Below are 72089 nucleotides of genomic sequence, written 5' to 3'. Positions count from 1 at the left end.
GGTAAACATAATCAATATATTTATTGAAAGTTGGACATGGTATTGGGACAAGAGAAATTTCAGAGTTAAATAACAGAAATAAATGATCAAATCCTGTCCTATTTTTTATTCCTTTTATTAACTATTAGTCATCAATTTCTAAATCTTTTGTGTGGACTACCTACTTCCTCGAATAGCTCATTCTCAAGACTACATCCAGGACAAGGTAGGAGTTCAGTGCTTCGAATCAGTTGACAGGAGGAAAATATGTACTTGTTAATTCTCTATAACTAATGTACATCCTAATAAAAGATGAGGATTATTGTACCATGCCATTTTTTTCTCCTGAAATGATGCATCAGCATAAGTTAAAAATAAGGATGAATGAAACCAAAGCAGTTCATACTGATTAGGTATAGGTAGACCTTAATTTAATTAGATTCTCTGAATATTTTCTAAAACATCTTCAACTTTTAAAACTCTAGCCATCATAGTACTTAATGTGGCCACATTATTCATTTTGACCATTATTGGTATCATATTCCTCCTGAATTTGAAAATGTTGCTTCTAGTCCCACTATAATAAAGAAGGTGTGCAAAATGATGTATAAAAGCTATAATTCATTCTTTAAAACAACATTTTCAGGCTTCATAAATTTCAAAAAATACACGTATTTCAGTTAGAGCAAAATATTTTCCTAAATACTTTTTATTTCTTCAGATTCATTCATCCCTGGTAATAGCTTAAGCAAAAGACACATGTAAAGAATGTACTTCCCTGAAAAGTAAAGTGCCCTTACATTTTACAATATCAATAAATGGATGGTCAAGTTAGGATTTATTGTGATATTTTTGAAAATTTACTAAGTATCATGGAAAACCACAATTTCGCTAGGAGAAATACATCTTTTCTTGATCATATTTTACTCTTGGTAATTCTTATAGTTCAAGATAAGTATTGTGATGGGTAGTAAGGAGGGCACGTATTGCATGGTGCACTGGGTGTTATACGCAAGTAATGAATCATCGAACTTTACATCAGAAACCAGGGATGTACTGTATGGTGACTAACATAATATAATAAAAAAACATTAAAAAAAAGGTAAGTATTATGTGGCACCATGATTTTATTTTATGTTCTTGACATAAACAGTAATTTTATGATTCCATAATTTGGCCAAATCAAACAGCTTCTTCATTATGTATTCAGTATTAATGTTTTCCTCATCTGGGAAACCAAGACATGAGAGATATAATTATTATTTTGTGTTTATGTAATCTAATGTCTTTCATTCTTGATTTTTATTATATATCTATAGGGATAAAAATCAATCATTACCTATTCCAACAGATTAAAGCCAAATCTCAACACATATTATCTTTGGATTTATATCATCTTTCTCTTGCCCATGAGAAATGTATTCCATAGGGAAAGGGTCAGTGTATTTGAGGGTTAACATAATTCTATCAGATATTCTGAACACTTTAATATAGCTGTGGTCAGCAAAATTAACAGGAAATATGGCTGGACATAGGTAGCCTTATGACTGGAGTCCACATTTCCTGGCTGTTCCTTATACTGTAAACTTTCAGGCACACTAGAGCTTCTAATGTTTGCCCAAGAGTGATGTAGAAATCTAGAGACAGAGAATTTATAGAGGATTGGACCAGAGCACCTGATGCATCAAGCACTAAATAATAGGAAGAACATGAGTGAGGTAGTTACATAGACTTCTGGCTTCAAGAATGAAAGACTGAGTGGCAAGTTACTTCAACTCTCTGAGGCTCAGTTTCTTATACGTAGAATAAAGACCACCTTGTGAAAGTAAAATATTGGAAACCCCCCAAAGATGTTCATGTCCTAATCCTGAGAATGTAGGATTATGTTACCTTACATGGCAAAAGGGACATGATTGCTAAAAATTTTGAAATGAAGAGTTATCCTGGATTATCTGTTGGGCACAATGTAATCACAAGAGTCCTTAGAAGAGAAAGAAGGAGGCAGTAGAGGCAGAGGCAAAGAAGAAGTGACAACAAAAGCAAAAGTCAGAGTGATTGGGTCCTTCTTTGTAGGCTTTAAAAATGGGAAAAGACTATGTGCCAAGGAATGTGGGTGGCCTCTAAAAGCTGAAAAAGGGAGGAAACTGATTCTACCCTAGAGTCCCCAGAAGGAATGCAGCCCTACCAACATCTTGATTTTAGCCAATAAGATCCATTTCATACTTGTGACCTCCAGAACTCTAAGACGATAAATTTATAAACCACAAGATTTATGGTATTTTGTTACAGTAGCCAAAGTAAACTAATGCACTCCCCATTATAAGGTTTTGTAAGGATTACATTTGCTCAGCCCAGATTAGGGCTTTGAGAAACATTGTATTACACAAGGTGTAAAGGGGACTTGAGAAGAGATTTACTGAGGACTAACTGTGTGGCTGTACTTCCTTCCAGTTTCTTTTATCCAAGCAAAAATGGTTATAATTACATTGGGAGATGAAAGGACTTGGGCCCAGTAAGAAATATGTTTGTTTTCTTCTTAGCATAAGCAGTTGGAGTGTGCTGAACTGTAATGCTACTTGGCCTTTAAAGTGTGGTTAAAGTTTTCCTATGTGCTGTGCATTACAGCGGAATACTGAGTCTCTGTAGTTCATTTACCCTGTGTTCTCATCTGCCACCACATTATCCGCTGTATCTTTTTCTCTTTGTCCTGTGCAGTTCAATTATAGGTTAGAAGTTTCAATTGTTTTATTGCTTCAAGGCACATTAGACTCTTTCGGGTTGACCAAGAAATCTAACCTGACATGATGAGAAACAAACAACTCTACCTCTTGGAATGTGTATGATTATGTGTTACTGGTTAGAAATTTACTCCTGATTTCAGAGCAAAAAACTGTAATGAGGGTCACAGCTCCTTGTACAGCTGCAAAACATTCCAGATGACTTAGCTATTTTCAGTTGCCATAAATAAACATGCACATGTCTCAACTTATGCACATTTCCTTACCCAGGGTGTTCTTAAAACCATCCCCTTCTTATGCAGAATTAATGGCCTCAACCAGAAAATGAAACAGATTTTATTTAACAGATTGAAAGGCACTATATAGAACTTTACATCGTGTTTTATCTGCTATCCTGTGACATGCATTTTAAATTATTTTCGACATATTTAAATGTAACAAATGTCTCAGAGACCTAAGATATAAGATTAAAGTTACAGTAATGATTTGGATTCATTTCTGCATGATCTGACAGCCTGGAGGTAGAAGTGACTCTTGAGGCCCTGGAATTTAAAACAAAAGTAGATGTTTAATTAGAAAATAAATTAACTCCATACATTTATATTTTTAATGTATTACATAAATCATTCGATACAATTTCACCTGGAGATGTACATATTTTAATTGCCTTTTTTTTACAGTAATCACCTTTCTTTTGCTCTATGGCACTAAAATATAATTTGAATGGCTTTCTTATCCAAGAGCCATGTAGATCCAGCATATTTTCCTAGATTCTTTTAAATTCACTAATGCATACTAAAATGATTAAAGTCAGCTACACCGGATTTGACCTGTCCCATTTTCAGGATATTTAATTTAACAGGGCATTTATGGAGAAGGCTTTCTTAATAGTTACGTTATTCAGAGTTGTGGGGATGTGGGCCCTTCATGGAGAGAAACAGCCATGAGCAGGTGGAGGACAAGCTGTGAGAGGGGTTATTGTTCAAATTCTTGCATTGGTTGGGAGAGTGACTTAAATGACAAATTCTATCCAATATTTTATAATCCTCTCCCTGTGAGAATAAAAATAAAGCTAGGAAAACTAAATAAATTAGTTACACCTAAAGGAAAAGAAAAATGGAAAGAAGAGGATAATACATGATATTATCACCCAGCCCTTGTGTTTCATATAGAATTTGGACAAAGGATCGTGTAAATTTATTTAGTGGGAAATTAACATATTATATACTAGATTCCAGGTATCCTTTTGGCATGCCAAGTGTACTAGCCACCATGCCATTCTGCTTCTCCTGTGTACCACATCCTCAGCTCCTGCAGTAAGGCTACAAGACTTAATGTATAAATAAATAAATAAATAAATAAATAAATAAATAAATAAATAAATCTAAAGAAAACACCCACCAACAACAGTAATTATATGCACTCTATAGTATTTAGGGGAGAAGTACTGAAGCCTGCAACTACTTTGAAATGCACCACAAAAAGAAAAAAAAAGGATGGATTGATGGATGGATAGAATCTGATACAGTACCTTTATAGTAAGCTAAGTAAACCTAGATTGTGAATATACAGGCATCCACTGTAAAATTCTTTCAACCTCATTGCATGTTGGGGGAAAATAGTACCCAAGGTCTTAGCCCAGTGCAATCATGTTAAAACAAAAACAAAAACAAAACAAAGATTGGATGGAAAGAAAATAAACTGTCATTATTTGCAGATGACATGATTATGCAGATAATCTAAAAGAATCTACCAATAAACCAGTAGACTTAGCAAGGTTTCTGGATACCAGATCATATACAAAAATCACTTGCATTTCTTTATGCCAACAACGAATGGTTAGAAAATGAAATGTTAAAAATGTGCCATCTACAGTAGAATTTTTAAAATCCACTAGGAAAAAATAAATAAAAATGAACAAATAAACAAAAAAAGACTTAATGTAAGAACTGCAGATGTAGCGGAAAATTCAGCACTCTCAGTGACTTATGCTTATAAACAATAACCAAAGTGAGCAAGCAGTTAATTAACAGAAGAAATATATTAGTCTAATAAGAAATATGGTTTAAGAGTCATTTCCATTTATAGGCAAATAAATGGGAATTAGAATAAAACTGTTAAACCATTTGGTCCATCAAACTGCCATTTGTTTAAGGAGAATAATTGCTGGTGACACAAGCACAACGAAAAGAGGTATAAAATGATGCAAAACGCCTGCAATTATCACTAACTCTAATGCTCCTGTTAAAAATGGCCTGAGACAAAGCCAAGACAACTTTACCTTGAGCTCCAAACTTATTTAGCATCCTCTTTTCCTCAGATTTTCTTTACCAGCTAGATCCTAGAGTCATGTTATTTCGTGAAATAGCATATTCTAAATAACTAAAGAGGTGTGAATTCAAAGGCTCCTAGAATGTTGCAGAATCTGACCACTTTGGCAGTCAAATCTGAGCAACATCTACAGAACAGAAACAAGCCAGAACATTAGATAATGAATGCCTTCTTCAAAACTAATTTAAAAGATGCCAATGTAATAAAGGGTATATTCACCTGCCTTTTATCTTTCCCCCTAATCAAGCAGAATTACTCCATGACTCAAGGTTCAAGAATCAGAAGATAGTGTGTAAAATGGAACTAAATATTCCACCACCTGTTCCCTTTAGTTATACACCTGGTCCAGGAAATGTAAAATGAACATTACAAAGCTAAGTAGCTGAAAGTATGCTTTTACATCTAAGTGATTTAATGACAATAACTGAAGAAACTTTTTTTTTTTAATTCTTATTGCAAGGCCATGACTAAGGAACAAAAAAATCCAGAAGAATTGAAAAACATATAAAACAACAAAAAAGTACAGTAAAGAAAACATACTTCATATCAAAAATTCAGTTGGTCTTCATATCCATTAATCAGTGCCACTTTTCCAGCTAGGAGCAGCTCTCTTCAAAAATAACAAACTTTGGAATACATTTATCTGAAAAGGTTAAAGATAAGGGACAAGCAGAGAATGAGATAAGGGCCCATTTTTAAGGCTATTTAACCCATTCTTTCATTAAATGCATATGACACTGTTGTTGTCTCCCTTCTTTCCATTTGTAGCCGTGCTAATTATCAGCAAAATCTGAAAGACAACCTGTAAGCCGATCATTACAATTGTGTTATTTTATGTGATAATGTTATGTTAATGTGTTAATTACAGAGAAACTGGAATTTCTCTTTCCATATTCATCTTCTCCAGAGATCTACCAATCGAAAATGCATATTATAACTTGAAGTAAGGCAGTGAAATTGAACTCTTGAATTTTATACTTCCTAATACTCTTGCTTACACATATTTTATTGATAAATATAAGTGTAACTCAAAAAGTAGATTTATTTTTTACTGTCTAAGAAACTATTGAAGAACAACCTTCAGTTTTCAGATCCTCCTTCAAACTGTTACGCATTTAACTTTTAGCAAAAACAGGTAAATTTCAGGAAAAAAAAGTTGCAGCTAAGAACTTACCAACAAATCAATGTCCAAAGTGTGTTCTGGAACCATTTTATTACAGCTTCCAATTATCTATTGCAACAATATTGTACCATGAGATAGATGAGTCTACACTACTAAAAGATACTTAAAACTTAAAATTATTTAAAAAGAGAATTGACTGTACTACTACATTATATTATTTTCTTTAGAATGGTTCTGCCCTCACCATGGCTCCAGTTCATCTCCATCTCCTGAATCATTTACTACAAACATTTTTTGTATTTTTGTGCATCTATTTCTAACCCCACCCTTTCATACTTATAATTGGCATAATTTCTTAAAATTCCGAGTTGGAAGCCATTTAACATGAGCCTCCTTAAATTTATTTTTATCACCTCACACATACCCTATGTCTTTACCAATTTGTCCTCCCCTGCATCATAAGGAAACAACTCTGTTATTTACAGAGCAGTTAGCTTAGCTTTGACTGATTCAAAAATTTCTCACACACCCACCTTGCTCCATCAGTTACCACATTCCTTTTTTCCCCTTGTTTTATTCATTTCCTCTTCACTGCATCTATCCTCTCACAGCTCCTCTCCCCCACCCCAAAATCTGGCCATAAAATGAACTAGATTGTCTTATAAAAAAATTCATTCTCAGTCACAAGTCCTATCAGAAATTCCATTTAAGGAGGGAGAGATTAATATTTATTGAAAGCATAACAACTATGGTTTGTAGCAGATATAACTCTTCAAGATTTATTGATGAGTTAATTAAGGTCTAGAGGGTTAAGGGTTAATTGATTTGCCCAATGTCAAAAGTAAATGATAAAATTGGGATTAGATATGATTCTGCCTGACCACACCATACTGTCACATTTATTTTCATAATAGCAAGATTATTCCCTACACTACTCTATATAATATATGCCTGATGTTTTTTGCAGTCTGACTTCTGTTCCCACATTTCTTTTTTAAATTTCCTTCTTAAAGGTAACAGAGGATATGTTTGTCACTAAATGCTATAATTTCTTTCATCATCTTATATTCTTTAAAATCCTGGGAATTATTACTTATGACCTCTTCCACAGTCTTAAAATTATCTGTATTCTAGTTTATTTCACTCTTTATGGTTGACCTTTTTCTCTTCCTTTGCCTTCCTTTTTTCCCCCCATCCTCAAAGTTCTGTCATTTGCTTCTCTATTCTGTAATCTTTCACCTGGACTCATATTATTATATCCCAACTTAGCTAGTATAATGACTGAACGATTGATAATTTTCTCTTTTTATTTTTTGAAAGGCCAAGACTGAGCATCTCTATAGAATAAGGTCTGTATAGTCAGCTAGGAATGAGAGACTGAAGGTGAAAGAAACCTCATTTTAATTTTTTTTTGAGAGAGACCTACTATTATTTATATCTTAAAAAAGCAGCAAACAAAAACCTCACACAAGGTGACAAAGGATATTCCAAGTGCAAACCACTCAGTAAATGGATAATTTAACAAAGAAAAAAAAATAATTTACTGAAACAGTATTAAGTAGCTTATAGAATTGTTGAAATAAGGAACCTAACTTGAAATGGGGGTTCAGGGGATGCTAGGTTTCCAGAACAAGAGCCCAGTTAAGCACAAAGGCAGGGCAGTCAGGGACCTCTGTCATAGCTACTGGGCAATAGACCGCAGCTTCATGTACCATTGCTTCTGGCAGTAGGATATCATCCGTGTACCATATAATGATGTAATGGTGATCAAATAACAAGGGAAATAAAAAGTTTCAAAAATGTACTGCTAGAGAGATGAACGTAAGTGAGGGATAGATATATGAAATTATTTCATTATTTCATTCTCTCTGTAAAAAATTCTTGGCCTTTTCTCAGTGTATATTATCTCTACACTGGCTAAATCATAAAATAACAGCATAAGCAAAGTATATAGGAAGTTGAAGGAACTCTATAGAAAAAGTGAAAAAATGTTGAAAAGTTTATAACTGGAGATTGAAAAAGGGCATGGGAAGGTTACAGTAAGGAAATGATGATTTTTGTTACACAACTTTTTAGATATGTACCAGAATTTCCTAAATTAAAACAAGCAAATTAGAACAAACTGTGACCCATGTTAAAAAACAAAAATTCAACCAAGTAAATTTAAAGATCTCATTGGCTTTATTCATTTATTCATCAATTAGACAGCATCCCATCTAACAAACAAAAGGGTGCTCAGAAAAGTTGTACAAAACAGAAGGCTTTCACCCTCAGAAATGAGGTAGGACAAGGAAGTTATTAGCAAAAGGGAAGAAAGGATCGTTTCAGGCAACGTTAGCTTCCCTTAGAGGGAAGGGTGAGGGGTCTTATCATGCAGATTGCATCACTGATGCTGATCAGGAGATCCAGATTGACTGGTTTAAAATTCCACTGCTCTAACTGGCGTAAGGTGGTATCTCAATGTGGTTTTGATTTGAATTTCCCTGATGGCTAATGATTTTGAACATTTTTTCATTTCTCAACATTTGCTGCAACATGGATGGGACTGGAGGAGATAATGCTAAGCAAAATAAGTCAAGCAGAGAAAGAAAATTATCATATGGTTTCACTCATTTATGAAACATAAGAAGTAGGAAGATCGGTAGGAGAAGAAAGGGAAGAAGAAAGGGGGGTGAACAGAAGGGGGAATGAACCATGAGAGACTATGGACTCTGGGAAACAAACTGAAGGCTTCAGAGAGGAGGGGGGTGGGGGAATGGGATAGGCTGCTGATGGGTATTAAGGGAGGGCACGTATTGCATGGTGCACTGGGTGTAATACGCAAGTAATGAATCATGGAACTTTACATCAAAAACTAGGGATGTACTATATCATAACTAACATAATATAATAAAAATATTATTTAAAAAAATAAATAAAATTCCACTGCTCTAAGGGGCACAAACTGTAGTTAGGTTAGCTATTAAGTCTTGGTGGGGCTTATATAGTGACTCTCTATAGGGCCTGTTGTTTCTTTTTAACACCTATAAATGTCTCCATAGTTAACTTCTATTTTTTTCTTTTTCTGCTAAACAAACCTACTTTTTTTTTTTTTTAAGATTTTATTTATTTATTCGACAGAGATAGAGACAGCCAGCGAGAGAGGGAACACAAGCAGGGGGAGTGGGAGAGGAAGAAGCAGGCTCATAGCAGAGGAGCCTGATGTGGGGCTCGATCCCAGAACGCCGGGATCACGCCCTGAGCTGAAGGCAGACGATTAACCGCTGTGCCACCCAGGCGCCTCTAAACACACCTACTTTTTGCAGTTGCCACATCTACTTTTTCTTAGAACTGAGAAGGCATTACATACATGTTCTGTTATTCAGACTCCCATCATTCCACCTAAGTCCTGAAATTTGTTTCCCGGATGTGTGGAGTTGAGCTCAAGGTCAACTCTGATAGTTGTTACCAAAACAGTTGACCTACAAAGTATACTGGGATATTTAAAATCTTGATCTATTTCAAAGCATGTGAATATCATTATCTTATTTGATTGGTTTGATATGTGCAACAAGATTGTGTGACCGTTTGAGCAAACATTGTTTTCCCAGTATATAAATCTAAAATCAAATAACTTTCCCAATGTTGCAGAACAAACTAGTGGGCAAAATCAGATCTGTTTATCTCTTAATCTATGCCCTCTGTACTTTATCATTCTGTTTTTCTCTGATTGGTAATTTGGCAAAATAACACTTGATCTTAGTATAGTTTCTCAAAAAGTTTTCCCCATTTCTCAAATACTTCCATGTGAACAGTCCTTGGGCAAGAGGCAAAGTTCAACCTACAATAATATTCATTAGGCAATTACAAATCACTTTGGAATCGTATACCCCTTTCTGATATATTTACATTTCTTTATAACAAGAAGCAATCTTGTGTTTGTTTCCTTAGTGCTAAGTGTGGTACATGAAGCATATTGATGATTCTTATATGTCTTTTTAATAACTTAATAATTTTGAATACTTCTAAAACTCAGGTCTTAATTTGATCAAAATGTGATTTGTTTTTGAAACTTCCCAAGTGATTTTAACATGTAGTGATATATCATTCATTTGGTAGAGAGGACAGAATATAATAGAGAAATAGTTCTCAACTTTGGTTACACATTAAAATTACTTCAGGCACTTAAAAAAAAAAGTGTTAAAAATCCCCATGGACAAATTCCAACCCAGAACAATTAGATCAAAATCCCTGGAGTTTAACATAGGCATCTGTCATTTTAATGTTTCTAGTGAATCCACTGTACCTCCAAGTTTGAGAACCAATAAAGTAGACATCATCCTCCTTGCTTTAATTGATTTACCACTATTTGAAGATTTCATAATAAATTATATCATTTGCTGTATAATAAATATACATTTTAGCAAAATAGCTATAAGTATGACATGAACAGATTCCTTTATACGTGCTCTTTTCTTAAGAAAACTCCAATTATCTTTTAGCCCATTGAGCTGCACTCAGTAAATTGTCCATTGTCTGGATGTGTGCTTCCTTCAAGAGCTAGCTCTTTCTGTCTTCCCATCTCGCACTCTGTGAGACATTGCTAATGCAGAAGTGCAGACTCATTAAGTAGCCCATTTGTACCCACAGCCCTACAAGCTGCCGCCCCATTTACCTTTTGCACTGCTTATCCAGACTGAGCAGTCATTCTGTGTATAATGTGTCATAAGAAATCCTGCAGCTAATGGTGTCTACATCTAGCCCTCACTATGCTAATTATGCTGCCATTCCACACTATCATTCTTCTGCATCTTGAGGAGATCCATTTATTAAAACAGATTTTTATGTGGCACATGCCAATTATTTTTACAGAGGACAAACTGGAAATAGGTCCCATAATTGCATGCTAGTCAACCAGTCAAGTCTATACACAAAATCGCTCACTCAATATTATTACCTCTTTTACCTTTGTCTGTAATTCTGTCTGTTGACTAGAGGTCTTTTCTTATGCTTGGTTTTCTTTTTAATTCATCAATAGCTGTACGCTTTCAGTTCAAATATCCTAAAACCTTAGAATTTGCTTAAGACGTTTCCATACCTCATGCTTGCCTATACTGAGAGTTAATGTAGGAAAGCCATTACTGGGACAATGAACATCAGGCCCAAATTATGTTGCTAATTAGCAGATTCAGATGCTGGTAAGAAAGTCAGTGTTGTTGTTGTTGTTGTTGTTGTTGTTGTTTTTCTTTACTACTGCAGTGATTGGGAGGGAATTAGAGCAGTTATTCCCAACAGAATCACTTCTTTTTTTATTACTCTCACTCACTATCAGTCTGTCTTCATTGGTTCTCTATGTTCCTATTTTATGTAGAGCCAATTAATTTAATTTTATCTGATATGTATAGACTCTGCAAGTTAAAGTTCTGATGTTTAAATAAACTATGTTGACTTATTTCATTTCCTGTTTCCCCACTGATGCTCCCCCATGGTCATCATATATGCTCTATATTTTCAAATGTCCACCTTGTTATTTGAACTTTGTTCATTCCTCCTACCTTAACCCCTCCCGACCTCCCATCCTAGTTCTGTCTGTTACACTTTGAGACTTCACCGTAAGTCAAGCCAAAAGAGACACAGCTTTCATGGTCAAAGTAAAAGCCTCCCAAGTGCTTGAGATTGCAGGGACAAAGGCTAATTATTGGACCTCTTTGAGGAGCCCTCTATTTTCTTAACTGGAAAACAAAACAAAACACAAAACCACTCATTTAAGGCCTTCCCTTCTGCTCCCTACTCTACACAACCCATTTGAAAATTTAATCAAGGACCATGCTGAGGACTGTTCTAAGACAGTCTTAGAACATAGGAGTCAGTACCCTGCTTTACTGGGTTCTTAGAATGGTAATTCTTTTATGGGTCCTAAAAGTGGCTGTAAATGGAATGGAGCAACCTCTAATTAAGATTTATGACTTCTTTATGCCATCTTGGACTGAAGAGAAGATAAATTATGGCATTGTGTATGAATTCTAAGGGTCAATTCTGAAAGGGATAATACATGTTTGAAAGCCATCCCTTCCTCTAAAGTCAGATTTTATTATTCCCTGTTAACATTTTTCAGGTACTTAAAATTTACATAAAATATTTATTTCTAAATCTTCTTTTGCAGTGTGAATTTCCATTATTCTGACATTTAAATGTTTTTTTACATTAAAATTTATTTTTATTATAATTGGTTGTCAGCCAACCCAAAATACTCTTAGTAATATCTATGTCTTTTCATGATTATTGTCTGCAATGTATTAAAAATATCCTATAATCTTTCAAGAACCAAATTAACTAGAACAGGCCTATTCATTATCACTCCTATAGGCAGCTGAATGATGGCCATGTCCTAACCCTCAGGATCTGTGAATGTCACCTTATTTGGAAAGAGGGTCTCTGCAACTGTAGTTAAGAATATCAATATGAGATTACTCTGGATTATACAAAGTGAGCCCTAAATCCAATGATAAGCGCTGTTATAAGGCATACAGAGAAGAGAAACATGGGAGGGAGGAAGACATATGAAGATGGAGGCAGAGATTAGAGTTATGTAGCCATAGCCAAGGAACACTGGAAGCCACTAGGGGCTTGAAGAGTTGAGGAAAGATTCTCCCCTAGAGTCTCCAGCTGCAGCATGGTTCTGCTGACACCTAGATTTCAGACTTCTGGCCTCTAGTACTGTAAGAGAATACATTTCCATTGTTTTAAGTATCAAGTTTATGGTAATTTGTTATGGCAGCCCCAGGAAACTAATACACCTTTTCATATCTTGATAATTCTGTATAGTCAATTCAACAGTTATATATTAACAAAGTCATATGGGAATGGGGAGAGGACTTCCTGAATTAAGATCAGTCACCTCAACTTTGAGAATAGGATCAAATTCAGACAGAAGCTTTCATCAAGACCACGAGGAGCTCCTTTTACATGGAGGCAAGTAAAAGAAGAGTTGGGGATATGCCAGCAATTCGACACTACTGAAAAGTAAAATGGTAGATGAACGTATTAGTATGTGAGGCCAGCAAGGTAGCCATGTGACAGATGTGGGGCCTTACTGTTGTGTGGAAATGAATGCACTCCATGATGGAGGATCCTACTTATGAGACAAGGCATGTGGAAACCCCTGGGAATAAAGCTGTAAGACACAGGATAAGCATGGTTTGTCCTCCTGGTATACTGTGTTTACTTAAGCATTTGGAGAAAATGAAATAATGTATCTGGAAGTGAGTTGGAAGACATTTATCAGTATAAAAAGATATATAGTGATGCAGGAGATGCAGTTAACATAATTTGTAAAAGATATAACATGAGACCTCACAAGTGGCATGATTGTGATTTAATAGAACTAAGGAGACAAGGTTTGAGTTAGCTTCCAGATCCATATAGAAAAAATTCACCCTCGTCTCCCATTAGCAGACACTCTTGGGGAGAAAACAGTAAGAGGCATGAGCAGATTAAAAGGCAGTTGATGATCTTGACAACATTAACCAAATAGATACAAATTTTTGATCACTTACTATTTGGTGAGTCCTATTCTGAATGTGTAAATAATATTTCTAATTAATTTTTACCAACATCTCATGAAATAGGTATTACTATGACTGATGTTAGAGGTGAGGAAGTTGATGATTACAAAGGTAAAGGCTCTGTAGGAAGGAACCAGGATTTGACCCCAGAAATAAGACTGACTTCAAAGTTCTTTTCTTAATTGATGTTATATTACAAACACACTTGAAAACTTCATTTTATAACTTAATGCTCTAGTTCTACATTAATTTAGAAGATGATGTGCCAGATGTCAGCAAATATGCCAGATAATTAAAATTTATTGACAGTAAAATTTTGTTTTAAATAATGCTTTTTTTTTTCTGTTAGGACAAGACATAGTCATTCAATGAGTTAATATTTACTTTATAAACCTAGAAATTGAATGAACTTGGTACTTTGAAAAAAATGTGTAAGTACTGAACTTTTGTTATTTTTATGTCTATGTAACATAATCAGACTATAGCTGTGTGGTGAAGGAAATAGACATTTCCCTTGTTTTATTCTGGGAATCAAATGTTTTTTGTTTTGGTTTTGATTTGGTTTTGCTTTAGGGATAGATTTAGGGAAGAGATCCTCAAACTCAGATTAAGGATAAATTTTTTTCCATCTTTAAGCCAGTGATGTTCGTCTCAGTGGGACTCCAGGAGGTGGAAAGGCCTGGAACATTTTCAGTAGGAGTGTGTAGCATGAGGTGAGCTGAATTTTAGGGTTTCTGGGAGCCAGTATATAAAAGACTAGGCCTTTTTGTGTTAAATATAAGTCACCTGTAGCAGGTAAATATAAGGAGCATATGTAGTAGTTAGAGCTATTTACTGTTTTGTACTTCTCATTTGTAATCCGCACGTATTTAGTAAAGCCCTGTTAACTGTTAACATGGGTAATGTGTGGCATGGGAATTAGAGAATGCCTGTACTTAAAGGGAATTATTTAGTGGGAGCAAATTCAGAAAGTAGTTACTTTCTCATGTATTCTTAAAGTGCTACCTTTACCGTGGGACAGATTGTGTTTATTTTTTTAAAGTGCTGCTGTAGAGCAAATCATTGACAGTTATTGTCACCAGAGAGAAGATCAGCATATTTGGAAATATGTAATTCATCATATATTCAATAACTCTTTTAAAAACGTTGCCACAAGATCATCAACTTAACCACTGTGCAATACAAACACTGTTCACCAGTACAGCCCTTCTGTTCTTCCAAAATGTTGCGATGAGCATATTGTTTTAGGATCTTATTTTATAAAATTAACCATGCTGTGAACTCATACACCACTTTATGCATGTCTGAGTCTTGATCCCACTCTTCCTTCAAGTACCCCGTATTTACTTCCCCCTTCTTTTATAGAAAAGCTTCTTGAAAGAACTGTAGACATTTACTATTTCTAAGCTTTCTTCCTTTGAATTTTCTTAAGTCCATTCAGGTTTTTGATCCAACCAAACTGACACTGCTTTTCTCAAGATCACCAATAACCTTGAAGTGGTTAAACCCTATGGTCATTTCCTAGTACCCATTTTACTTGACCTAGCTACAGCATTATACACAGTTGATTAACCTTTCCTCCTTGAAATATGTTTTTTATTTTGTTTGAGAGACCACACATTCTATACCTGCTCAGTTTCTTTCACTGGTACTTTTTTATTTCTCAAACCTCTAAATATTGGAACGCCCTAGTGCTATGGCCTCATACCTCTTCTTTCTTCTGTTTATACTCTGTCTTTTGGAGAGTCCCTTCAGGATCATGGCTTTATATACCATTTAAGTTCATGACTGCTCGGTGTATAACTGCAGCTCAGAACTCTATCCCAAAATAAAAATATATGTGTACACATTTATACACACATAAACATATATAAATATATATTATATAATATAAATAATCAAGTTAAATAATATGTACTATAAATATATAAATTAAAATATATAAATATGTAATATATTGTTCATGTACAATTATATGTATACATATACAATTATATTTGTATATACACATTTGCTTACTTGATATCTCCAGTTCGATACATAGTAGAAATCTGCAATCTCACATGCTCAAAATGAACTGTTCCTCCCTTACTTTCCATACCAGCACCTTCTTAGATCTTACTGAAAAGTTAAGACCTCGGTTTTCAGTCAAGAACCACTTTTAACCCCTAGAGGCCAACCATAGTAACTTGCCTTTTCACATCTCCATATGAGGGCTCACATTTTGAATCTCTTTTTTCAAGAAAGGCCCAGCCCCTTTTAAGGGCTCACCCGATTAACTCGAAATCAAATTATTAGTAGCCTAATCACATGAGTGATATCCATCCTATCCAGAGATCTGCCCTGCATTCATAAGAAGGAATGATCCAAGGCATATATACCAGAAGACAGCAATCTAAGGGTCGGTTTTATACTTCTGCCTACCAAGATATCAAAAGATAACCAAAAAAATGGGTGGCACAGTTGCCTCTCAGTGTTACAGAACTGCCTTCTCCCTTGAAGGAATTTTGGAAACTGTATGTGACCTGTGACTGTGTAGAGATGCTATCTAGCATCAATCCTTGTGAGTTACAGGTAAAACTTTTCTTATTATTTAAAGAAGAACAATACAGGGGCACCTGAGTGGCTCGGTCATTTGGGCATCTGACTCTTGATTTTGGCTCAGTTTGTGATCTTAGGGTCCTGAGATTGAGCCCTGCCTGAGGCTCTGTGCTCAGCAGGGAGTCTGTTTGAGATCCTCTCCCTCTCTCTCTCTCTCTCCCCTATGCCCCTCCCCTTCCACCTGCGTGCTTGCTTTTTCTTTCTATCTAAAATAAGTAAATAAATCTTTAAAACAAAAACCAATACAAACAGAAGCTCTAATATTTTGTTCCCACATACAGTGGACCATCACATCTATATCCTGGCATATACTCACTTCATTTTTGAGTCCACCCATATAAGGTATGTAGATAAAAACTCTGAATTGTGTTGGTGGCTGTGGACCCCACGTTTTCACTCCCTACAAACATAAGCATAGTAGATAGGCCCTGGTGTATTATACCTGAACAGTGCCTGGGATATAGTAAGTACTCAATAGAAAGTTACTGTATCAATAAATAAGGAATTGAGGAATTTGTGAAAGAAGCTTATCCTGAGAGAAGGAAGTAGTGGCTATAAACTTAGGACCAAAGCAAGCCTTGTTTGTTAAAAGAAATTCAACATTGGAGGACTTGCACAGGAGCACATCATGCACAGTTTCATGAGATATACCTCCCTCCCACTTCCTCTCATCCACTATTGTTTGGGAAAAAATAGGTATCATTTGGATGAACAAGCAGAAGCAGGGTTATTAAAATCTCAGTAAGACACAAAGAACAGAGGACAACATTGTTTTGTGGTCTACCCCATTTTCTGTATTGCCCACTAAGTGGTGAAAGGACTGTTGAGGAGAATTACATAATGGAAATAGCTGAGTCATGAGGATCACACAAGACTGAGGGTAGTATGTAGAGAGAAGTCAGGGACCAGAGACACCAAAATCAGAGAAAATGGAGGTATCGCCAGTTATCGGACCAGATTCTGAAGCTGGAGAAAAGGCTCATCAAGGGAATTCCCGTGTCTAATGACTTTTAGGGAAACACTGGGAGAGAATTGGGATGATCAGGTTGCTGGTCCTGGTTTTATACAGAAACTCAGCTTATGAGAAAATACTCATTATCAATCTGTTGTGTTCCCCTTCCCACCTTCCTTGTTGGAGGCTGTGGATACAGCTAGAAAGATGAATAACAGGCTTTACAAAAGTGACCTTCTCCAGTCAACCTCTGAGCATGACTTAAAGCCTCCTGTACCTTTCAGACAATAATCTTTTTGTTTTATTAGAACAGAAGCTGGGAGGGAGGATATTTTTCATTGGGGGTTATGTCCTTCACAGGCCAGAGACTACTTATCCTATGCAGAGGCAGTTCATGATTTTGAGGATTGATATGTATATATTCATTCACACATAACTTCTTCTTACTTTCCCTTAACGCAATTCTTACCATAATGTTATTTGCCTTCTATCTCCTATGAATATGCACAGATACTATTTTTAAATAAGACACATTATTTTTTTTCCTTCATCTTTGTTTTATTACATTCAGTATATTTTCTACTCAGTATTTGCTTCCAGCTGCACATAGTTAATACATAGACTTATTATTGATTTTCTTTAAGTGATTAGACACATTAATGATTTTGGTGTTGCTATTTTTCCAGTTCTGTATGGTTACATTGCTTTTGCATAATCCAAACATTTCTTATCTCAATACTAAAGGCACCTACATGTAGGTTCAAAATCTTTCATGTTAAAACATGGCAATTTTTGTTATAAGTCCATGGTAATATCTCACATAAGATAAATAAATATATAGATATGTTAAGAGATGTGCCATTGAAAACAAGGCTATTCAAGGGGTATCAACAAAGTTCTAAAAATGGAGCACAAAACGAACTGTAGACATGACCCTAGGGAACATTAAAGGACAGAATCACCTACACAATGAAAGTTTGCTTTCTCCAGGATACAACTTTTAAAGAAGAATTTCAAACTCTTAACCTACTTGGGGTCAAATTTTTAAGTCTTCAAAGGAATTGTGATTAGTACTTAGATATGCATTTATGTTTCACTGCTCTAGAAAAATGAAGTTCTGTTATTATACCAAAAAAGGAAAAGTCTAAGTAGTAGTGCAGAGTGTTGTTCTGACTGATAATTCTCAGGATCACTTCTGCATCCTTGAAATCTGTGACCCTTCCAATTGTCATTTAATTAACTATCCTCCCTTGCTTTTCCACCTGTAGTTGTAGATATATTTCCATGCTTCTAAAAGGCCATTTGTTTTCCGATAGTAAACTACCTGTTTGTAAGTCCTACACATGTAAGGAAGCTGGATAAAGAGCAAGTTTATCTACCCAGAAGTATAATTACAAGAGGATAAAGCAAATTTAAAAATGTTTATTTCATATGGTGTACTTGACAGAATCACAGTGTTATTTATTACTTCCTGATAGCACAGTAGAAAACTTGGCATTTATTACCACTCACAATATGATTTATAGGAGGTGTTGATGAACTATAGTGTATGTAGAATGCCAAATTCTAAATTTCCAATTTGTTGGGTTACACAATAAAGCACTTAATTGAAAAGGGCCCTGGCTGCCTGGGGAAAATGTGAGGCCACCAAGAAACATAATGGAACTCTCCACTATCCTCTCATTGCAGTTCAAGACCCTAGAAGCTTGGGACAAATTGACTGAAATTTTCTTTAAGGGCAAAGATCAGAGTTTCCTAGAGACACTTTTAATTTAGAGATTATCTCTACTGAAATATGTCTCTGTCAGATTATCTGAATTTCAGATCTCTGTAACACAGAGTGTCAGGTAGTACAATGGTTGATTCTGTTGGTTCTGGAGTCAAGCTGCTTGTGTTTGAATGCTGTTCTAGCCCTCCATGATTTTCAGAATATCACTTCATCTTGCTGTGCTGATTTCCTCAAATGTTAAATTGAGGAAATAATGGAACCCATTTTATAGAATTATTTGGAAGACTAACAAATAATAACTGTAAAGTGCTTTGATCAATGCCTAGTACGGAGTATATATTCAATACATGTTAACTATTATTATTTTTGGCAAAACAAAAACAAAGACCTAGTCTAATTTGTTATGAATTTTTTTTATCTTTGAGCCAAACCAAATTAAAATATTGTATGTCTCAATTTTCCATAATCCTAAAATCAGCACAACAATAAATTTCATTACATTAGGAACTCATACTGGACCAAGATCCTCCCTTTCTTTCCCCTCACCTTCAAATTTTTAAGATTCCAGACTCTATTAATGTCCAGTCATAGTCTTTCTGTGAAAACTGCTTTTCATTACCTCTAGCATACTGAAATTGTGTTCCAGCATTCACTGCAAGAGTTTAGAAGGTAGTATAGTGTAATGGGAAGAGCAAGAGCTTTGAAATCAGACTGGCTAAAGTTTAAAATTCAGCTCTGGAAGTTAGCAACACTGTCATCCTAAAGAGTTGCTTAACTACTTTTAGGCTCTGTGTCCACATCTATTACAAGATGCGTAATACTTCATTTAGATCAAGTGAGAAAATGTACCTGAGAGAGTGACCGATACATATTGGATGTTCAGTAAATAGTTTTCTTTCTAGCTAAACTTTTTCCCCTAAAGCTAAAGGCTTTGTTCAGACTTCTTTGAGATCTTTACCAACCAGTGCATCATGCCAACATTTGTATAGCTCTTTATATTATCCTTGAAGATCTCAGTATCTTTCCTTCCCTTGCATGGACCTTGATTTCCCCAATATGTGTTGAACATTCCTTCCTTGATTTCCTTCTACCACTTTAACTTTGATGTTAAGCTTTTCTTTAAGACTCCATATCAAGCCCACAAATAATTCTCTAATACCTTTTTATACAGATTTTATCCACTGATGACATCAGAATCTAAGACTTTATAGATGATTCCATAATCTAGACCATTAATCTAGAACCTCTCTAGAGATTCCAACACCCAAAGGGGTATCTCTGCTGTTATACTTTATTTAGGCCATGTTAATTTCCTGAATATCCTACAGTAATAGTATACAAGATTTTGATTTTTAAAATATTTTGTTTTATGTTATGTTTTCTACAATATCTTCCCTATGATTTATGTTCCTTTTTATCCCATACAGTGCTTTCAGATTAATAGACTAATTTCAGATGATTCGGAATTGTAAAGGGTCAAATTACTTCTGGTATTACCAAACAAACAAGCAAACAAAAACCGTAAATTTATTCTTCCAGCATCTTTAAACACTCTTTCCCTATATCCCTAAATACTTGACTTGCCTTTTTTTTTTTTTTTTTTACATTGTTGCTGGGGTCATTTTAGACTTATATCCTCCCCTCAATCTTCAGAACACCTCTTTATGTAATAAACAACAAAGATGTGATTGTTTCCACCTATGAAACAACATTCCCTCTCCCACTTTCTCCCAGCTATTTGAAGATAGTTATCATTAACTTTTTCTGTGCTTACTTCTCAACTAGAGTCTAAGTTCCTTGAGCATACATGTTAACTATTTTTTTTAATCAATATAGTATAATGGAGAGAACATAGGTTTTGAAATCAAATAGACCTAAATCCAAATCTCTTCCCTATCATTTTCAACTTTTAAAACTTAAAGTTACTTTATCTTTTGAACATTAGTTTCTTCATCTATAAAACAAAGGTACTATACTCTGCATCAGAATACAAGGGCTCGTAGAAAGTGATGAATAGTAGACATTTTTACCATCTTTTCTTCCCACTATTAAAACCCCTGGATTATTTGGTAATATACCTTAAATGTAGTAAACAATAAGTAAATTTTGAGAGCAGGAATAAATTATAAATACACTGTAAATATTATACATGGTTTTTTAAATGTTAAATAAAATATAACCTTAATATTAATTTTAATTTAATATTTTATATATATAATTAATTTAGATAACTCAGAAAATCATGGTAATTTCATAAGATTTGTATAATTTTCTTTGAAAAATGGCCAAAATTTCTGCTGATATTTTAATTTTTCATAGGCAGGCATAGGTATTCATGAAATGACATTAAAATACAAGAGAGATTGGTTTAGGAATAATTTCAAGTGGTTATTTTTCTCTTGAGGCTGTTTATATGCTAAATCTTCAAGAATTTTAGTTACTTTCTTAGAACTACCATATTTTAACTGAAATAGTATAACTTCTAGAATATCGCTCTGGCCTATTCATTTTTTTTGAGATTTTTTATTCATTTCTTAGAGAGAGAGAACGCAAGTGGGGAGGGACAGAGGAGAAGAGAGAAAGAATATGAAACAGACTCTTCACTGAGTGTTGAGCCTAATGCGGGGCTTGATGCAGGACTCCATATGGGGCTGGATCCCATGACTGCCATGAGATCATGACCTGATCCAAAACCAAGGGTCAAATGCTTAACTCACTGCACCACCCAGGTGCCCCTCTGGCCTGCTCATTTTTGTACCAGCTGGAACAAGAAAGCCTATGTTTGAATTTGCAAAAAATTAACTTCAGATGATAATTTTTCTCAGGTATTAGGATGATTTTCTGAAAATATATCTGTAACAAAAGTTGAAATTATAGAAGATAAAACATCGTAATAATTTAATCACTCTCCTAGATGGAGATGTAAATCTCTCATTCTCTCTCTCCTGTACACCACCCACCCACCCACACACACACACACACACGCACGCACACACTAGCTTCTCAAAAACGTCCCTGCCTAGTTAGTACGTTAGCAATTTGTATTAAATTTTCAAGGAACAGATAATTCCCAGACCTAATGTACCTTTCAGGGTGTAGATTACAGTAGGAATTTCTACATGAGAACTAAATCCTGTCACTGTGATATGGGGAAAGGCAGATCTAAAGCGTTCCTTCTTTCTCCAGGGAAAAAGAAAGAAAAGGCTCTATCTTCAATATGTTAGGAATAAGGAATAATTTGACTAGCTACATCAATTTTTACAGAATTAAGTGTTACAGAATTGTTCGGCATTGCATTGAGCCCAATAAATTAAGAATGCTTGAATCCTGCCCTACTTTATCAAATAGCATTGTTGTTATAACCAACATAAACTGACACCATTTAATTTAGAACAGAAGAATCAATTTCTTGAAAGGATGAAGGTGGCTGAAATAATAAAAGGAAGGGCCTAACAGACAGATACAGAAAGGATAAGAAACAAGGCAACAATGATGATCTTAGCATCAACTCATTAATATGTCGCTAGACCTAGGGCATTGCCATCAGAATGATTTATCTTCTTGCATTCTTGAGTGACTTCATTTAAAATTCAAATTCCTATGAGAAGAAAGAATGAGAGTCAACTTGTTTGAATCATGTCTGCTTCTTCATTTTGGGTTCTGTCTTTTGCTTTTGCTCAGTTCTCTTGCCTTGAATGCATAAGATGTTTGCCTTCTGGTAATTGTCTGGTGAAAGAGTTTAGATAAGAGGGAACAATTTAACTGGGGCCCTGTTCCTAGTTATATTCCTCAACCCAGTGGACTTGAGAGCTCTGTTCTCAGATTGTGGGAATCTGATTAAAACTAAAGAGTATTTTGATTCCCTATTCATCATCACCACTTAAATGATGAATACTTAGGAAAAACCACAGGAAGCATGAGTGGTTTAAGAATTACATTTTTCTCAGGATGAAGGGATATTATAACGGATAAAAGAATCGAGGTATAGGAAACCATTAAAAATACTCATGGTGGAGGAGGGTAGTATGTGTGAAATATAAAAGAACACTGTGCAGAACAATAATAATATGGCATATGAAGTTTATAACATCTGTGGAAGTAAACTATGTGAAAACAATAGCTCAAAAAGGAGAAGTGAGTTAAAATAGTTAAAAGTATTGTAGGCTATTGTGTTTTCTGTAATGTCACAAAAATACTAGTATAAAGGAGATATAATAAGTCAAGAATGTACACTGTAAATCTCTAGGATAACGACTAATAGTATAACAAAAATTAATAGAGGAGTAATAGAGAATAACAAAAGTAATTCCTGCACTGAAGTCAGGGAAAAAACAATGAAGAGACAATATATGGGAGAATGCAAAGAAAATATATAGCAAGACAAGGTTTTGTTTATAAGAAACTATTTTAAATAAAAACAAACAAATTTGTATTAGAAATATGGAAGAAAATGCTAGGAATGAAAAAGATACACCGTGCAAACGGAGGTAACATAAAGGATTTTATTGTTAAAACAGATACACATGAAACAATTACTTTACTAGTCAAGATCAAGCTTTAGTAATATATTTTAAGAATGCAAATGATCAAGGGGTAATACCAGGTGAAGCAGAACCAATAACAATTCTCTTTGTTCTTCCTCACCACATCAGATGCACACTGGCTCAACCTATAGGTCTCTAACAGATGTGTGCAGTTCATAGCACTTATACACAAGAAAACAATCCTAGTGATAAAACATCTCCATTTTTAAGTTGAAATAGTTATACAAATTTCATTTAGTTTACAGGGAGTGATGCATAGAAATGCATAGATTCCTGCAGTGGTTACTATTAGCAATTCTAGGCAACTCGCTTTATCCTTCTAAAAGTATTCTACAGATGAGGATACTCTCACTAACAGATATGTTTCTTTGTTTGCCAGGAGGTCTAAACATTACCATGTTTGTGGGATTAGCCTGGGTCATCTGACTTCTTTATTACTCCCCTTTATCAATATAGCTTGTATTACAGAGCCACAGATTAATCCTTTCCTTCCTACAAATACTAACAAAAAGAAAAATGTTATGGATATATTGTCATGAGACAGAATAGAACTTTAAGGCAAGGAATATTAATAGAGGTGGAGATATTTGTAAAGGAAAACAAGTACATTCAATCAAAGACTACATAATCATGATTAATATGCATGCAATAAATAATATAGCTTCAATATATAAACTAAAGTTGACAAACATTCAGAGAAGAAATAGAAAATTCTCAATTCAGTTTGGAGATTGTGATATATATCTTTTGGTAGATGAAACAAATATATGAAAGAAAGTATAAGGATATAAATATAGAAATCAATACTAACTTGATCTTGGGGCGCCTGGGTGGCGAAGTCGTTAGGCGTCTGCCTTCGGCTCAGGGCGTGATCCCGGAGTTCTGGGATCGAGCCCCACATCAGGCTCCTCCACTAGGAGCCTGCTTCTTCCTCTCCCACTCCCCCTGCTTGTGTTCCCTCTCTCGCTGGCTGTCTCTCTATGTCAAATAAATAAATAAAATCTTTAAAAAAAAAAAAAAAAGAAATCAATACTAACTTGATCTAATTGATATTTATTGAACACTATGCTTACCAACTAATTTTTACACTTTTTTTTGAAATGCACATTTAACTTACTTCACAATCAACAATAAAGAAAAGATGCTCAATATTCCTAATCATCCAGAAAAATTAAGTTAAAATTCAATGACATATCTTCACACAGCCACTAGAAATACTAAAATCAAGAAAACAATAAAAAATATAGGAGAGGGTACAAAGTAATCAGAACTTTCATACACTGATGATGTGATTATAAGATGGTAAAACACTGACAGTTTTGTAATAAAATTAAGCATGCAATTTATCCAACAATTGTTCTTAAGAGTTTACTAAAGAAAAATGAAAATGTTTCTACAAGAAATATTGCACATGTTTGAGAATAAAAGAATGTTAATTGAAGAATGCTAATTCAAGTTTTTTTTTTAATTTAAAATATTCTAAATACCCATCAAAAGGAGGAAAGAAAAATTAATTATGGTATTTTCTAATTTTTTTTTTTAAGATTTTATTTATTTATTTGACAGAGATAGAGACAGCCAGCGAGAGAGGAAACACAAGCAGGGGGAGTGTGAGAGGAAGAAGCAGGCTCATAGCGGAGGAGCCTGATGTGGGGCTCGATCCCATAACGCTGGGATCACGCCCTGAGCTGAAGGCAGACACTTAACCACTGTGCCACCCAGGCGCCCCTAATTATGGTATTTTCATGCAATGACATAGTGCATGGTATTCAGGAATAAAAAATGGCAAAATACTGAAATAGGTTATAATATTTTATATCTTAGCAAGAGTTTGTTTTGTAAAATAAAAAAAAATCAGATTCTCAAGGGTACATTGTTATCAGATTCCATTTAGATGGGGTTAAATAACAGGAAAAACATGCCTGTGAGGATAGAAACCAGAAAAATGCTTGTCTCTGGGATTGGGAAGAAGAAAGAAAAGAAAGGCAAAATAGATGAAAACAGAGAAATGCAATATATAAAAAGACATCAAATAAACATTTTATAAGTGAGAAGTAAATTATTTAAAGTCTAAAAACTCACCAAATGTGAAAATTACTGCAAATAAAAAAATTGATTAAAAGATAAGAACAAACAAACATAAATGGATGGCTCAATGAGAATATAAGTGAAGATATGGTATATAGAAAATCAACTTTTTAAGTAATTACAATTAATATAAATAGACCACATAAATCCAAGGAAAATATATGACTTGAATAGTTAAAAATATAAACTTACCTTATTTTAATTATAGGATCTAAAATATGCATTGTATTTTATGCATTTTATTTTAATTAATTATTTTTGTTGTGATGGGTAAAATTTTTTAATGAAAGTGTAATTAATGTACAAAGTCATGTTTCACGTGCACATCATATTGATTAGAGAATCCTATGCATTATTCAATGATCACCACGATTAAGTGTAGTCACCATCTGTTACCCTACATTATTATAATATAATTGACTACATTCCCAATGCTGTACTTTTCATCTCCATGACTTGTTTTATAACTGGAAGTTTGTACCTCTTACCTCCCTTTATCTATTTCACCCATTTTTCCCCACTTCTGCTCTGGCAACCACTAGTTTGTTCTCTGAATTTAAGAGTCTGTTTTGGTTTTTCTTTCTTTCTTTCTTTCTTTCTTTCTTTCTTTCTTTCTTTCTTTCTTTCTTTCTTTCTTTCTTTTTACATTCCACATATAACTAAAATCGTATAGTATTTGTCTTTCTTTGTCTGACTTATTTCACTTAGCATAATCCATCCATGTCGTTACAAATGCTAAGATTTCATTCCTTTTTATGACCGTGTAGTATTCCATTGCATTATATACCACTCTTCTTAATCCATTCAATGATGGACACTTAAGTTGCTTCCTTATCTTGGCTATTGTAAATGATGCTGCAATAAACATAAGGGCACATGTATCTTATCGAATTGAATTTTTGTTTTCTTTGGGTAAATACCCAGTGTGGCAATTATTAGATCATATGGTATTTCTATTTTTAATGTTTTGAGGGATCTCCATACTGTTTACCACAGTGGTTGTACCAATTTACATCGCCACCAGCAGTGCATGAGGGTTCCCTTCTCTCCACATCCTCACTAACACTTGTTACTTTTTGTTTTTTGATACTAGCCATTCTGACTGGTATGAGGTAATATCTCACTGTGGTTTTGATTTGCATTTCCCTGATGATTAGTGATGTTATATATTTTCATGTGTCTGTTGGTCATCTGTATGTCTTTCGAAAAATGTCTATTTCGTTTTTCTGACAATTTTTTTAAGTTGGATTGCTTATTTTAATGGTGCTAAGTTGTCTAAGTTCTTTATATATTTTGAATATTAACCCTTTATTGGGTATATGATTGGCAAATTTTTTTCCTATTCAGTAGGTTGCCTTTTTTGTTATTATTGATGGTTTCCTTCGCTGTGCAAAAGCTTTTCATTTTAGTGTAGTCCCAATAGTTCATTTTTGCTTTTGTTTCCCTTGCCTGAGGAGACATATCCATAAATATGTTGTTAAAGCTAATGTCCAAGAGATTACTGCCTATGTTTTCTTTTATGAGTTTTATAGTTGCAAGTCTCACATTTAGGTCTTTAATGCATTTTGAGTTTATTTTTGTGTATGGTGTAAAAATTGGTCCAATTTCATTCTTTTGCTGTCCAGTTTTCTCAACACCATTTATTGAAAAGACTTCCTTTTCCCTATTAAACATTTTGTCTCCTTTATCATAGATTAATTGACCATATAGGTGTGGGTTTATTTTTGGGCTCTCCATAGGATATGCATTTTAAATATGCATAATAAAAATTGAAAGTAAAAAGATGTAAGAAACATTTCATGCAAAATTACCTAAAAGGAAGCTCTACTGATATAAGACAAAATAGAAATTAAGCAAGAAGCATTGCTAGATCTAAAGCAAGATTCTTAAAAATAGTCCCACAAAAGTTTTACATTGGTCGTTTTTTTTGCCTGAAATATATAATGCAATTTTTCTAGAGTTTCCAGTTTGAGAGACCAATTGAAAATGGAGATACAGTAATTTTATACATTATTTTTAATTTTATTTTTAACTGTGAGAAAACAGAATATGTTTAAATGGCAAAAGATTAAATATAATAGTAATATGCCAAAATCCTAAATCTATAAATTGTTAAAACAATTAGGACAAAAGTCAATACTGATAAAAAGAATTTGAAATAATGATCTAGTTATGATATAACACTAAATGGCATATATAGCATATAATACACAAATTTGATGGAATTCATAATCTTTTAAAATGCACATGAAATATTCACCAAAGTTAAATATATGATGCTTTTTTCCAGCTTTATTGAAATATAATTGACTATAACATTGCATAAGTTTAAGATGTACAATGTGATGATTTGAAATACATACATAATGCAAAATGATTAACATTATAAAGTTAGTTAACATAGTCATCACCTCACATAGTTATCTTTGTGTGTGTGTGTGGTGAGAGCTATTAAAATTTACTCTGTTAGGAAGTTTGAACTATACAATACGGTATTGTTAATTATATTTGCCTTGTACATTAAATCCTCAGAACTTACCTTCTAAGTGGAAGTTTGTACCTTCTGAACACCTTCACCTATACCTCCCTACCTTCCACTTCTGGAAACCATTAATCTACTGCATGTCTTTATAGTTCAGTTTTTCTATCCCATATATACCCGAGATCATACAGTGTTTGCTTTCTCCGACTTATTTTGCTTAGTATGCCTTCAGGATTCATCCATGTTGGTGCAAATAGCAGGATTTTCTTTCTCTTTATAAATGAATAATATTTCATTCTCTTTTTATAGCATCTAAAGCAATAATAGAGGAAAATGTATAGTTCCAAATGCATATATTGGAAAGATATAAATGTTAGAATTCAATTATTTAACCTTCTAACTCACGAAACTAGAAAATGAAAAACATCAAATCATACCTAAGTAATGTAGAAGAAAACATAATAAAGAAAAATACAAAAATCAAAGAGATTTTTTTAAAGATGTAGAATGGAGAAAATAACAATTATGAGAAAATAATAACAAACAAGTTTATACAAATAAATTTGAAAATTTGACAAACTAGATTAAACTTATAAATTCCTCAAAACCACTTAGGAAACAAGCAACAGAAGTAAAAAATTTTAATGGTCGACACTCTATAAGAATTTAGATCTGTTACTCTAGACCTGCACACACACGCATACACACACAAACACACACAGCTTCAGTATTTAATCCTCCCAAATATTTAAGGAAGAAATAACACCAATATTAAACTCTTCCAGAAAATAGCATAATAAGACACATTTTATAACTTTTTGTGTAGTCAGGATCACTTTGATTTCTGTATTTCATGAGGATATTGATAATAAAGAAAATTACAGAGTAATCTGTGTCATGGACATAGTGGTAAAAAAATTTTGCAAGCTATGGGTGATTCTATATAAAATCAATGGGTAAAAAATAAGAAAGGCAATCATGAGAAAAAATAGTCCTGTAATATTCTATTATAGTAATGAGACCAATATGAAGCATCATAATGAAAACATTGTAGTGCTTGCATCAGATGAGAAAATTGCAAACAGAAAAGTTCAAAAGCATTCTCAGAACCAGAGTGCATCAGGGAACAAATGTTTGTTTGTTTCTTTTGTTTATTTTAATAATTAGTGTTTGAACAAAAAGATATCATATGGACAAAAACATTTCTGGCCTTATCTGAAATAAACCTACACCATTAATAAAAATCAGTCTGATATATCGCAATTAAATGTGAAATTTAAAAATGAAGTATCTTAGAGAACATTTTTATGCCAGTGAAGTAGGCAAAAAAAAAAAAAAACAATTCTTAAACATGGATAAATAGCCACTAACCATAAAAGAGAAAGGGATACTTGATTTATGCTGAAATTGGGACTTCTGTTTCTTCAGTAGAAAGTAAAAATGCAACCCATAGAAAGAAGAAAGGCATTTGAGATGTATGTACTTACATATTTATAGATATTATAGATATATTGATTAAAAAAACTCATATGTAGAATGAACAAAAAAAACCACTACTATTGAATAAGGAAAAAAAAAAAAAAAAGGCCAGAAAGCCCAATAGAAAAATAGGCAAAGAACTTGAACACTCAAAAAATAGAGTATATAAATTGCCAAAAGTATCACTAGCTTCATTAGTCATCAGGGAAATGCAAGCTTTAACCAAAATGAGATACACAAATACATACATACACACTCCAGATATTTATCAAAAATTTATATAAAATAGAAAATGCTAGTGAGAATATGAAACAATAAGAACATTAATATAGACTGTCAGTGTGAATGTAAATTGGTACAGGTACTTTGCAAAACAGTTGAATATACATAGAATATATGTCTCAACAACTATACTCCTAAGTGCATTCTAACAATAAGTCATACATTTTTTCAACAAAAGGCATATATTTGAAATCCTGGGAACTCAGCAAGAGCAACAGGAAGCTGAAGTTCCTATTATTCTAGCAATAGAATTCATTGTATCTCTAAACTGAAATCTACTCAAATGTCTGTTGTCAAGAAGGTAGACAAATGAATTATGCTACATTCATCCAATGAAATATTTTACAATCATGAGAATAAATATAGTACAAGTAAACACAACAAGAGGTATGAATTTCACAAATATAATGTGGGACAAAAGAAACCAGAAATGATAACCTGATGGTCAATTTTATGTTTCAATTTAGCTAGGTTTTAGCTCTCAGTATTCAAAGACTCATCTGGGTATTGCTATGAAGGTATTTTGCAGATATGATTAAAGTCTGTATCAGTTGATTTTTAAGTAAGAGAAATTATTTTAGGTAATTTGGATGGGCCTGATTCAGTCAGTATAAACTCCTTAAGAATAAAACTGAAGCTTCCCTGAGGAAGAAGAAATTTTGCCTGTGGTCTAAGGCTTTAGCCTTTGGTTGAGGGCTTCAGTTTACCCTTCCTAAAGTCCTTGCTTAAGGATTTTAGATTTTCCTAGCCAGCCTCCTCAATCATGTGAGACAATTCCTTGTGATAAGTCTTTATAAGTATATCCTATTTATTTTGTTTGTCTGTTTGAATCCTGACCGATACAAATATTCTATTTATATAAAATACAAAAAAAAAAAAAAAAAGGGTAAAACTAATTTATGCTGTTAAAAATCAGGACAGAATTTACCCTTAGTGGAATGTAGTAACAGGAAAGGAGAAACAGTTACCTTCCAGGTGGCAAATAATATCCTATCTCTTGAACTCAATGCTGGTTAGATGGTTAGTCACCTAGGTAAAATTCAATATGCTCCAAGGTTAGTTACTGTGTACACTATGCCACTTTTCTGTTTGTTAGACTTTAGTAAAATGTGGGAAAAAAAGTTAGGGATTGTGAGAATCTGAAAGCTCACAGGATCGGTGAGCAGGGTGCATACTACTCAGTAGGAGACATTGCCCAGATGCTGATAAAACTACTTTTGTGGTGCAAGAGGCTGTTTGAGTGTTGAAAGATTTTGGAGGGTGCAATCAACTGGCAGTATTGAGGCAACATGAAAAGAAAGAGTAAACCAACAAAGTGAAGGAATTCTCTTGTCCTTTCTTACTGCCTTCCAATATTTCTTTAGTAACTCCTATTTTCAGAACCTAATAGGAACCTGCTAGCAAAGCAATCTAGGCCTGTGGTTTACAAAGTTCTTGCCTCAAGATCACAGAGGAGAGAAAGGTTGAAGAGTTGGGAGGCAATAATCCAAAAAAATAGAAAACAATGTGGTAGAGTTTTTGTGAGGATAAAATGGGACAGTACATTTAAGGTTCTTAGCCAATCTTTGGAACACTTTTACGTACCAAAGAAAAAAAAAGAAAGAAAGAAAAAGAAATTAAGAATTATGCATAATATTATAAACAGGACTTAAGGAACATCAGATGTGTATTGGGCTAAAATATTTGAGTAGGAAAAATACATTAATTTCAGTGTATAGACACATTTATTTGTTCTCTTAATATATAACAAATAGCGACAAGAGAAGTCAAAAATAAAACATAAGAAATCCATGGAACAAGTCATTTACCAAGATTGTAAGGAGACAAATTGAGGCAAGAAAATTTTTAGTTTCTTTAATAAGGGGCTTTAAACTCCTCCTCTAGCAAGAGTAACACTTGACCTCAAGAATTATTAGTCCAGTTTTTTAGAAATAGGAGTCTGTTAGCATTAATTTAACTCTGATCATTGATTTTTGCAATACATTTATCCCTTGAAAATAAAAGGATGTTGAAAGATTCTGATGATTTCAAATTCAGAATTAATAAATATCAAAAGTATTTTGCATACAGAGAAGGCTACTGTATCAGTCAACTTAATATTTGCTACATTAACAAACAGCTTCCAAACTATAGCGACTTACAATAAAATATTGTTATATTTCTTGCTCATATTTCATGCCCCCTTAGGTCACATACACTTATGCTACAAATATTCCTAAATTAGTACCCAGGATAAAGGCTGAGCCCATATCTGGGATGTTCTGTTAATGTATTAGAGAGAAATAAAACATGACTCAAAATTTGTCCAGGAAGTGAAACAAATTACTTTTGTTCTTATTTTATTTTTTTATTTTTTTATTTTAAATTCCATTATAGTTAACATACAGTGTTATATTAGTGATTCAACAATTGTTCTTATTTTATAGGCAAAAGCAAGTCATGTGGACAGGTTTGACATCAGTGGAACAGGAAATTACAATTGTTGGATAAGGAAAGGCAGTGGATATTTTCAACAATATTGAAATCAACCATAGCTACTAGAGAATAGCACTCAGGCAAACCATAATTGGGGTACCAAACTACGACCTCAAATTGTTTAAGAGTCAGGTCATTAAGAGCTAGGTGCAGACTTCAAGTATATATCATAGATGCATACATAATTGTTTCACAGAAGATGAGTGAGGAAGTCAACCAATTTTTCACAAAGATGTGAAAATAATGAATGGGGCAAAGAACTCAAAGAAAAATGAAAACGGAGTTTAAAAAAATTAACATAGATTGACTGGAATGAAAATTCAAGAAAAAAAATAAATGATTAGTAATTTCTTTAAAATTTAAGACTAAAAAAATAAAGATCAGAAAATAAGAAAAGGAAACCTAGGGGAAAAGAAAATAACAATTTAAAATTTGGATACAATTAAAAAAGAGAGAAAGATAAATAAATATGCATTGTCCCTATTATCTTCAGTTTCCAATTTTAGAAGAGCTGAGATAGCACTGGAGAAAATTCCAAAGGATAACAGTAAAAAATAGTACTGGGATTGGAATTCATTTCCTTGTTTCTAAAACTGATGGTTAGGTAGGAGAAGTTTAAAATCCTGGAAACTCAACAAAAGCAACAGAAAAATTGTGTTCCTATTATTCAGTTGTAGTACTGAATTCAGGATAATGTTATTGAATGTTGAAACTTTTTACTATTAATGAACCTCACCCACAGAAGACAGGAAACAGAAAAACAGCTGTGGCTAGGGGACATCATTTTGTATTTCAGTCCTGGATTCCCATTTGTTTTGGAGCTTTGCTTTATGAAAGGGGATTTATAATCACAAAATATTTTTTAGAACTTAATCTTGAAAGAGACCATAATGATTCTAATTTTCTTTGGTATTTCACATTTTCATGAAATGGCAAATTGTAACATAAAGAGCTATAGCAATAGCAATAGAGATGATTGTTTTGGGGGTATTGAAGCAGAAAACTGCAAGTGAAACTTGAATTTTGACAAATTGAGCCAGGAAATTGAGAATTATTTTGAATGATGATATTTTTCATGAGAAGCAATCAGATCAAAATGGGATCCAAAAGTGGACAAGGCTGACTAAAGGATAACACAAAAAGAAAGGAAAGGAAATCAAAATTAAATTTGCAAAACACATTCCACAGAGACATTCCTCATGAGCAATTAATATAACTATATTATAACTAACTGCAATTTTTATTTTAAATGATACGCTTTCTTCTATTATCTGTCTCATTCTTCTTGGGGTAAACAAATCTCTAAAGGTTGTAGTGGCTATCCTTTCAGACCTTTGACACCATTCTCACGCAAATATATCAATGTTCTAAGAATAGCTTTTTTGCTTGCTTGCTTCTGTCCTTCCTTCCTTCCTTCCTTCCTTCCTTCCTTCCTTCCTTCCTTCCGTCTTTCTGTGTTCATGAAAGTGGTCATCATTTGTTTATAAAATTAATAGCTCCTGATGTATTTGGCTTTTACAGGTATATTGTATTTTTCCAACATACTTTTTCAACATAAATTACACATGAATATAAATCCAGGATAATTGATGTAGAAGGAACTCATTGTCTGTTAAGAGCTGCATAATATACTATAAATTTGCTAGAATTTATATAACAATTCTGTTACACAGGACTATGTTAACTCTTTCTGTTGGTTTAGATCTTTTTTTATACCCTACAATAATATTTTATACCTTTCTCATATAAGTCCTATTTATTTCTTGTTAAGTGACTTCTAGAAGTTTTATAGTTTTGGACACTCTTATTATAAGTAAAATAGGAGAAAATGTGGTATATTTATAGTATTGTATATGGTTATAAAAAAGAATGAGTTACATATATACCAATTTAATAAAAGCTGAATTTTTATCAGCGGATTTTTCTAGCATATGTTATGAAAGTAAACATCTTCTGTCATTTTTCTTGATATACTGCATTATATCCATCTATTACTTGATGTTGAATTATCTTTCATTCCTGAAATAAATGTTGTTTTCCATTGGTTAGTTCAGTAGCAATTGACCTAGGATATTCATCATATTCATAATGAATTGTTAAGTTACAAATTAATCTGCAAAAATGCCATCATTATTGTTAAAATATGACAAGTGCTCCATTTAAAAAAAATAAGTGTTTGCATATTTGAGACTGTTTACTGAATACTTAGATACTTTGATTCTACCGATATTTTATTTATTACATTTATATTTATATTCTGAATTGAGTTGGATCTGGATAATAATTCTGAACATTTTATAAGTTTGTTGATAGCACTGAATGAGTTCAAATGCATAAAGCACTTAGAGAAATGTCTGGGCATGGTAAGCGTCAAAACATGTTTGCTTCCTTGTTGGTTTTCTCCATCCACATTCAGCTGCTTTGGTGGTGGCCAGACAGAGGCAGAGTTTACAAAGAATAAAATTTGTCCGAGTCAGTGTGACTGAAGGAATAATGAAAATAAATTGACAGTATTTGTAGGAGAGTAATGATAATTTCCTTAATGGAATCTAATTTGTATGAGCATAATAATGAGAACAAGAATAGATTATGGAGAATGAAAAAACATTGAGATCAATGGGTTTGAAGACTAATAGTGTAAAGGAGTTCCATATTTGGTGTTCTAGAATAAACCCTGTAAAGAAAGTGGGATGGGGGGCAGTATTTGAGAGTGATACCCTCTGAATTAAGATAACAGAGGCAGTGTGATTTTTGGTGATGACAAGGGATGGTGCCCATAAGAGTAAATACTTGAGATAAAATAGAAGTCTTTGGAAATGAGATTATCCAAAAAAATCAGACTTCCAGATAGTATATGAATCATGATAGATTTTGAAATTATCAATAATCATGATAAGACTAATGGTAGGGAAAAAGAGTTATCCAGGGGCTAAAATATTTGGTGAATAAAGGCGAAAAATAGGGAAATAGATGGCAAAAACATGAGGAAAGTTGAGTATATGAAGAAGAAATAGACTCCAAAGTGCTGAGGTTGACTTTATTATGAATATCCTTACTGTCCTTATTTTTATCTTAACTAGCTTTGTCACATTCTGAAAGTGGTTTTTTAAATTATAACCACCCATAATTTTATCTTTGTCAGGTCCTTGATACATTTCTGAGAGTATTTTCTTTTTATGTACTACTGCTATTGTTGTTCTATATAAAAGGTTTTATGGTGTTTATATTTTTTTTTCCTAAATTATCCTTTGTCCTCTACTAGGCTCTGTCCTTCATTGTAACTACTAAAGAAAGATAAATTAATCAAGGCAAAAAATGGCAAAAAAGGGGGGGGGCTTAGAGGTTTATAATACCCTAAACCCATTCATGAAATATACCAGAAAAATGAGCTTTACTATTTGCCAATCATTGTCCTCCATAATCATCATGTGCATAAGAAGAACAAATAAAGCAGTATAGATTCATATGAATAATAGGTTAATTTCTCAGACTGTGATATTGCCACCAAGAAATAGATCAGGTCTTGCATTCCAAAGAAGTTCTGAACTCACAGGCACAGATGTTTTCTATATAGCTGTAGGGACCAGCAGAATGGACCTCCTGGACCTCCTACTGGTTTTTATTGCATGATTTTGCCTAGTGCAGTGATTTTCAGGAACCCGTTTATTGTATTATAGGAGAACTGATGATACTTAGATCGAAATCCAAGGCCCTTAAGACTCTCCTTTATTGGATTCTGCCTCTCTGACTGAATCTATTACCACATCTGCTCTTACCCAGGTTGTACTAACTCTCATAATGGTCTTCTCCCTCTTCTTTGAAGCTGTTTCCTCTTTCCTTCTTTAAATTTTCTGAACGAGCTATCCATTTTATTTAAAGTACTATTTCCTAAGATTTTGGAATAGCTGCCTCCTTTGCTCATCCACATTTCATGTGAAATATCACCTAATTTGAGAGACTTTAACTGACTAAACATTTTAGAGTAGCTTCCCATTTTTTTCATTGTGATGGATTGTTTCCCCTCAAATTACCCCAAAACTCCAAGCCTCTTTGTATCCACACACTTTGCAATAACACTTACTCTTTTTTTCCATTAAAAGTTGTAATCTTAATAAACTTTGCTTTGGCCAGTAGAATGGGGAGAAAATGACAGGGTGTCAGTTTTGAGCATAGTCCTGAAGAAACCTTGTCTCTTGAGACCATGTGAATAAGCCCAGGATAGCCTGCTAGATGATAAAAGACACATAGCCTAGTCACACCTGTCATGAAAGCTGATAGCAGGCCAGATGTCAAACACCTACTGTGGCTATCCTGGATGAATCAGCTCTAGTCACCTTACCCAGTCACATTGGCAAGCGCAACGGAGATCAACTGAGCTGGCTCACATCATCAGAGCAATCCAAATGAATCATAGACTTTAAGGCACTAAGTTTGGAAGGGATTTATTATACAGTAATAAATAAATGATATGAACAAATGTTTTATTTTTTTATTGAAAACTTATCACTACTTGATATGATATAATTATTTGTTAATTAATTTCATTACTGCCTTAAATGAGATTCATGAAAAAGCACCTTCTCTTTTTTACTGCTTTTTCCCAAGTCGAGACATACATCTATATCTATATTTATATCAACAACTATATCTATTTCTATTTATCTATCTTTTATGAAGAAGTGATTTCAAGAATGGTGACCAAAGTATTATCATGATTTGCTTAATTTTGAAGATTTATGCTTCTGGTATATTTTGTTAATCTTCTTCCTTTTTTTCCATGTAATATGCATTTTAAAAATGAACATTCATTTATTTTTAAATCATAAATTTATTCTAAAAAATGAATTATTTTAGAAGCCATACAGATCTCAATTAGAATAATTGTAAATGGGTTAAATTCTTTTGTTAAAAGGTAAAGAGTTTTAAATTACATAAAAAATATTTGAATTAGTAAAGTATATATGAACCAGACCTAAAAACATAATTTGGAAAGGAAAATACTAGAATTATATCAAAAATATGTCAGGTACCTTTAACTAAAAATAAGATAAGATTAAAAGTTGACATTAGAAAGATAGAACTTAAAGGGAGGATGTTAAACCCATTTAAAATAAAAGTACTAAAATACTAGAAGTACTAAAAGTAAAAGTAAAGTAAAAGTACTAAGATAAAAAGTACTATGAATATATCGCATTTGTGAACGTTTTTGGACAAATACATAGAACTGCAAATAAGAAACAATATTTTATAGAAATATAACCGAGAAAAATGCCCTAAAAATAAGTCAACAATATAACTTGCTCCAAAAAATGCAAGGATAAATCATAAATAATAACAAAATCAATAACTAGATTTCATATATATGAATATTTTAAATGGCAGAAAGGAAATGGAAGAGTTCATAGTTTTCATAATATTAAGACAACAAAATATGAAGAAATAAAAAAGAACAAGAAAGCACAAAAAAGGAAAGCATTGAAAATGGATTAACTTAAAAAAAATGAAAAAGAAGGATAAAAAGAAAATAAATCATGAGTGAAGAATGAACTCAAACAAATTTAAAAAAAGATTATAACAAACAAAATAGTGGGATGTGGCAAAATATATATGTAAATAAAAGATACAATTCTAAATATTTTAAATATGAAATGAAGGATAAATTTTTCAAATCAACAACCAACTGAATAAACAAGACAATGAATATTAAAAAAAATAAAAATAGCAAAAGTAAAGTAGAATAGTTATAAAGAAGACATAGGTGATTTACAAAAAAAAAATAGCACAAATAACAAATATAGAAAATAGGTCTTCTAAAGACTACAAATATTAGAGATATTTCTCGCATATAAAATACTGGATAAAGAAAATCACAAATACATGCAATATCAATGAGTAATATAATACAGTTGTATGGATTAAATACATTTCAAAAATAAAAGAGGATTGTGTTAATCAGTTATAATTTAAAAATCATGATAAACTGTAGAATATTCTAAGGAAATATAATTTATCAAAGTTGAGTCAATTAAAGAGACAAAATTTAAATATATCACTATCTAAATGAAATAACAAGCATCAGAACAGCAATTTTTCTTTCAGTACCCCTGTCTGATACTGATTTCAAACTGTTTTATGTGAGATTTTCATAACATTTTTAGGCAGTAGTTCAAGCCTACCTTATTAAAATTGCTTGAAAAAATAAAATACAATTGCTTGAGCATACAGAACGGTTAAAAGGATTTCTCACTGTAGTTTTGAACTCTGCATATACCTTATAAGCTTTTAGAAGGATGCACATTTAAAAGCACAGACAAAATTCCATATAATATACTAGTGAATTAAATTAAGTACCATGTTCAAAATTAAATATACCAGGATCAATTTGTGTTTATCCCTCAAATTCAGGGATGATCTAATTAGGAAATTCATTAGCTACAAATTAGATTAGAATAAGCTAAACATAGATTTGATCAAATTCAACATCCATTCCTAGCAAAACAACAAAACCAGAACAGGCTATTTTTCCAATATAATAAAATAAGAATTATATCAAACCGAAAGCAGTAGTCATGGTTAATGTTTAAATATTCCACTGACAAAAACGTTTCTATAAAAAATCAAGCACAAGACTTAGGATGCTCACTCTTACCCTAAATCAATGACAAAAGAAAGTAAAATAATAAAATAAATATTGAAAAACAAGAGGAAACATTTTAATGCTGTCTATCTGACAATGATTATCTGAGCAGCTCAAAAAAGGCTATTAAAAATATTGGTCTGTTTAAAATTTTTCAAATGCAACTTTCCTAGATAAAAGAAATAATCAGCTATATAAGATAATAAATGATCTTATTAGCTAAGTTGTCCAAAATAAATAATAAACTTAATGATATCTATAAGTACTCTAGAGAATAGGAATTTAACTGATGGACAAAATAATTTAAATAAATGTCATGGGATAGCAAGTCCCTTGATAAGAATGCTCAATATTGTCAAAAATGTATTCTTCTCATATTAGCATATTAATCTATTTATTAGATTTCAATGAATATTTCCATTAAATTTTAGAACTAGAAAATAGTGATTCTTAGGTTCATCTAGAAGTATAAAATTTGTAACATGATACGTATGCAGAAAATATTAAAAATGTAAGCTTTCATAACAAATTTATATACAACTTATTTATAGAAGACACCGTAAGAATGTATAAATATATGTATACACACATATATGAAAATATAATAGTGGTTATTATTGGCTGGTAGAATAACAATTATCTCTGGCTGATGGAGATACTACATATTCTCATTTTTTATCATGTTTTTTCTATGTTGTTTAAAGTAATAGATTAATTTTATATTTTAAATAAGTTCTTGTCATCCAAGTATGCTGGCTAATAAGTACAACTATTGAAGTAGAATGCTTTATACAGAGCCTCACGCGACTTGTGAAAAATTTCCTTTACAGATACTTTATATTGAAAAGGCACATCAGGGGCACCTGGGTGACTCAGTCGGTTGAGCGTCTGCCTTTGGCTCAGATCATGATCCCAGAGTTCTGGTATCCAGCCCTGCATTGGGCTCCCTACTCAGTAGAGAGCCTGCTTCTCTCTCCCTCTGCCCTTCCTCCTTCCCTCAACCCACCCCTGCTCCTGTTCTCTCTCACTCTCTATTTCAAATAAATAAATAAAATATTTAAAAACAAAACAAAGGTACATCAAATAGCTAGGTCTTAAATCCTCTCATTCTGTCTTAGCCTCATGTTCTTCCATAATACATGTGTCTAAATATGTTGCAAGACCAGGAACCTGGGGTTCTGCCTCAGTAGGGATGATGGCAACCTGAAATTGGAAAAAGGGACTATCTATCTCTGTGAATTCAGTAGCAGGGAACTTGGTATCTGGAGGAGGAAAAATATCTCAAAGAAGAATATTGAAAGGAGTAATTAAACACTTCTGAAGACTGAGGTGCTGATTTCACAAGTGTCTTTATGATCCACCCTGTGCTCCAGCTAAAATAGCTGTTGATGCAGGCTTGCTTAGGTTCCAAAGTGAAGGCAAATAATAGATTGAGAGTCATGGAAATACATTACCATTGCTATCATTAATGTGAAGTTAGAAGTCAGCGTAAATAATAATTTGGCCCCTCCCTCTGTGCACTGCATATTAGCCCTTTGGCTGGAATTAACTTTTCCATGATGTGTGGGCATTCTTTAGGTTAGAGGTTAACATTCAATAGTCAGCAATAGTAATCACAATATTTTCTTTTTCAGGTATAGGACCTCATAAGTTTTAGTGATAAATAAACTTTATTAAAAATGAGATTTGTTGGGGCACCTGGGTGGCTCAGTTGGTTAAGCATCTGACTCTTGATTTTGGCTCATGTCATGATCTCAGGGTCATGAGATCAAGCCTTGTATAGGGCTCCTTGCTGGGCATGGAGCTTACTTGAGATTCTCTCTCTCCCTCTCCTTTTGCCCCTCTCCCACCCCATGTGCATGCCTGCTCTCTCTCTCTAAGATACATAAATATATCTATAAAAAATGAGATTTGTTAGGGGCGCCTGGGTGGTTCAGTCATTAAGTGTCTGCCTTCAGCTCAGGGCGTGATCCCGGAGTCCTGGGATCAAGCCCCACATCAGGCTCCTCCACTGGGAGCCTGCTTCTTCCTCTCCCATTCCCCCTGCCTGTGTTCCCTCTCGCTGGCTGTCTCTCTCAGTCAAATAAATAAATAAAATCTTAATAAAAAATAAAAATAAAAATGAGATTTTTTAAATAAGTGATGAGGATTAAGGAGTGCACTTATTGTGATGAGCACTGGGTGTTGTATGGAAGTGTTGAATCACTGTATTGTACACCTGAAACTAGTATTATGCTGTATGTTAACTAAATGGAATTTAAATAAAAACTTTAAAAAATAAATTAAAAATGAGATTGTAAAAAGAAAAAAAATTACCTAGAATTGAGTCATAAAAAATTTTCATTTAGTGAGCAATATGTTATTAAAACAGATTTGTGGGAAACCATAAAAATCCTGATATGAGGTGCTAATATGAACGTTTCTGATTATGTTAATAAATATTATATATATATATATATATATAATAGTTCTTGATTTCACAACTCTTTTTTGTGTGAATAATATTAATATTAGAGTATGATCATTATGGCATGGATTTAGAAAATAAGAATAATAAAAATCTTATTTTTAAAATTAATTTAAAATTTTTCTGATTATAGGAAATATATACCCAGTATAGAAAATTTGGGATACCTAACAATATAGTAGGACTCACTTTGGAGCAGATTCTTCATAGAAGTATAACACTTAATACTTTTATTTGCTTCTAACTAACTCCTCCCTTCTTCATTCCTTCCCTTCTCCTTCCTTCCTTCCTTATTCCTTTCTCTGTTTTTCTTTTTTTTTTTTTAAGATTTTATTTATTTATTTGACAGAGATAGAGACAGCCAGCGAGAGAGGGAACACAAGCAAGGGGAGTGGGAGAGGAGGAAGCAGGCTCATAGCGGAGGAGCCTGATGTGGGGCTCGATCCCAGAACGCCGGGATCACGCCCTGAGCCGAAGGCAGACGCCTAACCGCTGTGCCACCCAGGCGCCCCTCTGTTTTTCTCTTTTTGTCTCTCTCATCTTCATTCTTTTTTCTGTACCAACCAACCTATCATCAATCTAGCTTTTTTACATTTTAACCTATTTATAGTTAAGATCATACTGCATATGAAGCATTCACTTTTGCTTGCCTTTTAAAAAAAAATCACTTCATTAATGATGATTTTTAACATATTTAAATATTTGTTATGGACACTACCTTGAATAAATATATATATCACAATAAGGAGTGCTTAATTAAACCATATCATTAATGTTGGCCTGAAATCTTTCTCTACACAAATGTTTTGAAATTGCTTTTCTCATTGCTATAAAATAATGGCAGAATTTCTGCCCTCCAAATGATTTATTAATATTGCACACGTCCATAAGAGAGTATTAGAATTTCTATTAACTTTCTGAACATACACAGAAATATTACTTCAACATATAATTTAATGTGTGTTTGTGTGTAGGTATATGTGTGTGTGTGTCGGTGTTTAGAAAATTCACATACTCTAAAAGGGCATTCTTTCATGGAAAGATCATATTAATTAATTATACTTTAGAAATTATGAAGATCAGTTTAACACTTATCTAATTTTACTATTTTTCAGCTAGTTTTCCTAAAACTCTTCCAAATTGACTAGGCCCACCTGACATCAGAGACACTAAAAAAAAAAAAAAAAAGATTGAACTTTATGAGCCCAGTAGAATTATTGTGAAATGGAACAGCTAATATAAGTACATGTTTTTCTCATATTCTTATTTGCCAAGTAAAAGCTGTTATGCTATCAGAAACAAAATCATCTATGGGGTCTTAGGCAGCAGCAGAAGTACTATAGCCATGGGTTATTTCCAAATCAACACTAAAATAAAGGGTTTGAGACAAAAAATTGGGGCACCCAGGTAATCTATCTGAAAATGAAAGCTGTTGAGCCACTACTCAGAACCACAGTAGCCATGTCTAGGGAATTCTAGACATTCCCTAGCTGTTTTCTGGAGTTCAGAATAATCAATCCAAGCAATCTCACTTGCTTTGCCTACTGTACAATGGTTGTGCCTTATTTTTTTTTCCTTTATTTTTCCATCTATGACTCAAGATTAAAAAGTACCAGACCGTGAAAGAATGCTACAGTGTTAGAGTTCATATTGCTGTAATTTCTCTTTGCTTTGTGTTGTCAGTTCTCTTCCCTTTTGTTCTTAGTTTTTTTTTCCTTTTTATAAATGAAGTCTGAATCAGTTATTGCTGCATAAAGAGTAGGCCACTGATCTGAACATCACAAAAATTGTGATTTAGTGAAATAATTATGCATTGAACTTGGGTGGCTCTTTTCCTCACAATCTTTCTTGAACATTAATCATTTTCACACTTCCCCCATCAGGAGATTGGCTTTCCCTATTTCACAGCAGGGAAATTTGACAAAGAGGCAGAATGATATGCTGAAAATTGTCAAACTTATTATGAACCAAAATGAAAACAGAACCCAGAGTTTCCAGAGTTTCTCAATAATAAACCATAGTTTTGTACTGATAGCTGCATGTACAATTTTTTTTAAGGTAGACCATCCCAGAAAAGTAGAGAGCTTACTTATTAACAGATTTATGTGTAGGTAACAAAAAGTCAGGAAATTGTATAATACTAACTCCTGTGCTTAGACATAAATATTTGTAAAGATGCACGAACATTTTTTTCAGAGATCAATATTTTCTGAATTGATTTTTGTTTATTTCTTTTTTAATGGGACACAGAGCTGACTTTGTGCTTAAAAATACCTTCTTCCTACCAAAGCTGCATTGATCATGAAGTCCAAGAAATTCTGACATGATCGACTTGAATTTCAGAGACTTAGAAAGTAGACCTGAGCTTAGAGCTTTTAGTGCAACACAGCAAAAATTTACAATATTTTGGGTATCCCTCTTGTGACTCACTTTGATGGTTCTAAGTTGTTTTGTGCTTCTCTTCTCCCTGTTTTTTTAATGTTCTTTAACCAAAGATCACTGGGAACACACCTTTGTTTCACACAAGTTGAGTATTTTTCTCACTTTAGCAAAAGAGAATGCACACAGTGGGGAGATGTGGAACAGGCTCAGGTTGGTGTTAGAAAAAACCCTATTTGAATTTTGTTTAAGTGATATTGGTGAGGATTCAAGGAAATATGCTTATTCTGGATGGTTTGCTTTCATGACATAGGGACAGTTCTATGACTGCGTCTTATCGTAAGTTTTATCTAGAAGAAGGAAAGATGAGAGCACGTCTAACACTGTGATTGGTAAAGAAGTAACGGCCAAGTTAGGCAAACATTTCATTATTTCCGATTTAGACAATGTTCATGTTTTTTTCCTGAGAACACAGATTGTTATTAAGTGGTTTTTGTGTTTGTCTTTATGTACCATTGTCACAGTGCACACTTGTCTCATGGTGATGTTTTTGGAATTGTTGATGTCCAATAGAAAAACCCCTAGGCCAAGCTGTGAGGCCCAGGCTAATTCAGAGCAACACTAAAGCCTACCTGATACTATCAGGCCAGCTCCTGGATATCAGGGGCTGCCATTCTCTTTCTTATAGTCACCACCCAATCCCAGGCCTGAAGAGGATGGACTCAAACATCAAGTAGACAATGGATGAAGAAGGGAAGGCAAGAGAAAGGAAGTGGCTTAAATTGCCCTTGAGCATATATTTAAAAAGACATCAGACTTCACAAATAGCCCAGACAATTTCACCAACAGAAAGGACTATGTATGTGTTTGGAGCAAAAGCCAGCTATGGTCATGGGCAGTGTTCATTTGACTATAAGAAAAATGAAAAGACAGAGAGAAGAAGAGGAGCAGGAAAAAGGAAAGAATTTATCTAGAAACCTGGATCTGATTAGGATTCAGACAACCTGATCCTGATCATATAAAGACCAGATTTTTCCATAGAAATTAAGAAGCCCTGTGTAATCCACATCTATACATATAGTATCTAATCACAAAGCAAAAATATATTTACAATTTTTCATTGGTGAAACATAGAATTTGGACTTAGTATTCAGATATGACACTTTTTCTGTATGTTTTAACATTTGTATGTGTTCATTCCACTAGGTATTTATATATTAATTAATTCTACAAAAGAATGACCAAAGACACACTACATGTTATATATAGTGGAGCAGATATTGAATGATACAGTCAAATATGGTCCCTGCCCTTTCAGAGCTTACGCTTAATGTGAAATAAACATTTATTAAAAGGAATTAGAGAAACATAAAAGAAAAGATTACTTGCTAGAATGGGCTACTGTTTCCTTCTCACATTGCAACCTTAAAGAAGTCAGTAAAATTAGAGATATGTGAATGGATTTTGGGAAAATAAAAATCCATATTAAGAATTACGAAAAACTCCTGAGGAGAGAAAATTCATTGATGACTTAAGGTATGAAAGCCATGCAGACCATGGCAGGGGACAGAAAGCACAGGCAGGGAAGTTGTTCACTAATGGTCATAGTTGGCCTCTTATCTTGCACCACTATGTTTCAGCAAGACAACACCAGGAGACCAGCCACTCCCCGGAGAAATGAGTAGAAAAAATGAATGAAGCTAGCCATCCCCCTCCACTACTCCTCACACACCCACACCTATACACCAATGCTAAAGGATCATAATAGAAAGATGAAGCTCTTAGGAAAGAGAACTATCTTAAAAAAAAAAAAAAAGCAATATCTAAGAGTCAAAGTTCAAGGAGTTACCATGGGGAAGTGGGAAGAGGTAGGATTGCTGTTAGGGAATGGTACAACCCCTAGAGGTGGTTCTGATCAATGTAACCCTCATACAAACACCTCTAACATATACTCCCAACACACACACACACACACACACACACACACACACACACACACACACTTCAACTCAACTAGAGGGGCAAAAATGAGGCCGGAAATTTGGAAATCTCCCTTTGGTATGTAAATTTCCAGCCAAAGTACTTGCCCCAGGGAAATAGGAGTTAACAGGCAGAAAATTACCACAATCATTATGAAATAAATAAAGAAATAAATGGCTAGTCAACTAGTACAAGTGCCATGAAAAATAATAGAAAAAAACAGAGGAAAAGATAAAAAATTTGACATATATATAATAGATATCTGAGAAAGGTAGGAATTATAGGTAACATCAAGCATGAATAGCCATGAGATGAATAAGGCATAGATACAGATAAGGAATAATTGAGTGAGCTAGAATATCTAGTTGAGAAATTTTCCAATGCAAATACATAAATAAAATATATAAATACCAGAAAGATAAAATAGGATGAAAAATAAACAATAAATAAAAGAAACAGAAATTGACATGTTAATATATATAAGAAAATAGTAAATGTAGGAAAAAGAATAGTTGAAAAAAAATCACTGCAAATTTCCAAAAACTTTAGTAGATGTTATTGGGGAATTTCATAGTATGTGAAAAAAAAATAAAGCTGGATTTCTACCTTATACCATATGTGTAGTTGGTCTCATGAGTGAAGTAAACTTGTTTTTGTGCTATGAAAGGAAAAGTATGATTAACTCAACTTTTCTGAAAGTACAAAACATAGGAAAAAGCATATAGTCACAAAAACACTAGAAGGTATTATGTATTTGGTGCTTTGCAAGCACTAAAGGGATTTATAAACCTTACTTATTCCAGTCTCATGATAGTTTTTAGAAGCATATTTAGAGTCTATATGCCCTTGTAACAACAATCTAGATGCCTCAGTTTGATTGTCATTTTTATCAGTTGTGAATAAAACTATGATAACTGTAAAAAAACAATTCTCACGTGGAAACCTAGAAATCTGTTTTGGTCTTAATAACTCTACTAATAGTCTCCTTTCAAACAAGAAACCACCTTTTTTTGCCTTAAGTTCGGAAAGTTTAGCATAATACGTAATCTAGTTATTTAATTAATAAATTAATTTATTGGTAACCTACTTATTTTAAAACTTAATGTTTATATGCACATTATGTGCTATTTCATATTTAGCTTTAGTTTTCAGAAGAAAAGAAATAGAGCCAATAATAATCATTATCATATATTTTAGGATAAATAGTTTGAAATTATGTTTTTTGAAACAAAGTAATAATAGTTCTAGCTTAGATTTTCCTCAATTTGCTCCTATTTTCTTGGCCAAGATATAGTCATTCTTTTTCTGTAAAGAGTGTACAAAGGAAGAGTATTAAATTTAGAGGAAAAGAATTGTTTCAGATCCTTAACCAAAACTTCCATTAAACAAGTTTTTAATTCTTTCTATTTCTGTAATGTATTCTGCCTAAGCCCAGAATAAAGTTATAGATATTTTTTATTATTTTTTGAAGAATTAATTAATTAATTAATTAATTAATTAATTTGACACAGAGAGAGAGAGAAAGACAGCAGCAAGCACAAGCAGGGGGAGCAGCAGAGGGAGAGAGAGAGGGAGAAGCAGGCTCCCCGCTGAGCAGAGAGCTGGACATGGGGCTTGATCCTAGGGCCCTGGGATGATGACCTGAGCTGAAGGCAGGTGCTTAACCAACTGAGCCACCCAGGTGCCCCAAATGAAGTCATATTTAATACTACCGCTAAACAAGAGGTATTTTCTGTTTCTAGGTAAAATTTGGAAAAATATTGATTTTTTTCACTCAAATTATTTCAGATGTTTTTAAACTAAATCTTTAAACTTTTCCTCTCAGCATTTTTTAATATTTAAAAACATTTCCCCTCACAGTTTAAATTTCTTTAGATAAAGCAAAAATGATAATAGGATTAGAGTAAATGCATTATTATTGTAAGATCTTTTTAGGACATAGAATTTGCTAGAAATACATTCACCTAAATATTGCACTGGGGTCATTTTTCTTTTCACTTCTTTTTTTAATAAAAAATTCTTATTCCACTCTCTTTGGGTTTATTTATTTGAATGAAATCTATGTTTACATTTTCTTTGTTAAGTGAGAGAATCTGGTAACAGATAATAAAATAATGCTGAATGCCAGTGAATCATCATAAGCTTCAAGCTCAGACAGTTATTGATCAGATTTCTTACACTTACTCTTCTACTTAAAAGTGTCTTTTAAAGTTACAATTTCTCAGTAATAGGCCTTATTTGTGTTTGGTTCTGGACACTAAGCTCTCATAAAACTCAGAGATGACTTCTAAAGGAGAGCTGTTACAGAAGTTTTTAATTCCTGAAGAGATTTTGAAGTATATCAAAATAGTTTTGAAAGGATTACAGGAATATTTCTACATTAAGAACAAATGCATGTGATGAGCACTAGGTGTTATACGCAATTGATGAATTATTGAACTCTACTTCTAATGATGTACTATATGTTGGCTAATTGAATTTAAATAAAAAACAAACAAACAAACAAAACCCCAAATGCATGTTTCAAACGCACGTGGAGAGTCTTAGATATCTTAGATGTAAAAAGAATATTTACACTACCTGAATAACAAGGTCAGCATCCCATAAGGGCTACATGGATATGTATTAGGTATATTTGTTTGGAAAAAAATTAAGAAGGATGAAGAACAGATCCAATTAGGAATTCAAAAACTTTTTTTCTAAGCTATCAAATTTGTTAAGTTTTAGGTATTACCATGTTTCAACAATTGAAATCAATATATTGAACAAATAGATATTTAAAATAAGAACTGGGTCTTTAAAAGTACTTATATTCTGCAAGACATGCAGTAAAATTCAAGTATTTATATTGAAAATTGTTGTAGAGTTTTGGCCTTAATACATTCCCGCTATGAGGTTAATACAAGTTTAAAATTTCAACCCAGCCTTTCTCCTGTACTTTCTAACTTCCCTTAATCTTTCCTCATACAGTTATTACCATCTCTGATTATAAGGGAGAATTCAGGAAATTTTTAAGTAGAAACTATCCATCTATTGCAAGCCAGTCACAATGTTCCATGCAGAACAGACAGAAGACACCCAGAGCCAGAAAATTCTGACATTTAAAAGGTCCTGACACTATTCAGAGACTCATACCCAGTTACAAGACAAGGATAGTTCACTCTCATAATGGGGCTATTATGTAGCTGTGTAGTACAGCTCTGTTTCACATTATTTCCTCTTTGAGAGCATGACTCAAAAAGGTCAAGAGTTTGCCATTATATTTTCATCCTAAGCTTGGAAATGGACTCTTTTCAGCCATTTATTATGATTATTCATTAGGAAATTCTCTATATTGTTGGAAGGATATGTCTGTTGATTGAAACTAGTCTGAGGAACTGATTATTAAATAATTTATCTACTTACAATGTCACATTGATTTTATTCAGTTTTAAAATCCATACTTTTTTTTCATGTTGGTATGGTTTTCACCCTGAATTGGAATACTGGAAATGTGTCCCTCTATCGTCTCATCTGGTCATTATTAAAAGAATGGCATTTATTTGTTACATACATTATCAGTAGTGTATCTGTCTATAACTATGTGATACTATATGACAACTATTGGCTTCAGTAATTTATCTAATTGGAACAATTCAGTTATAAAACTGCAAATAAAAAAATTGTACTTTAACTAGTAGGATCTGCAGGGAATGCATGATAAGGATACAGAGCTGCCCCAGATAATCTCAGGGTGGAGATAACAAACCTCAGGACTGAATAGGCTATGACCTCACATGATTATTTCCATGATCTCAGTTATTAAAAACTTCTCAGTATTTAGACTGCAGTTTTGTGAGTCATAGTCTAGTACTCATCCCAGCATAAAGCTAGGATTAATCTAAAAGCAATCACAAGCCTCATGGGTATTGTATATCACTGAAATATGTAACTCCTGAATAGCCCATTTGATTTTTTTCTCCTTTTGAATTAAGCTCTTATGCAAAGATATGCATTCATATCAGGAAATCCAGAAGGACAATGGTGGGTTTAATGTCCTTAAATAGCAATTACGATGAACATTTGTTGACCTTTCCTAAATGCGTTTATGCCTGTTGGTACAAATGCAATTGGAATAGTAAAATAGCTATAGATATCATAGTTCCTTATGTGAGTGCTATGTGAAATAACATGTATACCTCCTAGAAGAGAAGCACAAACATTGTACTCACACAAAACCACATACTCATGAAGCTCTGATGTCCTTTGTGGAGGGCATAGGTTCAGGGAGAGACTAAAGTGCTGAATAGCCCATGCTATAGAAGAATGGCTAAATCATCATTTATTTAGCAGGAGCTCTCCAACATTAGACAAGCAAATCTTTTATAGTTGTGTCTGAAAGTATTGCTGGTTTTGAATGCCTAACTAATTCTTCTTCTATGATAACATGTGATGAGGTGGAGGTAACTATGTAATGAATATATTGCAGACATTGTGTTTTTTTGAAAGGAAACATATGAAATCCCATTCCAGTAAATTCTAACATATGAAATTTCTGTTTAACATTTCAAATGATGTAAGTGCTTCAACTTTCTCTGGTGAATCCTTTATGGAAGTCTGAATGATTTGCCACTGAAGATAGGAGCAGAAAAAATATAGGTTCCAAGTCTTAGAGAAATTTTGGAAAATTGGATGTTATTTTCATATATTCCTGCATGCTACAAGAAATTTACAGCACAGAGAGAGAGAGAGAGAGAGAATAAATAATAATATTTCCCCCTAATTTCACAAGGTAAGAGTAAATGTTCTCATCTTCTCTAATGAGATGTTCTCTCTGGCACTTTTTGTTTTCTTTCTCATGTACTTATATCTTATGTAGTATATATTATATACTTTAGAATATATTTAATACACTTTCCCATTAACTCTAAGATTTTTAAGGTAAAAAATGAGACTTAATTACTTTGTAACTGCTGCAGTAACTGACTCACTGTGGCTGTTCAGCAAACTGTGCCACTGGCAATTACATGGATTATCATGCATGGCCACAGATAGATCTACTGTTCCAATAAGCAGCAATGAACAGTAGAGCAGAGCTTGGTGGTAGAGTCAAAACTACTGAACTCATAGATTGTAAAAGGATGCCTCCTTATATGTTTGCAGTAAACTATTGGTAGAACAAAAATTGTGCAGACCTGGAGGGAAGACAGGGGAATGCTCCAGAATGGTTGCTATTCTGGGAACAAAGAATTTTACTCAGAAAATAAAATAGAAGAGTACAGTCTCTACCCTTTTTTTTTTTTTTCCTTTTGGAAAACATGTAATAATGAGTAAACTTGAAAGGAATAAAATCTTCAGGACATTCAATAAATATTTGACATGTGATTCTATAGATGCCTTAACATAAGATTTAAAACATGCGTGGAAGTCCCTAAGCTAAAGTTGTAATGAGTGGGTAGTCAGAAGGCTTTGTCTATACATGAGAAGTTAGAATATTGATGGGGAAGACAAATAAAATGCACCAGAAACCAAAAATTCCTAAATGGATTTTGAGAAGATATCACGTGCAGTGTATTTACATATTTTTTAGAAAATAATACAAATGGTCTAGTTAGCTCAGTCTGTGGCTGAGCTTACAATCTGTCTAATGTGTGCTTGCTTTTTTTGCCTAGAAAGTCAATTTACTTCTCATTTAGAAAGCAGGTTGGCTAAAGGAACAGAGAATTGCAGATACACAGGATGTATTGAAACAGGGTTTATTAACTTCACATTTTCTCACCAGAAAGCCTTTCTACTGTTGTGAAAAGAATAAAATCCAATACATAACTTTGGAAGCATTTTCTTATAAGCCTCCACCATGAGCTGTTCATTTGTCTCAGAGGGAAATTGAGCTTTGTATTGGAAAATGTTACCGGAATGTATTCAGTTTCTACATTTCCTATGCTTTGATCTGGAAATGGGAGATAGTATAATATATTAACTAAGTCTAATAGTAGATCATATGTGTACATTTTAAAATATGAAGCCATTTTATTTCATAATCACAAGTATGTGATCATAGAAATCAAACAATGGATAAAGGAAACCACAGAAGATGATTCAACTGAAAAGAAATCCATCTAATTAAAAATAATTATAATACTTTTCAAATGCTCCCAGATATGTTAGTTTCTATCTTTAAAAATGGGATTTCAGTTTGCGGAACTTATGCTTTTTAAAGATTGTATTTATTTATTTGACAGAGAGAGAGAGCACAAGCAGGGGGAGCTGCAGGCAGAGGGAGAAGCAGACTCCCTGCTGATCAGAGAGCCAGACCCACGCTGGGCTGCATCCCAGGGTCCTGGGATCATGACCTGACCTGAAGGCAGACGCTTAACCAGCCGAGCCACAGAGGCTCCCCTCAATCTGCTGAACTTATATATTTCATTTTTGCATGAAGACATGTCACTTGTAGCTTACGAATAAATGAGAAGAGCTGACTGAAACACTAGACCTCAGTTCTCCAATGTTTGAACCCTATTACCTGCAGAACATTATTTTTCTAAGTGTATTACAGTGAAAAATAAATAGAAGGAACCTCATTAAAATGGAGTCCAGAAGCCTTGAAGGGGGAGCTCTTATGCACCTACCCTTAGAAGGAAGCCTAGTATTCCCCAACAGGAAAAATCTCACTTTACATACATACCTCAGTAGGAGGAAGGAAGAATTAATTCCTCCTTGCCCAGCAATAGCCCTGCCAGTGAGAAACCTTCACCCTCAGACAGTGAGAAGCTTTAACAGCCTACAGCTTACTTCTTTCCCCTTTAAAAGCAGGCCTTTTTCTCCTCTGTTCCCTGGATTTGCCTATGGTTTACCGTAGTTGTCCTGAATTGCAATTCTTTGCTAGTCCCAAGTAAACTAATTTTGCTAGTAAGAAGTACACTCTAAGGCAAATAATAACTACAATAAGAATGTAAACAACCCAAATTTCCATAAAAAAGACAATGGTTAAATTTGGTATTTATATACCACTGAATACTAGAAAGCAAAGTAAAAGAAAAACATTAAGTACAGCCATACACATCAATATGAATCTACCATATAATGTATTTTTTTACCATATAATATTAAAGAACATAAGCCAACTGCAGAATAATACACTATAACCCAATGTACACAAGCTTCAGAAACATGAAAAAAATAAACATTATGTTGTCCAGGAATGCATAAATATGTTAAAAATAACAAGAAAAGGAAGGAAATGGTAAGCAAAGAATTCAGAATAGCAGTTACATCTGGGGAAGAATGAGAAAATTTAATCTGGGCCCAGGGAGGTAGGTAGGAAGTACAACAGACAGACTTAAAAGTAGTGGTAATATTTTTAATTTAAGCCTTCTATAGATGTTTATTTTCATTACTATTCTTTAACCATGTTCTTTTCTATTTGTGATAAATGCCACAGTTTTTTTTTCTTAAAATTCAGAGCAACCAAAAGAAACCTAACTTTTAAAACCAATTTGAGTTAAGTCCATGTCTTTTCTCTAAAAGCCTGCTAAAAGGTGCAACTCAGAACAAATCATCAGTCTTTTACAAATCATAATCCTCTTTAGCTGAGTATTTAAGAAAGTAGATTCTCTAGCCTGGTGTCCAGTCAATGTAATAATGCATCACCTGCATTCCTTGCATGTTGAAAGAATACAACTATGCATTTCACTTTATGCGACAATGTTTGGAGTCTTTGTTACTTTATGGTAGTTTTAGTCCAGGGTTCCATTTCACTTCCTGGTTTTTGAGTATTTCCTTATGTGTCTCACTTTCTTAGAACTAGGCTTTTTGTTGTTGTTGTTGTTTTTGCTGTTATTGTTGTTGTTGTTGTTTTTAATGAGGTTAAGTATAAGCTTTTAAATCTCAGCTCCTCTGATTTTTTTTCAATTGTTTGAAGTCTCTGAGCCACAATTTAATTATCATTAAAATTATAATGCACACCTCTTAGGGTATTTGTGCAGATAAAAAATATAAAAATTCCTATCATAACACCTAGAAATTAAGAGCTATTAAATAAAATTTACTCTTTTTATCTCTTTTTTCTTATTTCAACTTCAAGTCCGCTCTTTTGGCTAGACCCACTGGAGTACTATAAGTAGTTTTGTTTTGTTTTTTCTTCTGTGCACTTCGTTTTTCCTTTGGTATCTCTGATCTGGAGCTCCAGTTGCTAGAGTATTCTTTCTTCCTTTTATTTTTAATTTACCCATTCTTTTAGTAGCAATCTGGTTTCCATCCCTCCCTCTGTCTCTCTCATTCTCTCTCTTTTTACCAAACTTAATTTTTTTTTCTGAACCATTACCTACCCACCTGACCAAATAGGTTGAAGTTTCTATTTTGCTGTATTACGTCATTGCTGCTATTATGTTGGTCAGTGCTCTCATGAGTCACAAATAAGATAAGTGTGTAAGGAAACCCATATTTATCTTTTTCTGTTAATTATTGCAGTTATTCTCCCATGACCGTTGTCAGCTTGAACACACATAAATCTGTTATGTTAAGTAAAAAATAATTTTATTATAATTAGGGGCTTTTTTTGGTCAAGTAAAATTTTTAAATTTATTCAATGAATATATGTTGTAAGAAATTTGAGGATCAGTGTATTGTTTACACTTAGAAAGCAGAGATCTTATTTCAGTATTATTAGGTGTTACATCTTAAGACTAGTTGGATTGTGTCTTCCCCCAAAAAAGCATATTCAAATTACCAAAACAGAATTAATCTTTCTGTGAACATAGAAAGAATCAAGGTTTTCTACCATGGTTAAAATTCAGGAGGGACACCTTTACAGCCATCCACATAGTTTAAAATTAGCCAGCAGTACATTTTTGCATATAGTACTCTTTCATACCAGTACTATAGACATGTATAGATAAAATATGTTTTATTGGTATTTAAGGCTCCTGTTCATAAGAAGTCTCTGATGTCCATCATGGACAGTTTATATCACTGATACATCATTATTTTGACACATACTAAGGCAATTACTTGTCTTTGTAAGCTTTTTAGGCTTATTCATACATAATGAGTAATGAACACCAGAAGAAACTCAGTATTTTTGACACTTCCAAGTATTGAGCATAAAAAAATATATTTGCCTTAAGCCATAGAGCTCCTAAACTCTGTGCTATATAGGAAGGTAGAAAATTACAATAAGAAAAAAGACAAAGAACAAGTTAGGTAGCTATGGTATGCTCGCCTGCCAGATAGTGATGATAAGCCTGTACTGTTTACCATGCATCAAACGAAACAGCATTCTGCAGTGCACGGAAGCAATTAGGGAGTGTTTCCCTAAGCTACTCTAGTCAGCCCTATTTTGAAGAGGCAAAATAATATCTAGCTTCACTCTCATTAAAGGACCCCTAAACTAATGAGATATATTACTAATACTATGTATATTGAGTTTTTACTTGAAAAAATTTGTATTTTCTTTTTTATTGGTAGAAACCAGAAAGGATTATGCCTCTGAAGGCAGTCATCTTGAAAAGACCACATAAAAGCAAGTGAAATAAAGATACTAAATATTTTATTGATATTCAAACTTACTCAATGTAACCTCAGTTTTAGCTTTATATATGATTCCAACCAAGAAGCATTTTTCAGAATTAAAAGTGTGAAAATTAATATTAACATCAGCTTCTCTTTTACTGAATTAAAATTCTATCATTTTATTATTTGCTCTTCGAAGTTTCTATGTGACCAAAAACAGTTACATACTACAAATGACATGGCTGGGTTTCTTTTACATTGGTTCCTTCTATTCAATCATAAAATGGAATCCTGTTATAGAAAAAGAGTTAATCAAAGTCTGTGAACAACACATACTTAAGCACAGCAAATACATGAAAAGTAATATAATTTAGTTTCTACTCCATGGAGATTCAAGTTCTTTTAAGGAGATGAAACAACTGGAAGGGAAAACAAAACAAAACAGGAGAGCAGCATTTGTAAACTTTATTGTTTCACAGAGTTAATAAATATTCTAAAATTTTAGCAAAGGAAGAGATGGCTGTAGCTGGAGCGATAGGGTGAGGCTTCATAGAGGGAAAATGGTTGGATTTCATGCAGAAGTCCTAGTACAGTTAGGAAAGAAGGAAAGCATAGGTCATTGTTACTTGTTTGGAAAGAGCATGAGTAAAGGCACAAAGGTAGAGTGTGTCTAAGGGCAGGGCAAGAGGGAGGCAAATAGAAATTCTGAACTCTCTGAAATGGAATAGCTCTATGGTGAGTAGAATAGTGTTCCCCAAAATGTCCATGTCCTAATCTCCGGAATTTGTGAGTATATTAGGTTATATGGCAAAGGAGAAATAAGATTGTAGGTGAAATTAAGGAATGCTAATTAGTTGACTTTAAAATAGAGAAGTTATCTTGGATTATGTAGGACAGCCCAGTGTAATCAAAAAGGCCTCTAAAAGTCAACAAGGGAAGCAGAAGAGTCAGAAAATCCAAGAGGAAGACGTAACCACAGAAGTGAGAGCAGAGTGTTGAGATGTGAGAAGGGCTCAACCTCATTTGCAGGCTTTGAAAATGGAGGAAGAGACCATTGGTTAAGGGACAACAGCAGCCTCTAGAAGCTGGGAGTAGTAAGGAAAGTGATTAATCCCCTAAAGCTTCCAGAAAATAATGAAGCTCTGATGGAACCTTTACTTTAGCTGATTAAGACCTGTGTCATTCTTCTAACCTATAGTCATGTCAGATAATAAATTTGTATTGCTTTATACCATTATGTTTCTGATAATTTGTTCTAGACAAATTACCTGAAAACTTGAAAGCTTGGCTAGTCACCATCCCAAATGTAAGGAACAAATACTCAAATGAAGAGAGCCATATTTTGTTAACGGTGAGAAAATGGATGCCAATAAAATATAAGGAGAAAAAAATATACATTTTTAAAGTGAAAAAAAAAACTGGGGAAAAAATAGATGAAAGTGGCATGTCAATGATGAACATAATATTTTTATAAATTGGAGAAAATGACAATACATAAGGTAATATTACTTCAGTTGTTCTTCAGTACCACTTTTATTAGAGTTATCAGCAATTACCAAAAAGTTTGGATTAATATATAATATGAAAATGTGTAGATAAAAATATTTCATTGAAGTAAGTGGAATTTCAGATACATACCTATTATGTGCCTCATAGCACAACAAATGTGTCTTCTAAAATGTATACATATATGTATTTCAGTTTTATTTTTAAAAGGCATAACCACAGAAGAGTAATGATAATTTGAAAAAGATTGTTTAGGTTAAAAATCATAAAATCAATTCATAATTATTTTCCTTTAATGATAAACTTAGGTTACCATATACATAATTTAATCACTTAAACATAATCTACCTAATGACTATACTTAAAAATATCAAGTCCTACGGACATAAAGTCTTATAGCTAAACCAATCATGGATCCATCCTCAGTCCACTATGGTTTTTCCCTTATTAACAGCAAATGCTTCATGAACTAATAGTATCTCTTTGGAGTTTTTGTTGTCCTTGTTTGCACATTGCTTTAGTGGGTACCGGACTTTTATCTGGTTTATTTCATTCTTCAGATAGACCCCAAGGACATTCTGAGACTCAGTTTTATTAACAAATGAGTATTTCAGACCACTAATCCTCAGGGTCTTTTAATAACTGTGAAAATCCAATCTGTAGAGTCAGTTGTTCCATTATATCTCTGTGAATAAAAACAAGCTGTTACAATGAACATTGGCATGTAAACTTCAATTTTTTATGCCTTCCATTTCATAGAGTCACCTATGTTTAATACCGGTTCCATAGTAAACACTTCAATGACAAAGATATGTGTTCAAAGGGGAAGAACTTCTTGATTGAGGAAATGGAAATAAAGGTTCTAAACATGTGTATCATAGTCACATCTCATAATGAGTTACATTACTTTTATTTCCTGTAGAACTAAATATTTATGCATGAAAAAATAAGCACTCAAAGCTATAAGAATGTGTTATTTAGCAGTTACAATTTTTTATAAGTAGTGTAAACTGCATAATTGTTGAATATCACTTTTAGCATTCAGTTTCTTCCTTTTTTATTTCTTTACTGCTGTTCTCTTATACTCTGAAAATGTTAATATTTACCAATAAAAAGATTGACGCTCCTAGACGCCAGTTCCCGAAATAATAAAAAAATTTGATTCAGTTTCCCTAAAAGAAATTATAGGACTTATATACCATCTTCTTTCCATCTACAAAGTATCAATGGGATGAACACCAAGAGACAAGTTATATTACCCAAATTGAAATATACAGGAAGACTAATAAGGAGTTTCTCATATAAAACTATTTCTTGCTTTATTTCTGGTTGCACTGTGAAATGTTTCTCACGACATCTGGTCTGTGGATCCTGATGATCAAAACTATTTTCATAATAACACCCAGGTGTTACTTGCCTTTTTTGCTCCTTTGACACTTGCACTGGTGTGCCAAAACAATAGTGGGGGAAAGTAATGTAATAAATCAGAGCAACAGCACTAAACCATGGTAATGGTCACTTGCAGAAAAATAAAATGCTAACCTCCCTTAAGATAAGCCAGTCGTATTTATTCATTTGATAAATAAAAAAACAAATACACCTTTTTTAAAAGCACAGATTTTTAAGAAAATATTCTTTGCAACAAAATGGGAGACTAATTGTGGTTTTTCAGATTTCAGCATTTGGCAGACATTATCTTAAAGTAAAGTGAGCATGCCACTTCAAGGAAAACAAATTACATTATTTATATTAAATGATAAAATTTAAGCTTTCAACAGAAAATTACAATTTTAAAACTTGTGTCTCTCACTATGATCTTGGCTTCCCAATTCTTAAAGACTTTTCCAGTTAGGTCAGTGGTGACATTAACAGATGTAATTTTCAAACATTTTTTTAAATGAAAAGTGATAACGTTTGGAACTACGTGACTCAGTGAACCAGTATTTTCTAAATGATCAGTCCATGGTGCTCCAGATCATTTATGGGTAAAATATTCCTTCAGAGTGCAAACTGTACTAAGGGATGTTAATGATGAGCTTTCAGATTCCACACTGCAACCTATCTTTAAGAAATTACATGTTGTCTGGTATAGTATCATAAAAGAATACCCAATATTATCTAAAAAAAAACCTATTAAAATACTTTCCTCTTACTAACTACATGTTTGTAGGAACCCTGCTTTTTCTCATTATTTCAATCTGTGAAGATTGTTCTCTTCTACTAAGCCAGCAGTTAAGGATATTTACATAAATGTAAATCTGTGCTACTTATCTCTTGGAATTATAGTTATTTTTTATTTTTATAAGCTATCCATTTCTATCAAAATAGAACAGGTTTTATATCATTGTTATATGAACTAAAAATTAAACATTTAATATTTTATTACTTTTATTTTTTCGATATAAAAAATATTAGTAGATATATCCAAGTTAAGAAAAATCTCTTTGAGAAGCTCAATAATTTTTGAGAGGAGAAAAATATTTATTGAGAGGAGCAAGTTGTTTTTTAGTTCTTGACCTAAGTATTTGTTAAGTCTCACAGAATTTCACTTTGAGATAATTGAGCTATACAGATTTTTGCTTTATCCCCTCTTGTATATGTAAGCTATATTACACAATAAAAAAAGTTTTAATGAGAGAAAGTTTTTTAGAGTCTTTTGGGGAAGAATTTCTTATTATCACGAGACTCCCTCTCTTAAGGGAAATGACTGAGAAAGCAGATAGTCCACATTGCCATTGACAGCCACCTTGTAACCAGCCTTGGGATAAAGCTGAGTATCAAAAAGCAGGCACTTATTAATTCTGATAGTATACTTGTACATCCTTAATGCAGAATTTTATGATATGAACATAATGACTATAATATTATTTCTTCCTTTCAGATGCTTATACCTTATTTACTTAATATTATTTCATTGGCTAGAAAATATGGTACACTGTAGATAAAAGAGATAAATGCAGTTGTTTTTTTTCCCCTAGATCTCCGAAAGAACAGTTTTAACATTTCACTCTCAAGTATGATCTTTGCTTAATTTTTTAATTAAAGAAATCTTATTATATTGAGGAACCTATATATGTAACTTAAGAGTTTTTTTAAACTATGAATAAATATTGAACTTCATTAAATGATTTTCCCACTAATTGAAATGATTATATGGGTTATCTCATCTCCTCTATACTTTTATTCACTCCACTGTGTTGGATAGTAAAACTGATTTTTTTTTTAATGTTAAACCAAATTTGCTTTCCTGGAATTAACCCAATTTAGTCATAACATATTACTATTTTAAATATATTTTTGAGTTTACTTTGTTATTTTGTCAAGTATTTTTCAAGTATGTTCATGAGTGGTGACCTACAACTATACATTCTTGTAATATTCTTGTCAAGATTTATTTTTGAAGTTAACTTGTCCTCATAAAATAGAGTGAGAAGTGGTCCTTTTCATATTTATGGCAAGAATTTGTGTAAGCTTTTTAAAATTAAACTTATCTGAAGATAATTGTACAATTACAGGGAGTTTTAAGAAATAATACAGAGGGATTCCATGTATCCTTCGTGAGATAACCACCATGGCATAATTTTGTAAAACTATACAATATCACAATCAGGATGTTGGCATTGATACAATAAAGACACAGAACAATTCCTTCAATAAAATAATACACTGTGTTGTTTTTCTATACCCATACCACTTCTTTCCTAACCCATTCCTGACTTCTAGATGCCACTAATTTGTTCTTTATTTCTATAATTTTATCTTTTAAAAATGTTATATAAATTGAACAATGACATATGTAGTTAGGATTTTCTTGTTTTTTGTTTTGTTTTGTTTTGTTTTGTTTGTTTGTTTGTTTGTTTTAGAGAGAGAAAGGAAGAGAGAGATCGGGCAGAGGGGCAGAGGGAGAGGCCTCCACACCCAGCACGGAGCCCAATGCGGGGTTTTGGTCTTACAATCCTGAGATCATGACCTGAGCTGAAATCAAGAGTCAGATGCTTAACCCACTGAGCCACCCAGGCGCCCTTGTAGTTGGCTTTTTCAATCAGCAGAATTCTGTGGAGATTGATCCAGGTTATTGCATCTGTCAGTAGTTATTTCTTTTTATTACTGGGTAATGCCCTGTGGTGTAGATGTAGTGCAGTTTGTTTAGCCATTCACCCACTGGAGGACATTAGATAGTTTTTAGTTTGGAGCTCTTATGAATAAAGCCATTGTGAACATTTGTGTATAGGATTTTGTGTGAACATAGTATTTTCTTCTCTCTGGGGTTAAATGTCTAGGAGGGCAATTTCTGTGTCATATGGTTTGCCTACTCTTATTTTTGTTTTTATTGAGATAGAATTTACGTAACATAAAATTAACCATGTTAAAAATCTACAGTTCAGTAGCATTAGTGCATTCACAGTATTATGCAAACATTATATAGTTTCAAAACATTTCATCACCCCCAAAGGAGACCTCATATCTATTAAACAATTACTCTTTGCCCCTCTTTACTATAAGCCCTGACAACCACTAGTCTGCTTTCTGTCTCTATGGATTTAACTATTTTGGGTATTTTATATAAATGGAATCATATAATATGTGACCTTTTGTGTCTGGCTCCTTTCACTTAGCATAATATTTTGAGGTTCATCCATACCGTAATATGTATCAGTACTTCATCCTTTTAGGGCTGAATTATTTCATTTTACAGATATATTACATGTTATTTATACATCCATTTGACAATGTATTTTTTGGCTATTGTGATTAGTGCTACTGTTAATATTTATACACAAGTATTTGTTTGAATACCTATTCTTAATTCTCAGAGTATTCCAAGAGTGAAATTGCTGAGTCATATGGAAATTCTATCTTGAGCCTATAGAGGAACCATCAAATTGAGACAGCTTTTGTGAGAGTCTGTGGTGTAGGAAAAGTCATATTTACTCCTTAGGTACACTTTTGATGGGTCCTAATCCAAGACAGAGTTTTTTTAATAGAGCTCATCCATAATTTATAAGTCCTTAGATTTCAATTTCTGATGCTGATAGCCTCACAAAGCTGACAAAAGTGTTAATCAGCTTCTTAGATTATATTAGTCTGTTCCTATTTCAGCTGATTCCTACTGAACTGGCAAAAGCCCCCAGGAAAACAATAGCTCCTATGACCTGGATAATCAATCCACTAGGTCTCCAATGCTCCCCCTCTGCCCCCAGATCCTGGCCCAGTAAATTTCACTATCCTATAAATTAAACAATAATTCGAAGCAGAGTTTTTAAAATATTTTACCTGATTTTTGCTGTTTTAAGTAAGACTTTCTATGCAAATAATTAGCTTGCCATTAATGAAAGTGAAATATATAGATACACTATTAGTTCATTATTTAATTGCTCTAAACACTGGAGATTTATTCCAAATGAGTGCATACATCAATTATCTACTATCTTCTCTGAAAGAAAGACTTTTCTTTTCTATTACACTGTTTCAATACATTCCCCTGTGCAAAATAAATCATTCATCCCTTCCTTTGAGGTTTATACTATGCCAGTAACACTTTCTAAACAGTTATCTGCCTCTCTCAGATATTTCGCCAGTGGCTTTCTATTTCCTCATGATCAATTAACAAAGATGTCTTTCTTGTTCTTTTGGGAACTCTTGAAGTTTTTTCAAACGTATTTGAACATGTGATTCTCAGAAGTGAATTAATGTTTTCTGAATTCAATTAAGAGGCTTAAATGGGGTTGAGTATCAAGAGACATGAGGAAGTTTTACAATAATGGAACGACTCAACACCTTGGCTTTGTTGATGTTTACACAACTATGTGTTTGTCAAAACTCACAGAACTTTTCAACAAAAAAGGTGAATTTTACTGTATATAAATTATAAAAAGTGAGTCAAAACATAATTTGAAGGGAAAAAGAAGCCTATAGAGTGCTCTCCTTGAGAAAATACAGGCATAGACTGGCACCCATACAAGGTGTACTCATAGTTAATTCATAGCAAAGTTCAAGGAATATGTCTTATGTCACAGATGTTGTCCTGGCAGACTCATTCAATGCCCCCTAAGACAATCATCATGACTTTTTGAATCTGCTCTGCATAGTTCAATCTGCATTGTTCAATCAACATGTGATTGTGTAAATTTTAATTCATTAAAATTATATAAATTAAAATTTTAGTTTCTCAGTTACACTAGCCACATTTCAAGTGTTTAATAGGCAAAATACAGTAGAGCCTAACATACTGGATGGCGCAGACACAAAATACTGCCATTATCATGGTGCAGTTCTATTAGCTGTGTTCTAAATAGTTACCTAATTAGCCTTAAGAGATAACCCAAAGAATTATATTTTTCCAGTTCTCAACTACTGGAAGTATTTTATTTGAAGTACATATGCTATGTAAAATATGTTATAAATTTTATATTAAATGTGTGATTACTGTAAGCAGTGTGTTATAAGCTGAGCATTAATTACAAAAATAATTCAAGATATTAATCTGTTTCTTAAAAAGTTTAAGGTAATATGATAACAATTTGATTTACACAAATACATGTGCACAGCTCGAGGTAGTTCTCAATGTGAAAAATGTCATCAAGCAGGACAAAAACCTGGTATCATGAGAATACAGAAGGGTAGGTTTTGTGATCATAAGAATATAGATGAATCAGTTTTTAGGTCATCCATGTAGGGGCGTTATGGAAGAACTTTGAGCCATAAGGAATGTATGAAATTTCTAAGTAGATTAAATTGAATCCAAAAAAAAAAAAAAACGAATGAAATGTTATAGAGCAAAAAATTCTGGGTGGAAAAGGAGATAGAAGAAAATGTGGAGGGGCGCCTGGGTGGCACAGCGGTTAAGCATCTGCCTTCAGCTCAGGGCGTGATCCCAGCGTTCTGGGATCGAGCCCCACATCAGGCTCCTCTGCTATGAGCCTGCTTCTTCCTCTCCCACTCCCCCTGCTTGTGTTCCCTCTCTCGCTGGCTGTCTCTATCTCTGTCAAATAAATAAATAAAATCTTTAAAAAAAAAAAAAAAGAAAATGTGGAGACCCTGAAAATTGGGTACTTTCCAGATTGACTAATACATTGATCTAATCAGAAACATAGATTCTGATTAGGGAAAAAAGATAATACTAGAAAGATAGATACAATTATATATGTGAGTCTTTGAAAACCAAATAAGCTCTTTTACCAAATGTAAATAGTTTGTAGTACAAAGTTTTAAGTGAGAGTGATTAAATTGTGTTGGTGTGCTAGGAGTAAGAATACAACAGCCTGAATGTGGAATGTTAGGGTATAGTATGGAAATAGAATGAGTATTACAAAATTGGGACTGGAGGATGAGGTACAAAACTATGGCCTGGCAATTGGCATGGAATGGCATGGATAAATGGGAGAGACAGCAACACAATTTCATGTAATATCTACCATCACCAAACTCATAATCTTTTCCAAAGGTTGTAAAAAAAGAGGGATTGTATAGTAGTGAATGAGTATTCATCTTGAAGAGACAAATGATCTGTGATGGAAAAAAGTTTTAAAACTCTTAACTGAAAGTAGAAGAAAATTAGATCCCACATAATAATGGCTAATATTTATAGATCACTAAATATTTGGGGTATAAACCTTTTGGAATTACCCGTATTTTTAGTTCATTATCATAGCTAAACTTTTAGGTGAGATCGATTACTTTTGATATTTTTAAGGATAAAGAAATTTAGATAAAGATAGGATAAATAATTTAAAAAATACAGCAACCACGTGTCAGAGTTTTATTGGAAACATGTTTGATGTCTAATCTTAAGTTCTATGCTTCTACATTTTATGCTTCCCATAGTTCCCTTTAGATCTTTTAGATTGTTCTGACCCCATATAGGTTTCTTTACTGGATGCAGAAAACATTATTTCACTTCTGATCATCATATATTCAAACATACGTTGGGAAAAAATTTAAGAGTTTATTAGAGGAGACATTAAAAGATTATTTATAAAAATTATGTATAGTTTTGTAAGTTAGAATAAGAGATTTAAAAATATTAATGGGTGAACTAATGCACTTTATTATTTATGAGAAAGGAACTGAAATACATTTTCTAATAAGGGGTGCTCTATGGAGCACCTGGGTGGCTCAGTCTGTTAAGCGTCTGCGTTTGGCTCAGGTTATGGTCCCAGAGTCCTGGGATCAAGCCACAGGTCAGGCTCCCTGCTCAGTAACGACCCTGCTTCTTCTCCTTCTGCCTGCCACTCCGCCTGCTTGTGCTCTCTGTCTCTCCCTCTCTGTCAAATAAATAAATAAAATATTGGAAAAAAAAGAAGGGGTGCTCTGTAGACTATGATTTATGAAGTGTGATTGAGGTGAACAATTGTAAAACTATTAGAGAGATCAAGGGAGAACTGTTTTTAGAGGAAGAATTGCTTAAGAGTAGGAATATCAAAATAGTAAACATGGATTGCAGGTAATGGTTTGGTAAAGGCCAGATTTCAGAGTATTTGCTGATAGATTGGAAGTAGGAGTTAAAAAAAAAAGTGAAATCAAAGGCAATACAATGCCTTTAATTGAAATATATGTATGCATATATAATTATACTGTATTACATTGTAAATATAATTTTAATGTTATATATCTGTTATATGCTATTACATTTTATTATAAATAAAATATTAAAAAATATTTTACCAAATTATTAAAAAGTAAAACATTTACCACAGTGTTTGACATGTGACACTGAATTATTTCCAATTGTGTCACTAAATTTTCATAAATGAACTGTTTCAGTTGATTATACCTATGGATGTTATAGTTTGGGATCCAGAAAAGTGCCTTTTTCCAGAAATTCCAATGCATTAATAAAATACTGAATACTTTTTTAGGATCAACAAGAGTGAAATCCTCTTTACAAGTCTCTCATTTGTATCTACCATCACACATGGTTTAGAATTTTTCAGTAGAGCTTGTCTTTCATCTAATTCTTCAGTTCAGACAATGTAAATCAACTCGAGTTTTTTTATAAAAAACTTTGATTTTCAATGTTTGTATTAGCTGAAGAAACTAACAACATTGAATTTATTCTCATGTTTTTCCTAATTTATTTATGTATATTGCACATTTTTTATAGATATCAAAATTCATAACTCCTTAAAAATTTGTCTGTCTGTGGTGATTCATTTATGTTTAATGGTCCTAAGTTTTAAGCAGGTATATCAAAAGTAAATTTAGTAGCAGCAAAATATTTTAGGTGGATATGTTTGCCCTATTTCTGAAACTATATACTTGTGTTTATGGAGAGATTCTCTGATATAACACATTCAGCCAATATCAGCAATTTTATGAAACTAAGTAAGGATAAAAAAATAAAAGGATTCTACTTCTCATTAAAAATATCTGTTCATTAAAGAAACATTAAAATATGATTTTATATTTTCTTTTACTTCAAAAATCTCTTTTGCTTATGTAGGCAATGTTGGATTGAATTACTCTAAATATGCACAAACATTCACAGCTTTTCTATCTGTGCTTTTGGATAATGAATATGAAAGCTTACTCTCTAAACTGCAAAGTGCTATTTAAATGTAAGATCTTATTATAAAAATGTCATTTTACAAGTGACAAGGAAACTGCTGTGTGTATTTACTCTAAGATAAATATTGCAGTTTTCTTTTTTTTTTTTTCTTTTCAGATCATGGTATTAACAACACAGATTATCAATTTTTCAGCTTAACTGCAAGGAGTTTATTAAGTAAGTAAATTTTGTATTACTATCATATGGGTGTCTTGTGACCTAGGTTATTTAAATGTGTTTGGCTCTCTTCTATCCTGGATTTAAAGAAGTTTAATAGATTAATGCTTTCTAAAGCTAATTAATATTTTCTACTTTTTTTCCTCTACATTCTGTTTTCATTAAGAAGCTTAAATTAAGTAATAAAAATTTATTTCTGTTCCCCTCTCTTTCTTCTTTGGTATTTCCTGAAGTTTTCACTAGCGATACTTTAATAATAATTTAAATAGTGGGGTGCCACTGTTTGCACTATCATTATTTGATATTATAACCAAAATCAATTTAGATTTCTTGAGACAGACATGAATATGCAGAAATAAAAAGTACAAATGAGAGTTTCTCAATATGGCATTTTCAATGTATTATGTAGAAACCTGATTAAATGTATTCTAAAATCTATATATTTTATAAACATCTATAATTAAATACAAACACTGACATCTATATTATAATAATAATGTAAATATACATGTATCTCAACCTATTAAAGACCTTCAGAACTCATTAATCAACAACTCTTCACTGAACTTTTATATTACAGGCTCTGCTCTAAGTAGTAGGGATAGGAGAGGAAAGAAGGACTAATGCCAGCCTTTTAGAAGTTCACCCACTGTGGAGGACTCACATATATAACAGACAGACATACTCATGCTATAAGAGAACATAGACTGAAAATCTCACCAATGCTTTGCATATGAGATCTCTTCCTAGAGAAGAAATGCCTAAGTTGATTGCTGAAGTCTGAACTGGACTTCATCAGGAGAAGACTTAGCAGAGGAGAATTCTAGCCAGGAAGAGGAGAGTTTTCTAATACTGTAGATCAGAGGCCAAAGGGTAGTGGGAAAACACAAGGAGTTTTAAATGCCTGGAGTGTATGTCACAAGAGAAAAAACCATGAAGTAAGGCTATAAGTTACCAGAAACTAGGTTAGGCAGGCTGTGTTAAAGCATTTGGGTTTGACCCTGGACAAATGGGGAGACAATGGAGATCTTTGTAAGATGTGCACAGGTTCTCAGATTAGTGTGGACAGTGCATTAGTGTGGACAAGACAATCAAGGTTTATGAATTAGGGGTCAAGAAGATCAGATGTGAGGCAGCCTTACTCTTATAAGATATGGTGGCTTTGACTTGTGTAATGATGTGAGGTACAAAGCAATCCAGATAGATATTTAGGTGAAGAGCAATACTGCTAAGACCAGGGAAAGACTTCGTTGGCTGAGAAGTAAGTGATATTTGATGCCAGAAACCTTGCCGAGGAGGATTTCCCTTTTAACACTTTGAGTTATATGGTCTTATAAATATATACAGTATTAAATCTGCAAAGGAATAAAGTAGGATTTTTTCATTGTGTATAAGCTCATATTTACAGAATTTACTGATGTGCATTGTCTCCACCTTCCTGAAGAAATTTGCTTATTATTTGCCAAAAAATAATCCTCACCATTTTCTATAAGCTACTGTGTAAATCAAGAAAATACCATGTATTTAAAAAATTTATGAACATTCTAAGTTTGTGTACATATTTTGACCTTATTTTAACGATATAATCTTCTTAGAAAAGAATGCTTCATAGACCTCTGTGAAATCATTTCCTAAAGTCCACATGCCTCTTTTCATAATGGATTTTGTTGGTATAAATAGACAAGTGGAGATTGAGTTCCAGTCAGTGATAATAAGCTAACAATACTTTGTATAGCTAATTTTTGTTACTAAGCAAAATGAATGAGGTATTGTTTTATTCTTGCTTAAGACTGAAAGCTTTTAGATTACATGTGTACATTAGTGAACCATTATACTCTGAAAAATTATTGGCTATTTTTTTAAAGAGGCTACAACTTTGACTACATTTTATTAAATGTCTTTTTAAGAAATGAATCATGGGCCACCAGTTCCATTTTTAAGAAAGTTCTCTTCTAACTCTGTGCTTAAATGAAAAATAAGTCTAAAGTTAATTGCAGTAACCTATCACTTTCTTTTGCAGAATCCAACGTAAGTCCTACAGGATCATTTAATATTCATTCAGATCACCATTTTCCATGCACTTTACATACCAAATTAATTAGCAGGGGGGAAGCATTAAATGAGAAAAGAACCCACCCCTATCTCCAAGCTTTCCTCTATACATGACCCTCTGCATCTTTCTGTGTTGCATTTTAACTTCATGATTTCTCTGAAATGATGTCTTACATTCCTATGACATAAGTCTAATCTTTAATTTGGAAAATGTCTTGCCTAAAAATTATATCAGGCAATCCAAAGACAAACCTACAGTTTCTGTTTATTGGAAATAAGAGAATATGTTTTTCTATTGTTTTTTAACCTTGTGAAGTCGTATGTGTATCACTAAAGCAGGTGTGTGTATAAGGAGTTTGCATTCAGAGTCATTAGGTAATAAAAATCATGTGAATTTTAGTTGTAAGATGATATATATTGAGTTGCTTAAATAAAAGAATTTCTGTGTAAAATTATTCTTTTTGAGTGACTTGGCACATGCTATTTAATATGTGACTGGTTCAGCCATTGGCTTTTCATACATCACTATAGGAAGATTGAACTCAGTTGTATATGTTTGAATTTGGACAATCATTTATTTTATTTTATTTTTTTAGATTTTATTTATTTGACAGAGAGAGAGTGAGCACAAGCAGAGGGAGCAGCAGGCAGAGGGAGAGGGAGAAACAGGCTCTTTACTGAGCAGGGACCTGATACGGGGCTCCATCCTAGGACCCTGGGATCATGACCTGAGCTGAAGGCAGACACTTAATGACTGAGCCACCAAGGCACCTCTTGGACAATCATTTATTAATAAATATCTCTTCATGAAATTTCTCTAATGAGAAAGGAAGTCTGGTAAGTAAACAAGCAGTCCCTTGACAATTCATTAGTCATACTTTCTTGTTTAGTGCCCGTGGTAGCCCCATTCTCGAGGAATAATGAAAATTAGAGCAAAAAGATGTGGCAATTTTGGGCAGATGGTAACTAGGACTATTTTTATTACCAAGACAGAGGCTATTCTAACTATTACTCCCTCACTTTCTCAACTACATGATTTACTCTCAGAGTGTGTTCAATGCACTGTCCTGAGTGTAAACAAGAAGCTTGTGACCAGTGGGAGGATCGCCCCTATTTTGCAGAAATGAGATTCTATTAGCCTGAACAGAGTGGTGGTGCTATGCTAAATATGTTATACAGTCCGTTGGTGTCTTCAACCTTAGAAAATTGAGGCTCACTTACAGCATGGAAGAAGTGTTATTATCTGTTCTCATGTTGCTGATAATTCCATGTTTGTGAGGGGAGCAAACCATAAAAGTATATCATTTTTTTCAAGATCGTCAGCAACATTTCCCACAATGATAACTGCTTGTATCCTTTGGACAAGAACATCTAAGACAACTTCAGCATCATGACTGTAATCTGTGTACAACTAACATCCAAAATAAAGTAGATGGCCATTCCCACAGACTGTGACTTGATGGCTATTGTGTGACCCAGAACATCATCCCTGCATTTGGTGACACTGCCAAATCTTTATGCAAATGAGAAGTTCACTGACATGGCTGTCCGTGTACCAATTCCAAACACATCTTTAAAAGAGCTGTTCTATAGTTTTTAAAAAGTTGCCAAAGCACTTTTATATCAGTAACATGCACAGGCAAATGGTGGATGGACCACTGAAGAATAGCCTGGGTTACACTGAAATAAAGTTACCTCCTGTGAATTAATCCTGAGATCCCACACTACTTCTGGTGTGAAAATCACTGGGGCTACAGTAATAGTGGGGGTAAACCTTATTGTCTGCCGTATCAGTCTGGAAAGAGTTTGGAGGGAAAAGTGGCACTTGGGTGCTGGGGAAACACTGTTTCAACTTTTTTCCATGACACTGAGAACTTTTCATCTTCCACTGATTCCCAGGTTGAATCCTATTAAGTGATAGAAAGATGATCAGAATCCTTCCCCTTATATACTACATATATGGGATATTGACAACATTGCACATAGTGGGGAAAATATGTGTGCATGTGCACACACATACATATACAATAAATATAAAACTATAATGTATATATAATCACTTTAAAGGGAAACTATAGAAAGAACAAAAAGAAGGAAAAAAATGGATGGAAGATGTTCGGTGGATGTTCTCTCAGGGAAGAGATATTTACTCTGATCCCAAAAGGTTCATTCAGGTGAGATCTAGGATACCTGTGTAAAAACACTGGGGTAAGAGCACCTGGGTAGCTCAGTTGGTTGAACATCTGACTTTTGGTTTTGGCTCAGGTCATGATCTCAGGGTCATGGTATCAAGCCCCACGTTGGGCTCTGCTCTCAGTGAGGAGTCTGCTTGGATTCTCCCTCTCCCTCTCCTCCTCTTCCCACTCACACATGGGTGCTCTCTCTTTCTCTCTAAAATAATTAAACAAATTTTTTTTAAAGTAATTAAAATACCACTGTAGTAAAAAAATTATAAAAATATGTAAAATTGAATTAGAGAAAAGGACATTTAGAAAAAGAGTTAGAGAAAAGAGGTAGTCCCTTTAGCAAGGCACTATAGGCCATGATAAAGAATGGTTCGAATTATTTCATGCTAAGGCAATGGAGAGCCATTGCATAGTTTGGTCAGAAGTGCATATATATATATATGTTCATATCTTCATATATTTGTATGTAAATGCTTATATAAAACATTACTACACAGAGCCTATATTGGATAGAGATACAATTGGGGGTATTAGTCTGCCAGGGATACTGTAACAAAATACCACAGACTGGGTGGCTGAAAAAGCAGAAATTTATTTTCTCACAGTTTTGGAGGCCAGAAGTCCAAAATGAAGACAGTTTATAACCCCTGATGCAGGGTTAGTTTCTCCTGTAGCCTCTCTCTTAAGTTTACAGACAGCTGCCTTCTTCCTTTGTCCACCCATGGCCTTTTCCTCTGTGTGGATGCACTCCTGATGTCTCTTCCTTTTCCTATAAGAACATCAGTGCCATTGGCTTAGGGCTCCTACCCTTATGACCTCATTTAACTTTAGGTACCTACTTAATGGCCCTATATCCAAATACAGTCACATTGGGAGTTAGACCTTCCACATATGAATTTTTGGAAAAGCACAATTCAGTCCATCATAGGAGGGAAGGGAAACCAGTCACAAAGCTTTTAAGAATCCCAGATAGTGCTGGAGTTAGATGTTGTCAGTAAAAGGGAGGGAAGGATGTAAACCTAAGGTACATGTTGGAGATGGATTGGGTAGGCTAACGGTAGCTGATGCTCCATCTTCCATACTCTGATTAGACTAATAGGTAGATGAAGGCAACAGTTATTGATATGAACCAGACTAGAAGAGAAGCATTCTGAGACTAAGAAAGGAAGGAGATACAAGTTCATTTGAGACATATTCAGTGATACTATGATTACGAATTACCCAACAAAGGATTTCTGGAAAAGGATATACCTAAACAAATTTCCATGTATGAAGTGAAATTTAACCTATAAGGACTTAGAAGGAATGAGAGCAAGGGAATA

The sequence above is a fragment of the Ursus americanus genome, chromosome 4 (genome assembly GCF_024610735.1).
Source record: "Ursus americanus isolate L20-20 chromosome 4, mUrsAme1.1.p, whole genome shotgun sequence".
NCBI classification, from domain to species: Eukaryota; Metazoa; Chordata; class Mammalia; order Carnivora; family Ursidae; genus Ursus; species Ursus americanus.
Note: the sequence above shows the minus strand (reverse complement) of the source record.